We start from the raw sequence: 72,089 nt of genomic DNA, 5'->3' as shown, positions 1-72,089 counted from the left end.
TGCAGAGGTTCACGCCGGATGGATCTCAGTGCTGAGAGGGGTGAGTGGACATGAATTCCTATCCCTACCAAGAAGCTGTCACCAATTCACAATTGCCTGTAAAGGAAAAGTTAGTTTTCTACAATGGAGTCTCAACAGGTATACAAAACAGACTGCAGGACAGGCCCCATGTCCAGCATTAGGGCCAATATAAAACGAACTCAGTAGTACTTTTGGAGATGTTCTGTCTCATATTGTTTTGTTTGGGTTTTTGTTTGTTTGTTTGTCTTACTGGTCTCTTGGTACTTTGTTATGGTTTTCAATTTTGTATTTTTATGGGTTTTATTTGTGTATGTATGTGTGTGTTGTCTTGTGTTCTTTTTTTCTTTTTCATTTATTTTTGTTTGCCTATTTGTTTATTTAAAGGAGAGAGAAAGAAAGGGCATATAGTTGGGTGGGTATGAAGGTGGGGAGGATCTGGGAGCTGGGGGATAGGAAATCATAAATCTGGATGCATTATATTTTAAAATTATCAATAAGATATAATAAATTAATATTTAACTGCTAAAGTAAAGCTTGATAATCACCATATAATCTTTAAAAAATGCCCCAAGTAGAAACAATTCTTTCTAATAGAAACTTTCTTGCTGATAGGGTGGCAGCTCTTACCAGTGGGAAATCAAACAGTCTTTGCACCTGGATAAGAGCCAATCACTGTGGTTTAAATGCCCATTTGGTAAAGAGATGAGACCTTAAATCCTGTTCTTCATGAAAGTTATTCTGTAAACAGTGCTAAGATCAAATCAGTGCTTTAAGAACCTTGTTGTAAACAGAGTTAGGCTACAGTTCTACGCCAGTGTGTTGAATTTTGGCCTTAGGAATTTTGAATAACCTTTCATTACATCCAACTCAGTCATATCCACACCATTTTTCTTTCGGGTTTAACTTTTACAAATCTTTGTATGATGTATGTTAACCTTCAAGTTTTTGTCCTTATCTGGTGTTTCCATTTTGAGACAATCATTTACTTTTAGAACAAAACTAAATTACAATCTAAAGTCCTTTCTCATCCAGAAAAGAATTTCTTTTCTTTATTTAATTTCTACTTTAAGCCTCTTTACCAAAAATATATTTTATATCTATAGCTACCTATATCTCTCTTTTTAAATCATTTTATGTTTTTTAATGTCTCATTTTTCTTTACAAAATTTAGAGAACATTTCTTTAACAACAAAAAAGTGTATTAAAATGCACATGCTGGGACATTTATAACATAGACAAAACATGTTCACAGTCCTGGAGATGTTTCTGCTTCCTTTTTCCAAAAATGTTCCACTAACTATTCATCAGTGACTTAAGTCTTATTATAATAATAAGCACTGAGAAATTACCTTTTGAAGAAATCATTGATTTCTCACTTGGGTCCACAAGGTGATCAAAAGTAGGAAGAAACCTGGCATGTTTGCCCTTATCTGCTGCTGCTCCTACTTCTTTGGGGTCATATGTTTACTTCTGTAGTAAACATAATAACCAAAAAGTATTGTCTTCTCAAATTGTCTCATTTTCAAATCTGAAGGCATAGATATAAGCTTTTGAATCAAATATACTAAAAAGCACATAAGAATCTAATTTATACTTATGATGCAATGAAACCAACCAAGGTCACTATCCATCTGTTATCTTCTGTAGCCCTCTAAGCAGGCAAGAGAAACTTAATTTGAAAATGACATTTTTTTTCCTTTCTTTTCATTTTCTTTAGTCGTAAATTCTAGAATGAACTCTTAAATGCCTGTGTTTCAGGCCTAAGTAAAATAAGAGTCATGGAATACAGATTTTTTTTTCCAAAAGAGGCAGGCTCAGAGCAAATGCCAGTAGACAGACATTAAGCCCTATCTATTAATGCCATGGTTACAATTTAAAAATAACTCTACAATGTTTATATTCACATTCATATATACATGCTGAATCAAGCATAATAATGATATTGATATAATAATAGTAATAATAATAATCTTAGTGAAAAGTAAGTTAAAAACATAAAAGTAAAAATGAACCTACTGCAGGTTTGCAAGTCAGTTATTTTGAAAAATTCTATAAAGTTTTGCCCATAATACTTCAGTCACAAAATAGCACTTTAAAACTGATGACATAAATGCAGGTATCATGCACACATCCAACACAATTACAATAAATTAGAGTGCACTTGCAGAAGTGGTAAACCATTGCATTCTGAGACAGAACTTCCTTAAAGATGGTAAAGGCTCAGGATGTGAAGCTTTTTGTGCAGACATGTACAGCATCACCCCTGTCTTAAGAGCTGGTAGGCAGAGAAGGAGAGGTCTTCACAAATAGAAATTCTCTCCTAACTTTTATTAAATCTCTACTTTAGCAATTTCAATACATATAGAATTCATCCTAGGTATTCTCACCCCCACCCTCCTTTATCTCCTTCCTACTCACGTCAACCCCATTCCTCCATACAAATCCTTTTCTCACATTCATGTATTTGTGGGTTTGTGGTTTTTTTTTGTTGTTTGTTTGTTTGATAATCTATTGATTTTAATCAGGGATGTCTATGTGGCCTTGGGATTGGGATTATCCGTCAGAGTTTCTTGTATTCACTAGTGCCAACACAATGGAAAATAATGACTATCTTTCCTTAAAAATTATTAGTAGCCAGTAGTTCACTAGGAAGATAGGGCCTCATGAGCCCATCTGTGGTTCTTTCACCAATGGGAATTTGAAATAAATGTCATAAAATCTTGTTTTTCAGATCAACAGCATGATTTGAAATTCTTTAGTAAATACAAAAGTGTTTAATTGTAATTTTTTAAGGAGTCTAGATAGTGTGGGCCGTTCATCCTCCCTCTAGATGCCATCTCAAATCAGCCATGCTATTCATTTGATAAAGATCTTTTTCTTTTGGGACATTACTAGAAAAGACAGTAGAAGGAGAGGATGATAAATGAAGGAAGAAGGAAGGTCAGTGGAAAGGAAAGGGCTAAAAAGTCAGATTCTTCAGAATTCACCTTAATTTTGACAAAATATCTACAATTTCTTTATTAATTTCCTAATTGTTGTCACATCACACCTCTTTTTAATGGTTTCTAAAACTCACATTTTCTTTTGAAAATTAGAAATTTCTTATTTTTCTTATATACCTTTTTTACATCGTGGTTAAATTGTTTGGGGTTTTTAAATAACTTTATTTAATTTGTTCTCTTTAGATGCTCTTAAATTCTGGTTAAAGTATGTTGCTAGCTTTTCATCTTGAGTTTTATTGCATAGTACCTCTAGTTGAGCACACACACACTGCTGTGTTTTATTAAACACCATTGGTTTTATAAAAACCAATTTGAGAATACCAAACATTGACCACTATTTTCAATTTCACATTGAATGACTGTAATTATAAAGCATAACACCAGCTGGAATACCAAAAGGCAATTCTTCTCCACACATTTCCTCATTCCTTCAACCTGTTTCCCATTTTCTCCACCAAATCCCACTCTTTTCTAAGCTAGCTAACAGGATTTGTGTTAGGGAGCAGACTTACTTCCTGCTTAAGAGACATTTCCCTTAGGTCTCATTCTAAAATGGTTCCCCCTACTCTGCCTCAGAAGTACCTCTTGTGTGCCTTAGCTTTCCTGGCTGAGCCAACTGATTCTTTCCAAACCAGGGACAGGGCTTGCTGTCTTGGGCTTCACTAAGAGGCTATTACACTTCCTGGAGAGTTTCCATTGCTATTGCCACCCTGTAGAGCTGGTGAAATCAAGAGCCTCTTATCTATGGCATCTTTATGATCAAGAACTTGTATGGATTTCAAGGCTGCAGTATGCAATAAAGCTCATAGGAAAACACTGAATTAGATATTGGAGAGGAGGCAGGTCAGAATGGCAAGATTATAGCAAAGGAATGATCTGAACACAAACATAAGTACGTGAACAAATAAAAGGGTATTCAACCAACTCAGAATGAACTAATGAACTTCTGTCAAATCAAAGGAAAGTCTGGACCACAGAAAGAATGTCCACCCAAGAAGATAACATGCTTGATTAAGCATTACAGGGCTCATGCTACCTAGTTCAAATCCAGCAATAACTGTCAACATGAAATAGTACTTACTTCAAAGGAAATATGAGGCTCTTCTTGAGTAAAACAGGAGTGAATGGCCTAGGAACATGGATTCACTTTGCCCCAAATAACAGGTTTTGATATAGAAATTGTTTTATAAACCTTTATAGAACACAAGAAAGTTATAATCCAAATCATCTTTCAAATATATTGGTGGGTATATCATGTAGGTGGTTACAGCAAAGTTGGCAAGCTCTCCTTTAGGTCTCAGAGTACCTGATGGCATTCTGAGATGTGGGTTGGTGTCAGATTACTAGTTTAATACAGTTCTGAAAGATGATACACTGAAATCTCAAAGACGTCAGGTTAGACACAGAGATCATCAAGGGCTGGCTATTATGGGGGACCACAAATGGCCCAGCCATACTCAAACTCTCCATATTCATGAAGTTTTAATACGTAATCAGCTCTGTGGAAACTTTAACGTAGGTGTGACTTTTTTGTTTTTGTGTTTTGTTTTGTTTTGGATTTTAGTAGTTTGGATCATGAAGGAAATGATATGAAGAATGATTTACATCATCATCAAGAAAAGGAGGTGATTTTGGCATCTCTGAACTCAAGCATCCAATTAGCAGGGAGTTACTTTCCTGTGCCTATTGAAGGCTTGTCTAAAACCAACACAAATGTATTGTTTTATAGTTTTGATGATACCAGTGGTGTTCCAGTTACCATGACCATAGATTTACAATTTTGGGACTCAGACATCTGAAATCAGATTCAATGGATGATATTAAAGCAGTGAGCAGTGCCTGTTCCCTGCAGGACCCGTAGGGTAGCATCCATGGCCTTGCCTAGTCTAGTTTATAGAGCTTTGTTCGTTGTGCTCCTTGGCTCCTGGCACCATCTACCAGCCTCAAGGTCAGCAGCACAGCATGTCCTTTCACTGGGAACTTTGCCTTTATCTGCTGTGGTCAAATCTCTGCCTCTCTCTTATCAAAACTTTTGCAGTTCAATTATATAATGAAAACTCAGGCATGTCATCTCAAGATTCAGAATCAAATCTGAAACTTTCTCTTACCATTCAACATTCAGTTTACAGTAATACCTTTGGGGCCATCGTTCAACCTAGAGAAAATATTTAATTAATTAATTAATTATAAATCATAACACTTTGATCATGCATTGATCAACATGTCAGAATTAGCATTGTAATAGTTTTTCTCATCTCTGTGATCCATATCTGACAGGAACAGGTCAAGGTAAGGAAGTGTTTATTTTGGTACATGGATTCTAAGATTTCAGAGCAAGGCCTTTGGATCCACTGATTGTGGACACTGGGAGAGAATATCAATATAGCAGCAGGAATGTGGCAGAGGAAGTCCCTCACCTTCTGATATAGAGAGAAGAGGGGACCAGGGACCAGTCCACACCTTCCTGCAGCCAGAATCCACATGCCAAAAATTTCAAAGACCCTCCCCCCACAAAACAGTGTCAGCACCAGAAGACTAAATATTAACTACATGTGCTTCTGGGAGACAGTTCCTACCCAAACCATAAAACACACTGAAGTTGAATTTCAGCCATTTGATGCAACTTTACATACTGGTTTTAACTTGACTTTTAAAACACTCATGGGGCTGGAGAGATGACTCAGTATTTAAGAGTACTTACTGTTCTTCCAGAACATGAGTGAGCTACCAACCCGAACTCATATAGGATGACCCAAACTCACAAGAATAAGGGTCCAAAACGGCAAGGTATTGAGTGGGAGAACCTGTAATGAGAAATGAAGACTAGAAGTAAAGAAAACAAAAGCAATATCAGGGACCAAGAGGCCTTGCATAAGTTGATGACTTCTGCCAAGTACATTTATTGAGATACACGATTTGCAGGGGGAAACATTCCCAAGGTCAGCAGAGCACTAACTCATACAATGTTGGCAAAGAGAACACAGAATACCTCAGAAACCTCTGCCTACGGACTGATAATCACAGCCCAGCTAGAAGAGTTAGTTCTCTCACAATGATTCCTCTGAGGCACTGTTTCCAGCCCTAGACTGGCCTTGACAAGTCAACTGGACAAAGACACAGAACTCAAGTTTCTTTTGTCCTTTCATCAAGGGTTCTGAGAAAAAAATCCTATCCAGAACACCATCAAGAGAGCTAAATGAAGGATTTCAAATAGAAAAGCAGAAGTCAAATTATTACCATTTGTGAGTAACATGGTTTTGTAAATTTTAAAACACAAAAACTTCACAATCACATACACAATATAAAAAATAAATTCAATCAAATTACAGGATAAAAAATTGTATGAACATCAGTGGCAACTTTATATTATAATGAATTTTCTGAAAAAGAAATCATATTTACAAATGTTAGATGATACCAAACCCAATGAAAAATCATCTGTATTCTAGTTACTTATTGTAGCCATTGACCTCTACAAGAAGTATTGTGCTTTGTCATCCCTCCAGTATTTACCAGTGTCAATAAACAGGTAAACTTCCAGTAGTGTGTGTGTGTGAACATCCATCAGATGTACTTTTGTGCTCCATGGTCAGTACATAAACTCAACTAACCTTTATTTTAAGGTTAATTCTTACAATAATCTATAATCTTTCTGGCATTATTGTTTAATTAGTGTGTAATCCCTAGGAAATATTAACCAAAGTTGTCCACTCATCTATTTTCTAATCAACAAGCAGTATCTAAATCAAGGATAATTATTTATTCCTTTCAAAGGAAAAAACAGCATGGGTTGATTCACAATAGATTCAGACATGAGATTACAGAGGAACTTGGGAAATAAATCTGTAAATGTTGATGGCCTGAAGCATCAATATGATCTGGGTGGAGAAAAGACTCTAAAGAAGCTTATGATTCTGAAGCTGGAACTTATCCTCCAAGAACACAACGTTGATGAGAACTCTTTACATCAAGTGTTTCACTGTGAGATTTGTAGATAAAACAGATCTTTATGAACCTGTCTCCACAGATGAAAAATTTGTAAATTTTCCAGAACACCATGTTTTTTTTGTTGTTTTGTTTTGTTGTTGTTTGTTTGTTTGTTTTGAGACAGGGTTTCTCAGTGTAGCTTTGGAGCCTGTCCTGGAATTTGTTTTGTAGACCAGGCTGGCCTAGAACTCACAGAGATCTGCCTGCCTCTGCCTCCTAAATGTTGGGATTAAAGGTGTGCATTACCATCATCTGGCCCAGAATACCATGTTGATCATGGATGTCTGACATCCCTCTCTAGAAGTTTGCTAAATGGGTCATGTGATTCCTTTTTAAAATCCTACTCTGGGATGTTAATCAACCTGACATCTGATTTCTAGAGGTTATAACTTCTAGTAAATTTATCCCAACAAATACTTACTGAGGTAATGTATAGGTTTTATATATGTGTGTATGTATGTGTATATATATATATATATATATATATATATATATATATATATAAACACAACATATACTTTTAATGATACACACCACACATCTTTTGACCATAAAAGTATATTTGAAAAAAATCATGAAAGCATATTGACCTACAGTACATGTAGTGCATGGCTATGTATTATATTCTACTATAGTTTATTTTTCAAAATGTTATTCTTAACCCATTAGGCTGATTTAATCCTTTGAGAACAAAGTTTGCTTTGATAATTACTTTGATTACTGGATTATTCAGCTGAAAATGAACACTCTGCAAAAAAATGAAATGATACCCAACAAACTCAGAATGAACTAATTGTCTCTCTACCATACAAAGACTGGACCCCAGAAACAACTTACCAACACAATGCCCCCTGAGAAGACAATGTGTTCAGCTGTGCACAATTGGCTCATTCTCGTAACTGGGTCCAGGCGACTCTTAAGGTCAAGAAAAATTGTCTTAAGTCATCAGAACTGTTATCCCCAAACTTCTATAACTTCAAAGGAAATAAGAAACAGGTTATTCTTGAGTGAAACATGAGTGACCATGGCCCAGGAGCATGGATTCAATTTACTCCCAAATAACAAGCCCCATTTTGGAAATGTTTTTGTGAACTTATAGGTATATATCATAAGGAGCCCATGATAGACCATGAAGATACCACCAAAGTCCAACTTGGTGAACCAATGAGTTTTATTGAGATCACTTATAGGAATCGGGGTGAGGGGTTACTTACAGGAGCACAAATGACTCATAGACAGTTTATCAGCAAAGCATACCGTAGCGTGAATGACAGCTCTCAAGAGCTGGGAACCTGGAATACACTGCATAGCCTGCAGGCAGTTCAAAACATTGGAAAGTGCCCTTTCCAAGTGACTCAGTTGGTCTAAATCTCTTTCAGGCAGCTCAGCCGATTTTTGCTTCTTCCAGGCAGTTGGTATTGTATCAGAGTCTTCTTTGCAACTTAGCTTGTCAGAAAGTGACTCTCTGCACCCTATATTGTTTACTCTTGGGAGGGAGGAGTTTGGTGAATCTGATCAGTTTCAGGGACTTCCTATTTTGAGTGGTTTTATGTTCTGTCTTAAGGAGCTTCCCTGAAGGATGGACTGTTTGATTCACGAAGGAATCTGCTACACAACAATATAAAATAAGAAAGTCACAAAGCAAGGCATTTTCAAATACATTGATGGGTGTATCATATAAGCTGTTACAGCAAAGTGGGAAAACTCTGCAATAGGTCTCAGAGCTATCTGATGACATCCTGAGGTTTGGGCTGGTGAAAGAGTTAATACATTCTGAAATGTTACCTGAAAATCTCCAAGCTGTCAAGTCAGACAAGTAGGATGGCAACAAATGTTCCAAGATATTTGGCTCTGGCCCTACAACACTGGAATTCTCCATGAACAACTGTTTTTAATCTGTCAATCTGTCCTACAGAGTATTTACTAAGTTTTTTTTTTTTTTTTTTTTTAGTGTTCAGTTTTCATCATCAAGGACAGTAGGTGATTTTGGCATCTCTGAACCTGAGCTTCCTTTTAGTAGTGTGTTATTTTTCCCATGGCTATTGTAAGTTTGACCAAAATAAAAAACAGATGTATTCTCTTACAGTTTGGGTTATATGGGAGCTATACAAGTGGTATGACAATAGAGTTTAAAATTTTGGAACCTTGAGATCTGACATCAAATTCAGTGAACGATAATAAAGTTGTGAGCAGCATCCATTCCCTCCAGAGGTTCTAGGGGAGAAACCACATCTTTACCTCTTTTATATTATATGTTTTTGCTTGCATTACTTTCACTTCTTTGTTCAGTACTCTTCAACCAGCTTCAAGCCAAGCAGCACAGCATTTTCTTTCATTGGTCACTCTGCCTTTGTTTGCTATAGTTAAATTTCTGTCTCTCTCATGTCAAAACCTTAGTAATTGCATTTGAGGCTATGGTAGTTTAAATGAGATGGGCCCCTAGGCTCATATATCTAAACCTGGTCTCTAGTTGGTGGGAAAGATTAAGAAGTATGGCATTTGGGGGGAGGTGTGTAACTTGGAGTGGGCTATGAGTTTTCAAAAGCCTATGCCGTTTTTCATTATTTCATTGCCTCCCCCAACCCCACCCCTACCCCCCGCCACCCCCTCACGGTTGTCTCATCATGTGAACTTTTAGGTACTGCTCCAGCAACATCTGCAGCACAATGAACACTTTATTCTGTAAGTTGCCCATGTAGCGGTATTTTACACAGCAAACAAAGAGTAACTGTGGCAAGGTCCTTCTGTGAATACCTAGGAATGTCACCTCATGATGCTGACTCATATTTGAAAACTTTCTTTTACCCTATAACAATCACTTTCCAGGAGAGATGTATTCACCATCACCAGTAAGAAGTGAAGGTGGGCAGGGACAAGCAGCAGGAGAGACTTTCCTCTCAGGCCTCACTGCAGCTGGCCCACTACAAAAGGTACTTTCCACTCCAGGGAAAGACCTTTCCTCTAAGTTAATTCTTCCAGGAAACATTCTAGTTGACTCGCCCAGAAGCATGTCTCTTCGTTTTAGTTGATTTCAGGTCCACTCAAGTGGACAACCATCACATACCTATCTTCCTGGACATGGATTTGAACCTGAGCACTCAAATCCTTCTGCTTGTCTCTCTTTGGAAGGGTTTCTGTCTTTTGTAATAGAAAATACAGGCTTTTCTGTGAATATATCCTCTTCTAATTTATTAACAAATTCCACAAAAAATTACCATGTCCTTTGAAGTATTTTCCTATTTTTTTCAAAAAGTATAATTTATGGGACAACTTAGAATTTTTTAAATTTAAAAATGATACTAAATCTCATGAAATGTCACTTATCCTGCACACTTTTTTGCCAGCTATTCTATTAAGGAGTGTAAAGCACAAGGTACTTGAGCCTGGGACTCTCTGCTCAAACAGGAGAACGTGAGAATACACACACACACACACACACACACACACACACACACACACACACACTCTAAATAAATACATACATACACACATATATACATACATACATAATACATACATAAAATGAATTGTGATATGTGTTCCTAACCAATATGTATTCGATTGTTTTCATAAAGTAAAATTTTAAAATGAGAGTATGTGGACCCATGATCTGAGTATGCTGACATTTTGTTCAGTTTTCCAGTGATTGTTGTCCTGTGGCAAATGCTACAAGACAAGGGTCAGTGCTCTGCATTTGTGAGTGCTCTGTACTTGAGCTGGGAAACATCACTTGATATAAACATGAACTGTGTGGGCTATGCTTCTGTCTGTTGCAGGGTAGCTCATCATACATCTTTGAATTTGAGGATAGGCTTCCCCATGACAAAAAACTTTCCTATGATAAAACTAATCAACCATGTTAACCTGTACCCCACACTTCCCTGGTGAAAATATACAGATGTGTATTTCATTCATGACAAGTTCAAATAATCAGGGATTAAATAATTGGATGCATTTGAGGTTAGAGTAGAGGTAGTTTGAGGAAGTAGAAAAGGGTTGGCAGTCCTGACTGAGGACAGTAAGCCGTAAAGCTCTGACAGGGTTCCGTGTCCATGTGGTGGTTATTTTCTTTTCTTATTTTATAGCTACTCATTGAACTGTGGTCTCATGGTTTTTAAACATTCTATAAGTGATGCATTTAGGTATTAAAGAGTTTGGCAAATCATAAAGGAGGAGAAAGACCACCATTTCCACCATGTCTTGAAATCTCAGTTTTGACTCAGTGCTCTGTTTCCTGGGGCTCAGCACCAAGCCTGACACCACTTGCACCCAATACTTCACTCAAATGACTGAAATAGCGTGATTTAAGTTATGAGTGCAAAAGTGGGAAAGGAGAATTACTTCTAGTAAACTAGTGAACATGTTGAAGGGTAATCTATGCATAACATAAATGTAGGAAACATGGAGCAGGGCAGCTAATAAATATCTTAAAGTTGTCCACAGCAGATGACCTCACAAGTGTGTCCAGTGTTTTTATTTTCTCTCCCCACTGTTAGGAAACAAAGTGGAAAGTGTAGACAAAACACTGAGTGCTGTGTTGGCAAGCTAAATTTTATGGGCCAAGGCCATCTCCTGGATCTTGGCTGGCATGGTCCATAAGGTTCAACAAAACCCTATTTAAGCTCAAGCAGTTATCTTATAAAGTCTTTCATCCACAGTTAATTTACTATCCTGTAAGTGCCCCGGTTGCATCAGATGTCAGGGATACATGCCATATTTTAGTTGCATGAAACAAACAGAAAAGCAATAATAGAATATGTGAAGAGCCAGAGAAATCAGAAGTGATGAACTATGGCTACATGGAGAATAACGTGTAAGTGAACAGAAATTAGCCCACAAATGCATACAATTAATTTAATACAGGCAATCACACACAAGCAAGGGCTACTTTTTTACAATTATTTAAATCTAAACCCTCAATATGAGCAAGAATGATACTGTATCAGACAAAATTATAGTCATCAAAATGTAAAGGCAAATCTACCATGGGGCTAACTTAACGATGCTGAAGGAAACAGAGGCTCAAGGGGTCGGGCATGAGACCCATGAACCATCTGAGCAAGACTCTGAGCTCCCATGGACTATCTTGGATCTTGAAATCGGACTATGTGAAAAAGAAAAAAAAGTCATTCTAGTCTCTTTAGGTTACTGCAACAAAATTCTGGAACTTGGTTAATTTGTAAACAAGAAAAAATTGTTTCTCTAAAGTCTGGAGGCCAGAAGTCCTCCATCAGAGTTCGGCACTGTCAGGCAGTGTGAGCACTGATTTCTGGCTAGCAGACTCCTGACTTCATGTTAGATCTTCACATTGAAGAAATTGGCAGGAGAGGCGGGGGCTATATCTCACTGACAGAGTGCTTGCTTAGCGTGCATGAGGCTCTGGGATCAATCCCTACAACCACAAATGGGCTTCCCCTTCATGGCGTACTTCATCCCAAAGTTGCCACTTCTTCACACCTTGTCATTGTGGGTTAGGACTTCAGCACGTGCGTTTTGAAGGGAAGCAAACTTTCATCCCATTGCAGATACTCATCTCACCATGCAGTTCCTTTTTGTTACCTAATCTCATTTTAATTTGAATTACTCATGTTAGTAGGAGGTTCAGGGACTCCTGTAAGGAAGAGGTTTCCACCTGGTCAGGAACTTCATCTTGAATGGAGCCATGGACAGATGTGCGGTCTGATGAGACTGGGTTCAGTGATGGATGATTGTTGTAGTTTGTACATTTCTTGGGGTAAGAACAGGCTTCATAGGCTGCAGAGATGGCTCATTGGCTAACAACGCACACTGCTCTCGCAAACAACATGATCTCTATTCCCAGCTCCCATGTTAGGTGACTCACAATCACCTGACCCTCCAGCACCAAGAGATCTGTTACATCTCCTACAGGTATCTGTACTCATGTACACATACCTCCTTCCCACACTTGCACATATTTTTTTTAGTTTAAAGATAAATCCCAAAACAAAACAAACAAACAAAAAACCAGCTTTGTGAAGAGTTGGAAGCAATCACATAACTATTACCTTAATTTCTTTTTTTTTTCTCCCCTGTCTGTGTGTAGTGGATATGATAGAGCAATTTAGCTTGTCACAGGGAAAGAAATGACGAAAAATTCCCTGCTGAGGAGCCCATGTTAAACCATTAGCTCTGGCATATGCTGAAAATACCCAAATGTGACTCCAGTTTAGAAATATGCCTAACCTGGTGCCCATCATCATAACAAAGCTAGTTTTTCCCCTGTAAGGGAAAGAGGGGGGAAAAAGATCTTTATTTGTGATTCCATTCTGAAGAATAAGCTTTTCTAAAAACTAAGCCTCCAAAATACGTCTATCAGGCTTGTGGTTTGGGGAAAGAAAAGATCAGCTCTGCTGATCTTTTTTGAAGATTGAAAAATGCCTGCTGCATATACACTGCTTAGTAAATACTTGGGAAACTAAATGGGCAGGCATGGTAACTGTCTCCAAAGTTTCCTTTAGCAACACGCATAATGCTTGACTTGAAGAGCATATTATTACATAATTATCCAAGAAAATACAATGAATGATGTTGCCCATTCACAGAGTAAGGTGGATGGTATGTCAAGTATGTCGTGCAGCCTGTGTTTTTCCCTTCTAGACACCAAATGAACCAGTTTTGAATCCACAAACAACTGTGACTCTGCAAAACACAGCTGTTTGGGCATTGGCCTGAGAGTACCACTCTGTGTGTTATGTAACAGCTGTTGAGCAATTGTACATTTAACTCAAAAAGCATTAATGAAAGAGTAAACAGTTCAATTTTTTCAAAAAATACTTGAGAGAGAGAGAGAGAGAGAGAGAGAGAGAGAGAGAGAGAGAGAGAGAGAGAATGTTTAAAGAATGCAGAAGTTTCAATCCAGATTCAAACAAGAGCAGGGTATTCAAGGACTGATGAATCTAGGGAAATGGTGAGTGACATGGATCTGGCTTGCTTCCTATTTTTACCTATACAATTCCACTTTTTAAAGTGTGCATTTATTAGTCTGTTGTCTGTTGTTCATTTTAATCAGCATAGAACATACTGAAACAGAATTGGTATGGCCCATGAAGATGAAAGTATTTCCTTTCTGATCCATGAGAAAAAGTTTGGCAATCCCTGCTCAGATGAATAAAAGGTTAAACTTGGTTTCTGTATATGTAACTACTCCTGAGGAGACCCCAAGCTGATCTTGAGACTATGTGGGGATCATCTTATGGCTATCAAGATAGAGCTGGAATGGAGGAGTAACAGACTGGAGATGCTTTGCCTGGAGTGAGATTTCTGCCTTATACTGTGAGGTCTATGATCATAAACTGTATTCCTCTGTGTGTTTACAAAATGAGAAGCTTGGGTCAGGGTGGAAAGAGAAACAGGTTCCCAGACTCCTGTTCCTGCCCCTAGCTAAGTCCCCATGCAGGGGAGATGGCAACTGTACTACAAAGAAGTTATCGATAATTCTTAATAACCAGAGCATCCAAAGAATGTTATCTTGTTCCTCCCATATCTTGTGCTGAGGCGTCAGCACAGAGAAGCATTGTATTCGAAATGAAAACATTGGAGATAAAACTTGCCTCTTACAAAGTTCCCAGCTTAAAACATTCAGAATTTAAATCCTTAGGGAGTGATATTTACATTCTTTCCTTCTGCACTGCTTAGAGCAATGATTTACAAGCATAGACGTTTCCCAAATCAGACATTACTTTCGCTTTAAATGAATTTTCACAGATGACTTGGACACAGTGCTCTTTGAGGGTCTGTGAGTGACGGTGAACTCTGATTGAAAAGTCCTTCACAGTTGTCTGTTCCCACTGAAAAAACATAGACAATTTGAGGATTCTGATATTGCATGAGGTTGCTGAGTTTTTTAAGCTGGGGAAGATAGAGTCTCGAGAGAGGGTGTTTCTCCCTAACAGCACCCTGATCTTCTGGGACAAGAATGGTTTTTGCTAGTAGCCATGTCCTGTAGACTGATAGTCCTCTACTTCCCAGATCCTAGTGAAAACAGAGGGGTATTTTTGTTGTTTTGTTTTTTGACTCTTCCTCCTTTCAAAATCTTTGATTCCCAGTCTGTTACAGAAAGAAAAGTTACATCGTAGCATAACAAAGCAGGAACAGGCAAGAAAAAAAAAATAATAACTGGCTTCCAGTGTCAGGAGCAGCTGCACACACACCCTCAGCACAGGTTTGGCTTTGTAAACTAATTCATCTGTAAATAGTGAGCAATCTCCAGATGGAAGTTCAGGGCTGAGGTGCAGGTTTCTTAAGGATTTACATTTAAAGGCAAAGGCTCCCAACCTTAGGTGTTAGAAGAGAGTAGTGTCCTTTCTGCCCTGCCCTGAGACTGCCCATCCAATCATATCCCAATATGCAAATGACCCTTCCTGCATGCACATAAAAAGGATCAAGTGCTCTATCAGAACCAAATTGCTGAGCCTGTCACCTGTGTTCCAGGAGCCAAACCAGCAATGTCTTCCCCTGCACAACCTCAAGTCCCTGCCCCGCTGGCCAACTTGAAGATCCAATATACCAAGGTAAGACACTTGCAAGTGGGGCTTTCCCTGGGGGCCTGGTTAAAGCATGGGTCGATTGCAGTTTCTGTTAGAGCTGTTTGCTAACATAAAAATATAATGCTTGCTGTTAGTGGCCTGATTCAGTGATGAATTCTAAGCCATATCAGACAACTTCTCGTAAGTTTATATCTTGACATATGTCCAAGGGAAAAGGATTTTATTCTGTATGAAAGGTTCCTGTGCCAGAGTGCAGTGAACCAGAGTGAGCAGAAGTTCTATTAACCCTGTGCGGTGAACTCTTACGGTAAGGCAGACAAACAGAGGAACTTACTGGAAGGAGATAGACATGTGGGAACAGCTTTTTCCCTCCCTCCTTTCTTTCTTTCTTTCTTTCTTTCTTTCTTTCTTTCTTTCTTTCTTTCTTTCTTTCTTTCATCCTTAAGGAAAAATAGCACACTAAAACCGGATAACATGACCATATGTTTGATAACACAGTGTCGAGGTTGGACTTAAGCCTGAGCATCGAATGGAAGCTGTTGCCAAAACCCCCAAATGGACTTGAGTTATTTATTTTGAGATAGAAACTATGCTTATTTATTTCTCCAGGAAAGTTTGTTATTGTTGGAGATTGTTGGGGAACAAATGTGATTGTTAGCTGATAAATATTTAGAGACACAAGACTTCAAAAACTTGAGCCAGGGAGAGTCAGAAAATGATCCGTTTAGGGTTGCCCTGAGAGACTCTGAATCTCAGGGTTCCAAAATTAAGAAATAAATGTCACACACACACACACACACACACACACACACACACACACACACACACACACACACGAAAAGCCACTTAAAAATAGCTGTGTCATATGATTGAAAGAATAAAGTGAGAGACCCGCTAGACTCTGGGGAGAGCCATGTTATCTTCTGAGTTAGATAATGCAAACCAAGGGTACTAAAAGAGGTGAAAAGGGCCCAAGTGATAGCTTTGTACATTTATTTCCTTATGCATGAACTTGGGTGGCTTTGAAACATTGAAGCCTTTTGCATTTTCCTAAACACATCAACTGTGGGAGCTGCCTGGCTTATATGCTCTTTCCTTAGGACAAGGTCTTCAGAGAGGAGTGAGCTGTGATTATGGCTGAGGAGCAGCTAGAAATGTACTAAGCCTGATTTTGCAAACTTTTAAAAGAAAGAAAATGCTTTTCAATTTAAATTATTCTTTTTCTTCTCTCTCTCTCTCTCTCTCTCTCTCTCTCTCTCTCTCTCTCTCTCTCTCCTCTCTCTCCTCTCTCTCTCTCTCTCTCTCTCTCTCTCTCTCTCTCTCTCTCTCTCTCTCTTTTTCTTTCTTTTTTTTGTCAAATTGGTAGATGCAAACTCTGGTGAGTCCACAAGCTCCAAACCCTCACAAATGTCAAATGTGTGTACACACCACGTATTTCAATCTCTCTCCCTCACTCACTTTTTCTTGTTTGGAAGAAATTCTTGTCAAAATCTGTACACCCAGTGTTTCATGAAGGTTGCAATTATTGACACTTTTTATATCATTACAATTTAATCACTATGAAGAGTTTAGCTTACATGATCCCAGCTTGGAATAGATTTTGGTAGTTGGGATGCCCTATAATTCTGTACTTAATTTGTTTTCTATGAACTTTGCTGAGTCTGTGGTGTGTGTGTGTGTGTGTGTGTGTGTGTGTGTGTGTGTGTGTATCTCAAGAAAGTTTTAAGTGAAATATTTTCCCACTGAGTTAAGTTTAATTTAGTACTTATTAAGGAAGCACAAAAATGAAAGTACTAGAAAAATGAAGCCTTCCTTAAAGTTCCAAGTACAAGGACAGGATCAGAAGTCCTTTAACACAGATGCTTCCAGATTGAAACTTCTTCACTGCAAAGACATTGCATAAGGATCAGAGGGAGAACGGTGGGCCTAAGTATTTAAGAGTCAGGAATGCATTTGTTTGGTGTTCAAATACTTCTCTAGTTAATAATAAGCAACATCACTCAGTGAATTTTGATTTTTCCCTGTATGTTCTATATAATTCTCATCTACTCAGTGAGCATTATATCATTTGATGTGCTGGTTCCAGCATTTTCACACTTGGCAGGGCACCAGTTATGTATGCCATTAAATCTCAGTGGGGAGTTTTCTCTATGTCTGTGCATGTTCCTTTTACTGTGTGCTGCTGAAGAATTGTATTAGATTTGCATTCCCTAGAGGGATTGAAACAAGGGCTGTTAGCACCTGGTTGCAAAGCATGAAAGGCAGGGGTTAGAAGTATTTGTCAAATTACCTTTCCTGACCAGTGTCACAATTTATATATTATTTTCCCTACTGCTTTTTTCTTTATTATTTTCTAAAGCAGGTTGGTGTTTGGGGCTGGGGGAGGAGAAAACAATAAGCAATCAATAACAAAAACTAAAAGAATATCAGCTATAGTCCAACAGCTGCATAATCTTAACCTCGAGTATTGCTCTCCAAACCAAACAACTCACTGATGCACCTAGGACTGTTCTCTAGTTTAGTTCCTTTATGATGGGGTAGATGAAATGAAGCTTAAAGTTGATGAACTATCTTGCAGGGAAATACAAAAGCCCCCATCACATCCCTGTCTTCGTTACCCACCCCCTCAGGAGTTGTGAGAAAATGCCACATGTGCCCTGCATCCCTACTACTGAGCTTTTGCATGAAGAGCTCCTTTGACTGTTACAAGACCCCTTATCAAACTCTGTCACCTCCACCTGCCTCTGCTTTCTTACAGTTGATATAGGATTATGAGGAGTCCCATTTCCTGGGGAGGTGGAAACACTCACGGCATTTAGTTATTAAGAAGTACTTGAGGCAGAGCCTGGCTCGTGGGGAATGGCTAACACTAGCAATCACAGTCCTGTGAATTTCTTGGATTCGTTGCCCAGATCTGTTCCCACAGTGCCATTCTCCTGTTTTCTCCTACTTTTTCTGTTAGTCTGTCTTACATCATTGCTTCACCCAAGCACCAGTGTGAAGTTCCCAGGTTTACCCAGACTTTTAGGGTCCTACGTTTATTTTCTCTCATAGGATTTGCTAATTCCAATTTTTCTTTCTCATGTCACACACCTTCCTTTACAAATAAATAATAGGAAATTCAAGACAACAAACATTTTCACATAGGGTTCAAACTTAATCAATAATTAGCGTAATTATTGAATTTAACTCCTTAACTTACAGTTTTTCATGCTCAAAAGACATTTTAACTACTAGCGATATCTCATGCACAGAGTAAATAATTACAACCAAAATGTATTATGATAATTTCACTTATTTGCTCACAGCAGCCCTACTGGAAGCTATGATTTCTTTTCTAGAGATGAAGAATCTAAGGGGCTGAGTAATAAAAACCTACACAGCTTGTAAATGACAAATCTAGACCTTGAATGCTGGTTAGCTGCACCCCCATGCTGCTATGGCCACTGCCATGACTTAGGGACATAGAAATTATATAGTGTGCACTTTTTTGCTTTGACTTTTATCTGCCCATTCCTAAATCCTGGAGGGTACTGACTGTGAGCTTTTCAGGATGCTTCTTTCAGACCATAGGAAGCTATTGGCCACCAGTTTTGAGAGAAAAGGAGACAATAGAGAGGGCAGAAGGAAACAGTTCTGTTCACTGAACAGAAAAGGAGTGTCTGGGCTTGGAGAAACTGTGAGAAAGAAGTTGAGACACAGGTGCACACTTTCCATGTGAACTGCATTACTTCAAGCACTATGGATGAAATTTTGGTTACAACAGGTGATTTTATTCTTACATGTCTGGTTTCATTAATCTCTCTCTCTCATCTATGTGTATGTGCATGTATATACATATATATGTACAAAGAAGTATGAACAATTGAATTTTCTGTGCTAGGCACAACTGGAATATTGAGATTTTTATTTACCTCCACCTTTTATCTCTTTTAAAATTTTTATAATTTACAAAATCAGGCTAGTTGGGATTTCAAATAACTCCTCCCTGCTTTCCTTAATTTCTCCCATTTTCTCATCCTTTTTCCAGTGTCCCCTTATCCTTTGTTTAATACATTTGTTGTGTGATTGTTCCATAATCAGATATTAGAATGCTAATATGGTTATTGTCTCAAGAAATGATATTTTTAATGGATTGGTAGGGCAGCAAACAAGTAGCTGGAATACATTCAATGGTGGAATGTTCTCAAAACAGGAAAGCGAAAAGCTGAGAAGATTTGTAAAAGAGGTAAAGTGGAAGAGGAAAGTACATGGGCTCGGACAGTGCTTTCTTTGACTACATGGCTTGTGGAGTCCAGAAGAAATATTGATGCTCAAAGGGGGGCAGAACTACCTTCAAGATAAAGCTGACTGTGCCACGGCTGCCTTCATTTAGAGAAATCTTTTCTAACTTCTGATTAAAACTATATTTTATTTTCTCAGTGTTTGGAAGCAGTTGAACAAATAGCTGAATTTCTGTGATATATAGTTGTCTAATAAGACAGACTTGAATTCAATTTCCAGAGTCTGTACTTATTTCTTAATCTAACCTTGGCCAAGCTTTAATCTGCTTCGACTTAAATTTTTCTATCTATGAATTAGCATTTAATAAAGATGCTACTTTGGAAAGTGGTTATGAGAATTAAATAAGTAGTTTATTCTTGTATAATATTAGAGGGACCAGCCTTAATATTACGCATCCCAGCGGCTCAGGAGAGAAACTACAAATGGTGAGGACTATTTTCTGGAAAATAGAATCTCAGCATGTCAAGCTCTTTAGTCCATTCACTTTAATTCCCATTCACTTTAATTCTCAATTCTCTTTTCAGTCTCTAGCTTTACAGTTTTATACCCAAAACAATCACAACCTCCCCTCCAGCCAGGTCACCAGGCCTGAATTCCTGCAAGGTCATAAAGGCAGGTAAGGGTTTCCTCAGGCAGTGATTGTCAGGCTTTCTTTTACGACCTGAAAATGGAGTGGTTAAGGAAGAAAGTCAGCTGAGAGCTAATATCAGTTAGTATATCAAAATGGAAATTTATGTGTTCAATCTATATTCCTGGGAGTGGTTAGGTAAGAAGTTAGGGGTCTATAAAGTTAATAAGGCTGTAAGAAAGGAGGGTCCGAGCTAAATTGTGTAAAGCTATTACTTAATGTCCACCTGACCTAGGTGGTGTCTCCTTGTGGAATTTATCTTAAATCAGGAGACTAGTTTGTGGTGAACTGGACTTATATTTTTGTTAGTTCTAGAATGTGGCTAAAAGAGATAGCTGAAAGGGGAGAAACAGGTGGGCTGGGGGGAAGGAAGCCTTTTCTGATTCTATTCTCCAAATACCTTGAGTGTCTATGTCCAGAGAGTGATTAGTCCACACTGTTAGCAGTTCTTAGGGAAAAATCAATTGGGAAAACTATGAAACCACACATGATTTTAATAACAGAAGACAGCTGATATATAACAAGCCAAGTAACACCAAAAGCTCCTTGGAATTTGGCTTCTCTTAAGGAATTCCTTGATCCCTTCAGGTAGTGGCTTTGCCATAACCAGCTGAGTTCTTATAATATTTTCCTGTGGCCTGTAACAGTTTATGGAAAGTAGACAATGTCTAACACTTATTATTTGGTACATATAGGTCTAATTTGATACTTATAAATCTAACACTTATTATTGGTATCTTCCCAAACTATTCTTTCAAAGATGAACCCTAGAGTCCTGAAATGGTTCAATTTTCAATGCCAGTAAAATCTGTAATTTATTACTTAATACAGTGTTTATCTCATTTGAGATTAATAAGTAACTAGTTGGAAGAAACCAGAAAATATTACTATGTTCCTGTTTCCAAGCTTGGGAAGCAGAGCTCAGAGAACATGCTGACTTTTTCAAGGCTACCCAGCTCTTAAGATACAAAACCAGTTGGGTGGTAGTGGTACACACCTTTAATCCCAGCACTTAGGAGGCAGAGGCAGGTGGATCTCTGTGAATTCAACCAGCCTGGTCTACTGAGAGAGTTGCAATTACACAGAGCACAGAGAAGCTGTATCTTGAAAAAACATAAATAAATAAATGAATGAATAAATAAATAAAACCAGAATATAAAGATGATGGATTGTACCATTTCAGATAATGTGTTTATATATGCCATTCTTTTCTCCCTGACTACTAAAGACAGTGATATTCTAATCTCATTCAAGAAAACCTCAGCACAAATCCTAAAGTAAATAGCACATAACCTTTGAAAGTTATTGTTTCCATTTCTTTAAGACTGTTCACATGGCTTTTCAAGCATAGAGTATACCTACTGAATTTTTCACTTGCTCCTTTCCAAAATGAGAAGGCTATGTGAGAAACATTCAGAGAGTGTGGTAGATCCATTTGAAGAGCAATCCAACCTAAGTTAATGCCTCTGCTCTACCTTGGTGTTTTCTGTAGAGGGCAGAGGGCCTAATACTGTTAAGGAGGAAAGAAAGACACACAGAACTTTTAATGCTTCTATAGATTAATTATGATTCAGAACATTTATGATGCATATAATATATATGTTTGTGTATATATATATATACATATACATATACATATATATATAATTTTGTCATCCATTGGACTTAGAGATGATGTAACTCAAAGTAAATGCAGCAACATCCTTCCTTTCTACTTGACTTACAGGGCTTTAAAACAGGGGCAAATGACTAGGCAGTTACATTACTAGCAAGGGAATCATGTAAAACAGAAATAGGAGGAAGTCTGCGTTTCTCCCCATTTATGTTGGCCGCTCTCACTTTGTTTTCACCCCCTTGACTGCAGACAGTTTCCTACCTTATGATAGATCTTCTTTCATTTCTTTTTACCTGCTCAATTTTGAATCACAAGATTTTTCTTTGCTGCCTCAGGGCTTAGGTTAAAACTAGTTGTGAGAATTCTAGCCCTCCCCCTTTTTAATGTTTAAGATCCACTTGATGTGTTCCATTTCTCCTATTGTTAATTCTACCCTGCTTTTCATCTTCTTATTTTCATCATTTCTCATTGTCGTGGCACATTTTCAGGTTTTAAATGATGAGAAAATACACACATTATAATATTTAGCATTTCCCTACACATTGACATCACCACCCATCACTCTCTATGCTGTGTCCCTGCCTTTCGGAGTTGGCAACATACATAAGTGATCTGGAGTGGGGACTGATTTTCAGCATTCTCTCGCTTAGAAAATCTTAAAATACTTTGTACATTGAGAATGCAATTTTTATACTTTCTCAGCGACTTCAAAAACATTGACTTCCATTATAAGGACTTCGAGTTGATATCCCAGTTACTGTTGCGCAGAGATAACTTGAATTTAGGTCACTTTGTTAGAGGAAGTTGAGAGCCAGTAGGCCACCAAATCTCATACCAACAGATCAGAAGAGAAGATATTTCCTATGCCCATTAATAAAACTCATTTTGATCTAAATCAGAAATATTTTGAAGAAAGTTCATATTTGGTAAAAGGAGAAAGATTTATACGGTCTGAAGAGAAACCAGAGTGCAGAAATTTCTTATTTAAAATTGTTTTTCACCAAGTACAGGAAGACTTAAAAACTTTGACTCTGAATAGGCACCTTTGTTTTTTTAAGTTGGGACACTAAACTACACCAGTAAATAGGAAGATAGTATGTGTATTATTTTTAATTTGATAAATGCAAAGTAGAAATGTATAAATCAAGTTTAAGTTGACTAAAACACTCTTTTTTAATTTTTTTAATTTATTTTACATACCAATCACTTATCCCTCCTCCCATTTTCCCACACACACACCCCCAGCTACCCTCCCACCCCTCTTCACCTCCTCCAACAGGGTAAGTTCTCCCATGAGGGGACAGCTAAGCCTGGTACATTCAGTTGAGGCAGGATGAAGCCCCTCCTCTCTTTATCAGGGTTGAGCAAGGTATCTGACCATAGGTAATGGGATCCAGAAAGCCAGCTCGTGCACCAGGGATAGATCCTGATCCCACTGCCAGGGGCCCCTCAGACAGACCCAGCTACACAACTGTCTCCTGTATGCAGAGGGTCTAGTCTGGTCCCATGCAGGTTCCACAGCTGTGGGTCTGAAGTTCATGAGTTGCTTTGAGCTTGGTTCAGTAAGATTAGACTACTAGTAACAGTGGTGAGGGTGCCTGAACTGGCCTACCCTGGTAATCAGATTGGTGAATACCATAATTGTCATCATAGAGTCTTCATCTAGTAACTGATGGGAGTAGATGCAGACATCCACAACCATGCACAGGCCAAGCTCTGAGAGTCCAGTAGAAGAGAGGGAAGAGGAATTACATGAGAAGGGGGGGGGGGTCAAGATCACGATAGGAAAACCTACAGAGACAACTAAAAAACTCTTGATTGTTTCATCAGATTAAAAAAACACTAAAATAAATGTCCTGGAATTCTAAGATTATAAACGACAGCTTTGAAATTCCAGTGATTTCTGTGAACTTAGGCTTAACATCTCTTGTACATATACAATACTATAAAGCACCATGAGTGCATTCAAAATTGTAATACAGTTAATGATTAAATGTGACAAAATATTTTATTTTAATAGCATCATCCCTATCCACTAAACACGTCAACAGCAAACAACAAAGGAAAGTATAGTTCTTTCCATGATAGGACATTTAACAGGCTAAAATGGATTTAATAATTACTATAATAAACATTCATTGAACTAAATTTCTCCATATACCCATTTAATATAATTATAGGAAGGGTAGTTATTCAAATATATTTGTTCTTACAAGTAGCTAGAAGACAATAAAAAATGTAAGTCTAAGACAACTTAGAAAGAGAGAGCATTATGGTAGGTCACACCAATAAATTCACTATAACTAATAACAGAGGAAAGAAAAGATGTTGCAAGTCGAATTGTTACAGATACATTGGTAATTATATAGTTTATGTTGAGTTCTGTCTTAATACTGATATGTCTGGTGGAGAATGCATGTAATGGCAGACTACTGAGTCGTACTTTATGGGTGACACTAATATTTGCTCTCTAGCCTTATGAGCTCATTGTTGGCTTGCAGAAGTAGTCTCTGGGAGAATCCTCTAGATACGATTGCTCCAGTTCATGTCAGTATTGGCTATTTTAATTAGTTCTTAAAACATACTTTTTGTTCTAGAATCTAGTAGCTCAAATTTTCCTCTCTGGGCATCAGAGTCCACTACATGTTTACTTCATTTCAACTTGATTCTAGTAAACCCCTTTACTGGGCTATAAGTATCTCAGGTTTGATCTATGCATTATCCTAATTCCATACCCCTTTCTTCCACAAGTCTTGCCATGAAATTTATTGATGAAATTGCTACTTTGGCTATTCAAATCTTCAGTTTACTGACTGATACCAATTAGAAATTCTCTCTTCTTAGAGTATGAATCTCCAGGAACAGAGCTATACTTAAAATACTTGCTTTCTCACAGTATCTTCCATGGTGCATGTCTCATACTTGATCATTATTTGACAAAATATTTCTCTGATCAAAATGGTGATCATTTTTGCATGGCACAGCCAGTGTAGTCATGATCCAACAGCAGCTGTGGCTATCTACAATGAGACAACATGAGACTTGGCCTATGAGCAGTCGCAGATCTGGGAAGGATTTACTGGCCCCTGTGCCTTTCTTTTGAATTATTGACAACTGATGGGTTCTGGGGATGGGACAGTCATCACTTTCACTTGTTTATCCAGTGGTGAGCCCACCATGCTCCTAATGGGTAGTTTCAAATCCACGGACACGCGAATGATCTTTGTTCAATTCAGATTTCAAACAAATAAACAAATAAAGTAAAAACCATGGGCATAAGAAAGGGTGTACAGATAGGTTGGCAGGATTAATGGAAGTGTTGAAAGACTAGAGAAGTGAGGAGTTGCACTAATCAGAGTATACTTTGTACTTGAATGAAATTGACAAAGAAAACAACTCAATAAAAAAATTTAAAGTGGTCATTCCGGATTTGGTTATATAAATAAAGCTAAACAAACACTGGACTCACAGTTTTATTTGGTATTAAAGGTTAAATCTGAATAATGCTGAGTCATGGGTGGTCACACAATTATCCAAAGCCTATCTCTTCAGTTATTTGAAGCTTACCAAATAAACTTCAATATTATTCGAAGCATCTACTCCCTTTAGTATGAAGGAGTAGTGTACAGTTTAGATGCATGATTCTAATTCTAATTATGCATGATGCATAATTCTAAAATGGCATGCACATTTTGTAATGGCTCTTTCCCCAAAAGAAATCGTGGGTCATAAGTCACCTATGGCAGGAATATCACTAAGAACTCACCAGCTGAGGACAAGAGGACCCAGGCAAGAACTAGCTGCTCTCACAATAGCATAACAAAATGTGGTCAGTTTATCATGGGACTTTTCCTTTATTTCTAAGTGAAATTACAATTTTTCAAAAGGGGGGGGTGGAATTATGAGCCTATCTACATTTTATGAGACATCAGATCTCTTAGTTTATTTATGAAAATCTAAGGTATAGTGCAATTCCTATGGCAGAAATAAGACAGGTTATTATTGATGGTGAGTGAATTTCTTGTTAATTTTCAAGGTCAATTATAATGTCTAATCTGGTTTGCAATCTCATAGGCTGTGAATATCTAATTTTAACACAGAGAAGAACATACTAATTTTGTAGTAGGAGATATGCGTTACTTTGCAAAAAATTACATTCAGTTGGAGCAACTAGTCAACAGGTCATAGGGGGATGCTGCTTAATTGGTTTGAAGTAAAACATGAAAATGGTGACACTTAAGCTGAGAACCTTATAAAAGAAAGTAGAGAAGAGGAGGACATGGTGACTGAACCGTGAAGTGGGATGAACTCATGGGCTGAGCTCAGGGACTGGGACCAAAGATCAAGATGAAAAATCACTGTTTTTTTTCTACTTAGTATGCACACATATTTGTGTGTATGTTTAATTACATGTTAAATGAAACAAATGATGGGCATTTTGAGACAGGGAGAGACGTGCAATGTGTAGGCATCATCTCATACTTCAACTCTAGTTTAAAAAGCCTCAAACTTACTGCATATTTACGGTTTTTAATCTGCTTTCTCTGTATCTCCACAGATCTTCATAAACAATGAATGGCATGACTCAGTGAGTGGCAAGAAATTTCCTGTCCTTAACCCGGCGACTGAGGAGGTCATCTGCCATGTGGAAGAAGGGGACAAGGTAAGTTCTAGCACCCACAAGTCCAATTTGCTTCTCACTGTTCTGAGCACAAAACCCAGGGTAAGCTCAAGGAAAGACATGAAAATATGGCTGCTCTGGCAGTTGGGTTAATGTTCTGTTGTCATTGGCATAAGACAAACACCATCAACGGATGCCTTGGATGAGGTGCTGATTTTTTTTTCAAGCTATTTTTCCTTGGCTGCTTTTCACTTGAAATAGTGTCTAGATTCACTATGCGGACAGACTCATAGAAAGGAATCCATCTTAGGCTAAAAGAGAGAGAAATATTTTATAAGCTTACAGTTGTTCTTACACATTTGCTAAGTGAGGCTAAAGGTTGATATGGGACTTTTAGAACAATGTATTATCAAGTTATTTTTATTGAAAATCATTGATTTGGGAACAAGGAGATCAGGGAACATCATGCTATACTGCATAGTGGCAAAACCACATTCTCACTGCAGTATGTAAGGGTTTCTTTTTCCCATACCTCCCGAGAGTACTTTTTATGTTCTGATTTTTGTTAAGAATCATTAGGAGTAGAGTAAGAGGATATCAGTTGATTATCATTTTGTTTGGAGTTTGTCCAATAGCTAGCAAAGAGAACATGGTTTCATATTCCTGTTGGCCATTTACACATCTTGAGCAACGCTTTTTGAGATAATTTCCATTTAAATTAGATTATTTGGAATATTTTTCTTTATATTAGTCCCTTATAAAATCTGGAAACCAAATATTTGTCAGGTGAACAGAACAGTCTAACATCTCCCCCTGCATGCAGTCAGTTCTCCCATTTGCTCTCTAAGACTGTATCTTGAAATTACTTTTGCACATTTTCTTTCAGTAATATCATGGTTGTGTGTTTACATTTAGGTCCTTGGTCCATTTGAGTTAATTTCCATTTATCATAGAAGAGAAAGCTATACACTAACTCTTCTTCATGTAGTTTTCCAGCTTCTCTGTAGGAAAGAGGCTGGCTCTTCTCCAGTGTCTGTGGTGATACATTGAAATGGCTGCAGGTGCATAATGGAAAATATGGGTTTGGACTAGTACAAAGGTAGGATGATTGGAACTACTGGCTTAGCCACTACATCTTCCTGAATTTCTAGAAGACCAAACTTAGGCAAAGATAAAATTACCATCCACAACTATGTGCCAGCGGTGACCCAGAAGCCTGTGAGCTAATCCCAGAAGGAAGTGAAGATGTGTTTACTATATTAAGAAAAGGAGGAATAAATGCTTTTTTTTCTTTTTCTTTTTCTTTTTTTTTTTTTTGGTTTTTCAAGACAGGGTTTCTCTGTGTAGCTTTGTGCCTTTTCCTGAAACTCACTTGGTAGCTCAGGCTGGCCTCGAACTCACAGACTCACAGAGATCCACCTGGCTCTGCCTCCTGAGTGCTGGGATTAAAGGCGTGCGCCACCACCGCCCAGCTAATAAATGCTTTTTACCTGAGGCTGAGATATACACAATATGGCTTTACCTCAAATGCCACCCTCATTCACTGAGTATCTCCAACAAGACTGGGAAGAAAGAAACAGAAACCTAAGCCTCACATGCAGTAAGACATAGATAAACTAAGAGCTCATCTGCTGCCTATGCCTTCTCCGTGTAGATAAAAATGACACTCGAGACTATGAATCTGTAGATGGCAGATAACAAAAATCATGTTATTGCTGCTTTGACACTGAAGCCTTGGACATTTAGCTGCTAGGGGACATCTTGCTCTGATACTGGGCTTGGTCTCATCAGGATAACAAAGCTCTCTGCCTGGGTTCAGTAGAAACCTTGGCAGCTCAGGCAGGCTGAGGACTTTGCTGGGGGAATCAATGAGGTTTACCTTCTTCCTCATGCACAAATGGGAAAGCTGGTGACCATGCCAGCAGCCTTGCCAGAGAGCCCTGATCTGCTCTGTCCTTAGTGACAACTGCCCCTCCTGTAGAAAGATCAAGGAGAAGAATTCATATCCACGCAAGCTGCAAGCCAAGTCACTGTGCCAATCTGGTTGGCGGGACAGATGAGTCTTCTAAGACAATTGTCAATGATATATAAAGTATTTGTGAGAAACAAGGGCTTGCTTCACAACCACATTCCTGTTTCTGTTTCCTTTTAAAAAAAATTATTTAAAAATGCCTTTTTGAATTATTTCTGTTCAAACAATTTGTGAGGAATCTAATAACCTGCGTCTAGCATTGCTTAGTCACTCTAGCATAACCTGGTAAAGTTCACAGTCACAAGAAACCTGGTATGCTGGACTGACTTATGAGGTCAAAGACTAAAGGTTTTGAAGATTCCATTCACAAGCAGAATGGGGCTGCCAACGGGCCATATCCTGCCTTTCATGGTATCACAAGTGTGGGGCAGGGGCCAGAGCAAATGCGTGTTCAAAAGCCAAGAATGCCTGTGGGTGGGAAGTGTTTTCTTTTCACTTCAGTGCTTCTTTAGGAGCTGCTGACTAATCCTGGGGCATGAGCTAATTGATAATTGGAGGGATAAAACTAAATGTCCATTAAAGTAAGTGCTTCAGACAGGTGTGAAAGGAAGCTGGTCTGATTGCTATTTTCTCCATCTCTGACTGAACTTAATGTGCCTGTGTACATTCCAGGAGAGATGGAAGCATTCAGAACCTCTCTAACTAGTCTTAGAGGCTCTTGCTTTCTCACTTTCATTCAAACTGCCTGCATACATTCAGCTTGCAGGCTCTGACTTCAAAACTGGAATATTTGACTTTCCCTAAGCCACAGCATTTGATCATAGAAAAATGCCAGTTAATCTTGTTGTCTGGCTAATACATATATATATATACACACACATATATCTTGGAAATGCCAGTCCTTGAATAAAAATATACATAATGATAGCTTTGAAAAGAAACATATTTTTAAAAAATCCTTATGTGATTAGTATATCGGGTAATGCAAATGTTTTGATACATAATGAAATCAGTTAAACCATGATTACTATATAAATATTTAAAAATAAATTACATAAGGCAAAATGCATGCCTTTATGTGTAACATGTTAGACTTATAGTAAAGCTAAAAAAAATTAAATACTGCATATGCATTAAAAGAATAGCAAGAAATCTTGCCATCTGTAATACAGTGAGCAACGACTATGCTGCCCAAAGCAGCTTTGTTAGACAGCCTGGCTGAGATACAGCAAGTAAATATGGAGGTCAGTATATGATCAAATTTTGGCTCTATTTTCTGCTGTTTCTCATGTATAAAGTCTATTTACCTACATTTCAAGGTTTATGATACTTAATTGTAGTAGTAACTTGGGGGCTATAAAGATCTTGCCTTTGTGTCAGAAGCTTAAAGCCTCTCTCTCTTAAATCACTTTATTGAAATGAACTCACAAAGAAAAACTTCACACAGCTAGATTAAGGAAACCCCTCAAACAGAAACTTACCTAGTTCCAAACTATGCATCTCAGTGAATTTCTACACAGTTAGAAGGGCCATTGTGAAGCCACGGAACTTCACTTGGGGTTTCACACTTTCCCTATCAACTATATTTTTGTGGATTTGCCCAGCACAAAGACTATGACAGAGTTGAAATTAAAAAAAAAAAAAAAGAGTTAGCTTTTATCCTCTCTCACGATTCAAGGGTCCTTTTGCCTGTGTTCTGTGCTGTCTCATTCACTGCTATTACTTTCTTTGTCTCCTTTACATGTCATTCTATACACACACAACTGTCCACATACAAACATTATACATTCTAGGCTAGGATCTGCATATGAGAAAGAATATTCAATTTTTTTTCTGAGCTTGAGTGACCTTGCTTAATATTATACATATTAAATCCATTCCTTTTCCTGTGGATTTCTTGATTTCATTTTTCTTTAGAACTGAATAATATTCTATTTTCTGTGTGAACCACATTTCCATTTATTTGTTGATGGACACTTAAGTTGCTTCCATTTCTTTGATATTCTAAATAGAAAAAGTTCATGGTAATTGTCTATAGCACTAACTCGTGGCAATGAAGAAGTTACTTTCCTTCCTGGAGGTCAGTAAGAGGCTCTTAATTACCATGTGCACTGAGCTGCATTTCTGGTGACTTTTGTGTGAGGTTAACACACTGAACCAGGACTTTGAAAGGTAAAGGGGCATGCTGCTAGAACATTCACTATTCAAAGAGAATTTCAGGAGCCAAGATGAGAAGGGATGGCTCCTACTGAGTAGGAGAAAGGTTAACAGGAAGTCTTGGCCTGCAAAGTGGGGCCAGAAAATGTTGAACTTTGAAACCAAATGGAGAGCCTTGACCTTAGGACTGTGGATGAAGCAAGCAGGTGTAAACATGAATGCAAAAGTGATAAGATTAATTACGTGAAGGATATTGGCTTTGTAGAGGAAGCTGCTGACAGTATGGAACAGCAGAACTGATGTGGAAGAGGACGGAGAAGGCTGAAAGAACATGCTAGAATGGTCTAGGATACTGTACTCACTTTCATGTTGGTTTCTCTTTTGGGACCACAGTTGTCTCCCTCTAGTGAACACTTAGCATGTCATTCACATAGAAAATGTGAGACAACTGTTCCTGATAAGAGCAATGAACTTCAAACAATATATCTTACTTGTCTAACAGAGTAGACCACTTGCATCCACATGTTGGTAAATTAAACTGCCCTGGGATCAGAAGGTATAGCTGCTGATGTAGACAGTGTATCGCAGCTGTGTGGACACCGAGTTCACAGGCTTTTTTTAGCTATTATTCTCTAATAGAGTACAACTATTATTTACCTAGCCTTGTTTTGTGTATCAGAAGTAAATTAGAGCTAACCTAAAAGGTCTGTGGGTTATATGCAAATTCTATGTAAATTTAACATCTGTGATTTTAGACTATCTTTCCAGGACTTGAGAATCAGTTCTTCCTGGATACTGAGGGAAGGATGTATTTATAAAATGATAAGGTGATGTTTGGTTGCATGTTCCTCCAATTTAATGATGTTTCAGAACAAAATCTTTACTTCAGGGTCCTATCATTAGCCAACCTATAGTTAGAATGCTAGGAAAACACACAGATGTTTGAATCCCTCAAATCTTACATGGTTAAAAGGAAAAATCAGAATTCAAAGCTCAGTTTTTTGTTTCACTAAAAATCCACGGTCCTTACTCTCTTTATGGCCCTACAGGATTATATACATGATGTGAGAGAAGAAGAGTCATGACCCCAAAAGATATAAACATAAGAACAAATTTATTTATGATAGCCCTGTGTAGGAGTGTAGCTAGAGTTTTCCTGCCTGGCCCACAGTCAGGACAAATCTCTGTCTACCGCCAGTCCCATAGCTACTCAGACCCAACCAAGTAAACACAGAGACTTATACTGCTTACAAACTGTATGGCCATAGCAGGCTTCTTGCTAACTGTTCTTATATCTTATATTAATCCATTTCTATAAATCTATACCTTGCCACGTGGCTTGTGGCTTACCGGCATCTTCACATGCTGCTTGTCATGGTGGTGGCTGGCAGTGTCTCTCTCCTCAGCCTTCCACTTCCCAGAATTCTTCTCTTCCTTGTCCCGCCTATACTTCCTCCTGCCTGACTACTGGCCAATCAGTGTTTTATTTACTAACCAATCAGAGCAAAACATTTGCCATACAGAACATCCCTCAGCACTAGGAGGGTTTCTTAAATGGTAAGGTTTGTTTCAAAACCATTTTCTATCCACCCTTAGGGAGGAGGCTCAAGACAACTCATACTTAGCAAAGGCCAATGACATAACAGTAAAACAGAAGGATCCACACCAGAGCTGCATCTCACAGGTCTAACACAGAAGGGTGTATGTGCATGTGTGTGTGTGTGTGTGTGTGTGTGTGTGTGTGTGTGTGTGTGTGTGTTAAAGCATCCATAAATCACATGGGAAAACTCAGATTTTTGAGCTTTGCTTTTTCTTTTCTTCTCCAAACAGTGTTCTCTGGATTTCCTTAGGAAAAGCTTAGAAAATTTGTTGTAAAACAAAACAAAATCTAAATATAAGTAGTAATATGGTCAATGTGATACCTAAAATATACATTGTTCTCAATGGAACAAAGCAAAAACTACATGTACTTAATTCCACATAGTCATTATTCTTCAAAAGATTTGACACTAATGTGTAAATTAGCATAGTAAATGGGTATTAGTGTGTAACTTTAAACATTCAGTTGTTTAAATCAAGATGTACTTCTAAAAGGATTCTTCCTGCCCATTCCTAAATAAAGGGGGTCTTTGATTTATATGGTTGGACAGATAATTTTACAACCTTGATTTATTACTTTTAAGGTCTTTTTTTGTTTATTTTTGTTTTTGTTTTTCAAGACAGGGTTTTTCTGGGCAGCCCTGGCTGTCCTGGAACTATCTGTGTAGACCAGGCATAAGAAAGCAATACACATTCAATAGAAACTGGACATTTTGTTTTGAAAATTGGACTCTTTCCAGGCTTATGATTTGTAGTACAGTAGTCTCTTGTGATGCTTATGGAACTCCCCAGCAGCCACACAGTCCTGTGGGTAAGCCATCAGTTCTATAATCCACAGCATACTGAGTTTAATACAAGAAATGACACATCCAATACTTGTTAAGGAAGACAGTCCATATTAGGTAGTTTAGTTCAAGCTGTGATGTTTGTTGTGTGATGTGTACTGAATGCATTTAACATATTTTCAGTTGTAGCTCTCATAAATGCAGGAGCATCTGTACTGACATGGTTTATTTCCACCTCAGTTTGCAGACATGTAGACTTCTTCAATGTCTTATGGAATGCTTTCTGAAGAAGGTGATATTAATATAGCCTTCCATGCCTCTCTAAGGCGAAGGCAAAACAGGTTCAATTAAGTGCAAGCAATTCAAAAAATATGGGGGAGGTCTCCTTGATATTCTAATTCTCAGTAGAATTAAAAGTCCTAAATAAAGATGCAGTCTACTGGCCTGTAGGATTGATGGGGTTCCATATAATGCCAGTCTTATAGACAAAATTTTGAAAATTAATTACATTTAAAATATTAATTTATGAGCCAGGCAGTGGTGGCATACACCTTTAATCCCAGCACTTGGGAGGCAGAGGCAGGTGGATCTCTGTGAGTTAGGTCAAGGCTAGCCTGGTCTACAGAACAAGTTCCAGGACAGCCAGGGCTACCCAGAGAAACCCTGTCTCAAAAAAACAAAACAAAACAAAAAATATTTATTTACTATGTGTGTGCAAACACACACACACACACACACACACACACACACACACACACACATGCACAGACATCATGGCACCCATGTGGACATTGGAGGACAACTTGTCCTCCAATGAAAGAGATGGTTTTCTCTTTCTACCACGGGAGTGTTAGAGCTGGAACTAAGGATGTAGGGCATGGCAGTAAGGGCCTGTACTCAAGTGAGCCATCTCTCAGGGCCATGCTGTATTTTAGTAGTTGTTGCTTTATTCTATGTTAATTCCACACCTAGTATTCTATTTGAAATAAAGTTCTCATACATTTATACAAAGTAGCTCCTTTCATCTCAAATAATAGTATGGAACAAATGTATCCCTTATTTTACTGACAGAGAAAATGAAGCAAAGGGAAAGACCTTATGGTGAATTGTTGAATAACCTAAAGTGCCTGGGTGGGTTGTACTGAGAGCCTGGCTGGCTGTGGATGTCTTGTTGTGCATCACATTTTATTCCTTTGCTGATGAGGGAAGAGTATTTCAGGCTCAGCTCAAGCTCTCAACTAACAGATGGCCTCTGGAGATGCTTTAGCCTGTCCACTCTCACAGAGTTCCAATAAAAGAGTAAAGAATAACTTCTCTGTTACTGTAAACATGTGTACATTCCTTTAGTGTGAGAAGAGTGGGCTAGTCACAGAAGGAAGGATCTGAGTGCTAGTTTCTTTTCTTATCTGCCTTACAAAATAGCTGACAGAAGCAACTTTCAGGAAGGAGGATTTGTGGGCTCACAGTTGGAAAGGACACAGTCCTTCATGATGGTGATGGAAAGGAAGAGAACACAGTGGCAAGGGCGGGATACCAGGACCCCATGTGTCTTACTGGACCAGAAAACAGAAAGAGATCTCAAGATGCCACTGGATCCCGGTTATAACCCATGTGCCATGCCTTGTGGCTCCACACCTGCCCCTCACTTCCTGTGTCTATTAAGGTCTCACAACCTCTCAAAACAGTGCTAACCCGTGAGTGGCAACTGTTAAAACATTTGAGCCAAAATCAACATTTCACATGCAGACCAATGCACTATGTATACTATAAGCCCTCATTTTCAATAAGATATGATGTGAATGTACCAAAATTTGGTACTTTAACTCATAATTTGGTAATGAAGATAGTTTCCTTTACTTCTAAATCAAATGAGCTAATGTGTATAAACTAACTAGAACATTATTTCAAACAAAATAAACATTCAGTGTCCTATTACAATAGGGTAAAGTAACAACTATTAAAACACAGTCTCTCTATTCTAGGAGTTTAACTATTTGATAGACTATTGGAGTTTATTATAAATATTACTCAGTTACTCAAGAGAAACCATTTCAGCATACTGTGGTGCTGTGAGTGGAATGTTCTGGACTTTGGGCTAACATAGGCCTAGCTTCTGTTTGTGAGGACTGTGTCCTAGTTTATAAGGGTGCGATGTTGTTTTTGCTCATCTAGTGTTTTGACCATCCTGAATTGAATGCTGTGTGATTTCCAGGCAGATGTTGACAAGGCCGTGAAGGCTGCAAGACAGGCTTTTCAGATTGGCTCCCCATGGCGCACCATGGATGCTTCAGAGAGGGGGCGACTGCTGAACAAGCTGGCTGACTTAATAGAAAGAGATCGCCTGCTGCTGGCTGTGAGTATTAACCAATGCCAACAACAAGATACACAGGAGAGTTCCCAAGAGCACTCACTGCTCAAACTAGCTAGTTGATTAACTTAAGAGAGCACATGGACAAACATCCTGCCTTTTCTTTAGAATTTCTTAAAAGTGCAAAAATATTGCTCTAAAACAAATTTTATTTATATCCACCCCCAATTTTTTTTTTTTTACAATGCCTCCTTCTCCTGTCATATATCTGTTGACAATGTCATAACAAAGAGAAGTGATTTTCATTTTCATGGGTCTAAAAGAATTAACAAAATATAAACCAGGTTTAATATTGAGTAGAATCATTTTGGGGTTCCTATGCTTTTTCATTTCTGTGGCTAGATATGTCAGCATAGAATATGAATGGGAGAACATGTACTTGTCTTCTGAGTTATGCATTTTAGTAAATCCAACTGAAAATGACGTGGTTCCCAGTTAGATTTCAGACTACGTTTGATTATCTTCATTTTACTAGAAGCATTAGCAATTTTTTTTGGTAAAAAAAATCACCATTGCCTCAAAGATGCTGAATTTTTTCAAAATATGAAAAACATGCAGTCAATAGTTGCTGTTGCAAAACCACACCCTCTCAATATTCTATAGAAAGAAAGCGGTTTTCCAAAACCACCCCATCTCAATATTCTACAAAAAAGAAAGAAGTTTTCCAAAACTTGCCTTCTCTCATTTGTTTGTGGTGTGAAAAGTGTTAACTGCCTCTGCTGGCTTGAAACGTTGCAGAGGATGAAGAACAGACACATAAAATAGGTGGGTGTAGATTCTTGGGGAGTGGAAAATATAAATCAGAGGAGGAAGAGCTTTAGCTATTGGATGATCAACATATAGAGTGTAGGGATCCAAGGAGACCTTTATAGTCTGAATGAAAAGAGAAAGAAGAGAAAACATTGCAATCCCAGAAAGCCTGGAACTTTATATTCTGACGATCCAAATAGTTATGACCGTGTTGCCTAAACAACAGTCACTGAAAACTGCTAAGGAAAATCCATAAATCCACGGTGAAAGATGCAAGTGTTAAGTGTGGATGAACAGGCTTTCTATCTGCGAAGAATATGACAATGATAACTCAGGCATCAAGAATGGTTGCAAACACCAGATTGTCTCTACCATTGGCTGGCAAGTGAGATCCTGTTAGAACTCTCATATGACAAGGAGGCTACAAATCATCGTCACAGCTGTGCACCTGTGAAACTGTGCCTAGTGTATAGTTGGAAGGAATTCAGAATGTGACAGAAAGAACACAGGGTCAGACAATCAGAATCTCATTATCCTTCCTACCAGGACCTTGCTGTGCGACCATAAACAAATTATTGCACTTTGTTTTAAAACCAGTTTAGTCGACGTATAATTACCAAGCTCTCTTACATAACTACTAAAAATGTTGACTATATACTTTTAATTTATTGTTTATTCTTATAACATTCCATACATTTATAAAATGGATATTGATCATATCCATCCACAACTACTTCCTACAAATTCCTCCTCGTACCCCCATGCTACCTACTGCCTACTTTTTACATCTTCTTTTTACTCTTATTAGTAAACTTCAGAGTCCAATTATGCTGCTCATTCATACATGAGTATATGGTCATTGATTTTTATTTTAACTTAATTCATGTGTATGGGTGTTTGGCCCTCATGTGTATCTGTGTACTATATGTGTGACTGCTGCTCTCAGAGGGTAGAAGGAGACATAATACCTCAAGTAACTAAGATTGTGGATGATTGTGAGCTCTTATGTGGGTGCTGGGATGGAACTAGGTCTTCTGGAACAGCAGTCCACAATCTTAACCACTGAGCCATCTCTCCAGCTCTATCGAGCAATGTTCCTAAACTAATGTTTTTGCTGAGACTGTAGCCTGTGGTTTGTGTTGGTTTTTTTAGACAATGGAAGCCATGAATGGTGGGAAAGTCTTCGCCCATGCATACTTGTCGGATCTAGGAGGCTGCATAAAGGCACTAAAGTATTGTGCAGGCTGGGCAGACAAGATCCATGGCCAAACAATACCAAGTGGTAAGTATACCTAGAAAAATAGCAGGGATGGTGAGAGAGGCAAGGCTACCATTACAGAGATGATGCTTTCAAACTCTGATAAAGACGTCAACCAATAAAGCAAAATTATTTTCCCCTTGACTTTGAAAAACCACATTTCTGAAGAAGAAAATACTATTGTGTTAACATTTCTTCTTGTTATCATGAGGAAAATAAAACTATAGTATAGATAGCATTAAAGTAAGAACCTTATCATAGAATTAATTAAAAATTCAAGTGAGGTGTCTAAATGCCCAAACTTTGCAAAGCTGGCTACTGAAATTACTTATTTGTGCTTCATTTCCATAACAACATTGATATTCTTCCTATAATGTAATTGTTTAAGAAATTCCGTCCAGAAAGAGGCAGGTATGCTTATCAGTGCCCTTTTAAGCTCAGTGTATTTAAACAAACTAATTTATATTAACATGTTTCAAAACACAAAACAAGATGAGAACATATTTACTAGCTGAGTTCAAAGGTTTGCATTGAAGTGTTTGTGCAAGTGTTACTCAGGGTACCTATAGCAGAACAGACACATGAAAAATATTTGAAGTGGAAAAAGAATCAATTTGGTAATAAAATAGAGGGTGAGATTTATGACCATAACTGGAATGACATCAAGAACTTAGTCTACTTCCAGTTCTGACCCTAATATGCACTTCCAGCTGGAGGAGTCAGTTTGAGAGGTGGTCATCAAGAAGGAAGAAGATAAGAAGGAGACAACAGAGATACCACGAATGGGCCTCTTTTGTGGCTCCTACTCCACTCTTAGGAAACATAGAAGCTTCTTAAAGTACCCATAGGTCTTGACAGGAAACATACTGTGGTGGTAGCAGTAGGCTCCTGTGAAGGAAGCCAGAATAAAACACAGAACAACAAAATTCTCAGGGTAACCACATCAAAGTAAGGCACAGGAGTAGGCCAAACCCAGACGGAAGAGAACCACATTTCACTTCAAACACTTGTTTTTCCTTGACTGAAAAACATTGCATTTATGTTTGATAGGTGAAAGGAAAACCAACTATTCCAAGTCCGTAGAAAAACTGCTTACTTTGTGGAGATACTTTACTATTTTAAATCATTTACCATTTAAAATTTGGTGCTCCTGGGAGATTTGAGATGCTGGAAACATTTGCACGTGTCTCTGCCTTTACCCAGAGAGGTCCTCCCCTCCCAGCTCCTTTCAGCATCCCTCTGTGTACAACGGTGACGTAGAAGGCAGCCATCTTGGAATACGAGGAATAGAGTTAACTGCCTGTTAAATCTTCCCCTATCTTGTCACTTATTTTCATGTATCTCAGTCTTTAGACTCAAATTGCTGTTTGAGGGCTCCATTGTTTATGTTATTAACCTTGTAGAGAGGTTATTTTGTTTCCCTTTTGCTATTCACTGTGGGGATCCTCTCATATCATTCTCACATCATCCTGCCATGGGTGTATCCCACATTTGCCTTTAATGAATGGTGTGTCTGTTATGTTTTTCAGATGGAGATATTTTCACTTATACAAGACGTGAACCTATTGGGGTGTGTGGCCAAATCATCCCTGTAAGTTCTCCTTCATGATTCCCAATGGGGGAAATTCTATTTGATCTGAAGCCCATTACCACACGAGTGAAGCTTATGTGGTGGTTATGTGTGAAGTAAATTCAGTAAGCATGTCTGCCTGAAGCACATATTATTCCTGTAACTGAGCTTCTTGGATATGAGCTAGCTGGTCCAGAAACCCCTCAATATACTGCTGTACCCTTTGAGAGTGTTTTAATGTTGCCTAAAAAGCCCTAAGTGTTTATTGCATGGGTTGTTTTGAAAATTGTGCTATGTTCTGGTTTCATGAGCTCTGCTTTGTAAGTATATGACAAAGGTTTGTCATGGTTCATCTGTGCTAGGGCATTTCAGTGGGACACAGCATGGCCCAGTACTCCCAGCACTTCTGTCTCCTCCTTGAGACTTCCCACAGTAGACAGTAACTACAGCAAGACTGTTCAAATAGTGGAAAATATCTTTTGATTTAAATGGAAGTAATAATCTCCATGACAACTGGAAGAGTGTGTGGCCTGCATTGTACCTTTAAATAGCAAGTTTGGGTACTCAAAATTCTTCTGCCGAAAAAAATCATGTTCTGGATGTAACCAGATTTCCTCCAAGATTAACACAGGGCACTGGTCAGACACAGCTGACATAGTTTAAGAAGAAAGTCAAAAACAGTGAAATGTTCCAAAGTTTTCAGAATGACAGTGACTCCTGTTTAGTGTGATTGAACATATCAATGTATTTCATAGAACTGTTTAGTACTTCAAAGGCTTTAAAAAACACTCAGACACAGCTACATCACTCTAGCAGCTAGGACTTTTGGCTAATTTAAGCATTAGCTTCTCCTGTTCTGTTCTCTTGTTCTGGGGATCTAACCCTGGGCCTCACACATTCTAGACAAGTGTGTGCTTTGCCACAGCCTTGGATTTCTCAATTAATCCTGAAGACATCATCTAAAATAGAGAGGACTGTTTTCAGGACTCACAGGTGGTAAATGCATTACATAGAGACATGGCCCATGGGTTTGCTGAGATCCAAACTCAAGAATTCACCCACTGGATGTGAACTTCCTTTGCCTTTAACAATATTGTTTATCTTGGGCTAAGCACAGCTCTGTGTTGTGGAAAACACATTCAATATGCCCATGGCCTGGTTTTAGTTTCTAGGATCCAAAAAGTAAAAACAAAGTCTCCTAGGCACTATATATACTAAAAGATATTATAATTGGGTAAATTCTATTAAATGTGCTCAAGGGATATATAGGGAGAGAATGTCATGTCTTTTAAACCATCTGTAACCTTTGACATGCTTAATTATATAGAAGAACGTAAAATAATGTCTTCCTTGTAGAATAAGAATTCAAAATAACAGGACTTGACTATAAATTTGGGAGTGTTTTCTATATGGTTAGTTCAGAACATTTATCATTTACTAGTTGCTTTTAGCAATAAACGTAAGTGAGATGTGCCAGATACTTACACAGAACTTAGGGGTTTTTATTCCACGTCTATCAGGGCAGGTTGTTTTAGAAACTGTGGTTTGAAACAATGTAAAGAGTCCATTGTTCAATTTTGCTCTCTAGTGGAATTTCCCATTGGTCATGCTCATTTGGAAGATAGGCCCTGCCCTTAGCTGTGGGAACACCGTGATTGTCAAGCCAGCAGAGCAAACTCCTCTCACTGCTCTTCACATGGCGTCTTTAATAAAAGAGGTGAGTCTCCAGAGTCTAAACACGCAGGGTCCCTTGTTTACCTTACAGGCCTCATTCACACTACTGTGAGCTTCATTGTTCACACATGGCTCCTGCCCAGTCATGCAGATGAAAGCAGCAGGACTACAGGCTGGGACTTCTGTCAGCCAGCACAATCATGTCTCCACCTAAATAATGAGGCTTATAGCGAGTCACCTTGTAACTCGTTACCTCTGTTGTTCAAGTCTCATGAACATAATTCCTGAGGAAATACAACATTCTTTCACTTGCTGAAATATTTGCTGCCACGTCTGCACTTATAACAGGCCTGCTTGCTTCTGTGAATTCCTACAGTTATTTTAATTTGAATATGGCTGAAGAGGCCACTGTGCCAATACACTTGCTGTAATATTGGGCCATATTATGCAAAGAATACGTATAGCTGTTCATAGTCACTTGTCTATCAGAGCTTCATTTTCATTTTCTTTCCTGTTCAAAGTGCAAAGAATACATGACACTTATATTTAATTAACCAAAATGTGTGATTTCACCCTTTAAAAACAATTTACTGGTTTTAGGCCTTAATATCCTACCAAAAACTCTAAAAGGGCAACCTAGAATTTTGAAATCTGAAACAATGTCTTCAAGATATTTTTCATTTTAAATTAAAATGGACAACATTTTGTCAAAATGAGGCATTTTGATGCAAATATCTTGAAATTTTAATATGTCCATCAAATTAGTGACTCTGTCTTTGTTGTTTTCAGTAGGGTAGGAATCACTCTGCACTATCATCCTGAGGAGAGAGGCTTTGCTTATGTGATGTCTGACTGATTAAAAGATATCTCTAGGGGTTTGTAAATTAGCTGCTCTGCCTGGGAAGTCAACAGTGAAAAACTGAAAATGTGACCACTCTTATCTTTGCTGATGATACTGAATGCCTTCTTTCTATATATACACTTTATCATACTTTTCTGGATCCTTTCTCAATGAGTTCTCCCTTCTGACATTTGGTAGAGCTAATCATTGGAGCTACAAATCATTAATGAAATATTTGGATTTAGGAGAAAATGTTTCTCAATAATATCACCTTTGAGTACATTTTCATATGGAAAAAGAAAAGAAACAGTAATAATAAAGAACAAATATTTAGCCGGGCAGTGGTGGCACTCGCCTTTAATCCCAGCACTTGGGAGGCAGAGCCAGGTGGTTCTCTGTGAGTTTGAGGCCAGCCTGGTCTACAAAGCGAGATCCAGGACAGGCACCAAAACTATATGGAGAAACCCTGTCTCAAAAAAAAGCCAAATATTTAAGTGAAATTTTCTTGATAGAAAAATTCATAAGGTTAAAATAAGGAAACAGCTTCTGTCATGTACTCACCTGTGTTACAAATTAAATTCTTCATCTGTTGACTGCTTGCCTCTTAACTTGCAGGCAGGGTTTCCAGCTGGTGTGGTGAACATTGTCCCTGGTTATGGGCCAACCGCAGGGGCAGCCATCTCCTCTCACATGGACATTGATAAGGTGGCCTTCACAGGATCAACACAGGTAGTGTCAATCTCCTAATGCCTCATCTCTAAGGAAAAAAAGCAGGCACTCCGCAGCTGTTTCTTAGCCAACACTTCTTAAAACAAAAGTGCCCTCAATGGTTTGTTATTCTATCCTTGAAATATATTTATCAAGCACAAGTGGATGAATTTAGGATAAAAGAAAGTTTTCAATGTGTTTATTACTATCTCTTAGAAATATAGTCTCTGAGCCAGGCGGTGGTGGCACATGCCTTTAATCCAGCACTTGGGAGGCAGAGGCAGGTGGATCTCTGTGAGTTCGCAGCCAGCCTGGGCTACAGAGTGAGTTCCAGGAAAGGCGCAAAGCTACACAGAGAAACCCTGTCTCGAAAAACAAAAACAAAAACAAAAAAGAAAAGAAAAGAAAGAAAGGAAGAAAAATATAGTATGTGAGCCTGTCAGACAGATGAATGGTAAAGTATCTGGTAAATATATATATACATACATATATATATGTATATTAATTCGACCACAGTGATTTATATGAGTGAATGTAAGTACAACCACTAGATTAAGAAAATTAAATAGTAGAATTTCACCCTTATCATCTTACTTGGGACTGTCTACACATCATACCCTGAAAGGGAGACAAATTTTATTTCCTTCAATGTTTCTACTGAAGAACCTGTGTTCTGTGTGCTTGTTTTCACCATGGATTGGCACACAGTTGAAAACCAGGAACCAGCCCCCAAACACTATAAGATGCTACAGGTAGAGGACGAGAAACAGGCTTAGAAGATATATTTCTGGATATTGCATGACTTTCTATTATAAACAAAACGTGTAGAAATTATGCTCTTTTAAGCAAAGTCATGTTTGAGTCATCCTACTTGGTCGTCTACCACATTATTAGTTATTCAACAGAAAAGATGCTGCATGCCTCATTGGTGTGGGTAAAAAGTGAACAAGAATATACCTTACAAAGCAGCCAACCCTACAAGAATAAATAGGATGGAGGAGGTGACCAGATATTTACAGGAGATGAAGGAAAGGAAAACTCACCTGAAGCTAGATGGGTGCCAGAACTTGCTGGGGGTTTTGAGGAATGGTTTCTGTTTTAACTACTTGAGGACCGAGAAGCAAGAGGAACATTCTTTAGAATGAGCTGAGATTAATTTGATTTTCTTATAATCATAGTTAGTTGCTTCAATATTTTATTAAACTTCACAGAGAGTTGAATTGATAAACATTAAATTCTATTTTTATCCTATTTGTGGCCTTCTAGAACATGTTTTCTTTGTTTTTCACGGACAATAGAGAAATAGTACATGGGGAAAAATCTGTGACTGAGATATGGCTTTTTAAAAAAATGCTGTATTCAGGATTTCCTGTGGGGTAAAAAGATGTGAGGATGTCCAAAGCATGCGTCTTTAATGGTGATGATGTAGGTTGATACCCTATCAGGGAAGGAAAAGCCAAGCAGATAGAATCTTGGGATTTCCCACGCCCTACCATGGGGAACCCATGTTCATTTCTGGGTCCAAATCCTATGCTGACTTCTCCAGTCCATCTGTATTGAAGGCTTCTGGTCCTGACCTCAGATGTAGCATGAGTGCTCAGTTGTTGCAACTGATCCTGAGTCATGCACCAAAATAAACATGTAAATTAGGAGATCAGGCAGCATCTGGCCTCAAATCCCAATCTAACTCTCTAAGTACTATACCTCTAAATGTTAGGTATCTTTGCCAAATTTGACTTTATTTGAAAAGCAGGCTGCAATATCTGCTTTTCTCAGTTTTACGTAATAAAAAACAAGAGCCTGTAGACTAAGACATTTAGCACCCCTCTGAGAACTCAGAAAATGTCCTGGCTACTGTCGTTTTCCCAGGTTTGGGTTTGTTTGTGGGAATCTGCTCCTCTCACCCAACTCCCCAGTGTTCCCACACTGTCTTGCTACTCCTATCTGAAGTTCTAAGAAAATCATGAATTAAACAATGTTTCCCTCTGTGTTCCCACAGTCCGAGATTCATAATCACAAGCATGTGTGTCCTTGTGGCTTTATCTCTTCCTCTTGTCTGTGTAGTCTCACAGACTCTTTTGTTCAGGGTTAGCCACAGAATGGTGTACAACTACTTCTAAATAACAAAATGGTAACAACATGATTTTAGAAGCCACGATGAGGGAAAACATAGCATTAGTCCAACACAAATGCTCTGTGGAAGCTTGTTTATTCAATTTTCTTGAGGCTTGTTACCTGACTTATACTAAAGGTTCTGGACCATTTTTAATCCAGAAGCAAATGATAGATTGCTCTTGTGGTCACAATAATAAAACAGTCTAACAAAAACTTTAATATAATTTAGATATTAAGAATTTTAAATATTTCACTTTTAAGAAAAACTGTAACCACACTGTTTAAGACATATTTTCGCAAACATTGGTCACCTCTGCTTTACACGGAATGCAACAAGAAGATGAACAGTTTGGATTTTTGCCTTTCTCATTGTCTTTTTTGAGGAAACAAAATTTTACTTTTTTGAAGTAAAGGGATGAAATCATGAGATAAAAATTACATGCTTGTTTTCTGGGAAAATTCAAACAAGCTTCAAATTGTCTACCTGAATGTGCAACATATACAAAATCCTTATTCCTCCCTCATATTTTTAACCAGCTTTTCTATTCATTCTTTTGCCACATGTAACTTTAGAAATTTTCTTCTGGTATTACTCCACAAACCAAGACAAAAGTTAACTATGCGAGCAGAACTTTTCTACTAAACTGATTAGGGAACTCCAAAAAGATAAAATTTGTTATATAGAAAATGGAAATGTCTTAAATGAAAATAGTCACAAAGACTGTGCCACAGAGACTCAGCATGGTGGCACACACCACCCCACCCCTTGGGAAGCAAATCAGGAGGAGCACAAGTTTGAAGCCAGACTGAGCTATACAGGGACACAGGGTCAGAAATCAAGTAAAGGACAAAAAGGAAGGAAGACAGTAGCGTAAAGAGATTTGGGGAAGGCAAATTTCAGGTAGGGCTTCCCCAGGACATGACTGGTTCTTGTTTATTTCTATTCATCTAAGCTCAGGAATTAAATTTAGACTTATAAAATTGTTAATAAAATCAAAATCTTAGTAGAATGATTATCTTTTCTGTAACGCACAATTGAAATGCAGTATCCGCACAGAAATGGTCTCTACATTCGGTTGCAATAGGAATGTCCTATTAAAATTCAACATGTAGAATAGTACAAGGAACACAGGGAGTTAAAGAAGCAGAATATAATGGGAACCTCAAGATACCAGGTTAAAGATCTTTTCAGCAAAATGTGGTTGTGGTGTACATAATGAACTACACGTCATTGTAAAAGCTGGATTTAGAGATGTAAAGGAGAAACTATTGTTTAGAAATTAACTTTCAATCGAAAGAATCCAAAAACAGCAAGTAAAATAAAAATAAAATCAATGTCTTTTTGTAGATGAAGGAACTAGGTAAGGAAGAAACCAGAATGGCAGGATTCCAACTAAGGGCAGGAAGCTCACGGAGCTCAGGGCCAGTATCTTTTCTTCTGTGTCTACTGTGTAGAGTGAGCGACATGTGTAGGAGAAACAAGAAAGAGCACAGCACCCAAGAAGGCAAGGGGGGAGGAGTACCGAGATCCATTAACAACTAGCATACTGTGATAAGCGCACAGGGATGTAGAAAATGGCAGTCTGTTGGGAAATTTTTTGCAGGTATGTATGATACCATTTAGGGTATTCCAGGTGCCTTTTCATGTGCTTCTTTGGGAGACCAGGGAAAAAGAATCATTCCCATCTAGAGTTCTCAGAGAAGAGCTCAAAGAGAATCTGTGCTAAGAGATGAGCCCAAAGAAAGGAAGAACTGAGCTCTCTAAAAGTCACCAGCGGGATGAGAAGTCAATACTAGAGGTATTTCAGGATCTTTCTGATAAAATACAGAGCAGAAGTTCTGATGAAAATGAAAAGTAAACTCTTACCAGCCCACATGTGGAAGTCAGCTCCCACAGTTGCTGTGTCTACTCTCCTGTCCACGAGCATTTTCTGACTTGCCTCACATTTGCAGACTTGATGGCGGAGGCTTTTACACCTGAAGGTGCCAGATCTTGAACAACACCATTTCATGTTTCTTCTAAATAAAATTAAATGGTGGTGCAAATGTCCTATAAGTGGAAAGTATTAAATGAACCTATCTACACGGGAACAAACTAATCTTCTTCCTCTGTGATGTTTGATTTCAGGTTGGCAAATTAATCAAAGAAGCTGCAGGGAAAAGCAATCTGAAGAGGGTCACCCTAGAGCTTGGGGGAAAGAGCCCTTGCATTGTGTTTGCGGATGCTGACTGTGAGTATAAGTCCCCCGTTAGCATCTCATCTTCTTCCTCCTGATGCCTGATAATGTCACAGTCACCTGGAGTCTCAAAAGTGACTTTGTCTCAAGGTGTAAGGAATTAAGTAGAGTCTTTGGTGACTCTGGAAACCTTTCAAATTGTTCCATATATTAGACAAATTAAACAAAGATAAGATTTTATCCCGGGTTGGAATAGCTTGCTACTTCCCAGTGTCAATCTGAGGCAGTATAAATGGACTGTGTCTAGGGTCTGTGATGTGATTTTGATAATTCCATATCTTTGTATCTTTAATTGTCTTGAGGATATGAGATACTTGAGACATTTGGAGCCAAAAGAAGTATAGCTGTCAGAAATTTCATAATTACTTTTTGCCTTCACTCAGGACCATTTATAAGAAGAATAAATGATATTAAACCTGTTTAAATAATTTCTTTTTTTCCAGTTAATGTTAGTAAAATTGAAATATGTTATCATTAGGATGTGACTGTACCCATAAAATTGCAAACTACTCTGGTTTTACTAACAAATGAAATCCTCAGGTTACTTCTTATGTAGGAGTAATTTCACTGAAATTCATGGTCAAACATTCCTTTTCCTTTTTCTTCAATAGTTGCATAATTACAATGAGATTATTAACACAAATAGTGCATGAAATTTGCTATTGTCAATGTTGTGATCCTCACTGGAGATTTTAGAACTTACTTCCTGGTTGCTAGTCAACACACCACAAGGTCCCTAGTTTATCACTCTCTAAACTCTCCTTACTATAACTGAAGCAGTTACTATCGGCTCACAGATTGACACCCCATTTCTATAATATTGAATAGAATATTTTTCATTTAAAAAATTCACACACACACACACAAACACACTCACACCCTTTTTTTTTGTTAGAGCCAACAGTATTCTAGTAAAAACTCTAGGCAAACTGTATCACATAAACTAAACAGTGAATTTATAGGCATGTATGGACAGATTGCAAGTGTTTTGCTAGAGGAAAATCCATATGGTGAGTGATGGTTCTGAATGCTAATAGGCTTTTATTGTTATTTTCAGAAAGATAAATTTTCCCATTGACCAAAGTATATGAATGTCTTGAAATTATTTAAGGCAACAGGTAGTTCAGTTTTCATTTTTTTGTATCTAGTAAGAATCTAAATCTGAAAGTAATCAGAAATAGCTCAATCCTTAGAAAGAGTTATAAAATTATTTGCATTGCTGTTTGTTCTTGAAATAGAATCTATAGTCTTAGTAAGGTCTATGTTTGCGCTGTACTAAAATCTCTTTCCATGTTCTTTTTGTTATTATTTCATTGTAAATAAAAAGATCACTAAGATTATTTTGTCACCTGGCTTCTAAGAGGTAGAATACGTTGAATCTGTGTCTATCTGGTGATTCTTCTTTTTTACCATAGCACCATTTTTCATCTGAGAAAAATATAGATTTTAAAATTTTATTTTGATTTAGATGTTGTATCATGGGGGGGGGCATGTACAGATGAGTGTGAGTGCCTCCCAAGGCCAGAAGAAGGCTTCAGAGGTCCTGAGGAAATAGCTACAGGAGACTGAGACCCATCCCTCATGGACACTGGGAACTCAACTCCAGTACATTAGAAGAGTTCCAAGTGCTTATTACCATTCAGCCATCTCTTTAGTGTGTGTGTGTGTGTGTCTGTGTGTGTGTGTGTGTGTGTGTGTGCACATGTGTATGCATTAGAAAATATTTTTTCTCTAATGTGAATGTTTCCTTTGCAGTGGACATTGCTGTTGAGTTTGCACACAATGGAGTGTTCTACCATCAAGGCCAATGTTGTGTAGCAGCATCCAGGATTTTTGTTGAGGAGTCAGTTTATGATGAGTTTGTGAAGAGAAGTGTTGAGCGAGCTAAGAAATATGTTCTTGGAAATCCTCTGAACTCAGGAATAAATCAAGGCCCTCAGGCAAGTATAAATCCTAAAAATAGACAAGCATTTCCAATATAAGAATAAAGAACCACTTAGATAAATAATTTTGATAGAGTTAACTTTACCTTTTAGCTATGCACTTTCCTAGTGGATATTATTAGTCTGATCTCAAATAAAAAGAGGCTAATTCCCAATAGTAAGGAAATTATTCTAATTTTGTGTTGGTAAAATTTTTTATATGTCTAGAAACAATTTCTAATTTCTCCTTCAAAACCAGTCTTTTACTTCAGCAACCATTCCACAAGTATAAGCAGTCAAGCACTCCTGAACCCTCTGCAGGGGCCTCAGTTTCTCTAATGTAATGATATCATAAGTGTTCATGAAGATCTTGGCTTCTGGGCTTCTGGCATGCTTCTCCCTGTAGTTATCAAAACCCAGGCATTCCGTGAACACAGATTAAGTTGTCACAACAAGGTGAAGAGGCTCTTGTAGCTGAAGTTTTCCTGTGTCTCACCTGGCCCATGGTCAGGACAAATCTCTTTCACTTGCCAGTCCTGCAGCTATTTGGACCCAAGTAAACACACAGAGGCTTATATTAAAATTGCTCGGCCATTAGCTCAGGCCTACCACTGACTAGCTCTTACATTTAAACTAACCCATAATTCTTATTTATGTTTAGCCACATGGCTTAGTACCTTTTCGAAGTTCTGCCTTCACCTCTTGCTGTGTCTGGCTGGCAACTCCTGGCTTAGCATTCCTGTTCTCAGAATTCTCCTCTCTGCTTATCCTGCCTATGCTATACTTCCTGACTGGCCAATCAGCATTTTATTTATCAACCAAATCAGAACAACACACATTCACAGCATACAGAAAGACATCCCCAGCATAATCTATTGACACTTGGTGAACAGAGGAAGGGACTCTGCTGAACATCCAACAGTGCATAGGAAAAACTTTACAACAATGAGCTTCCTGTCCCCAAGAGCCAGTAGAGCTGTTCCTGAGAGCTGTGCTCTAAGGACTAGACATTGACCTTGGAGCTGTTATTCTTTCACATTAACTATGTTACACTGTTTCTCACTATTGAGTTGGAACAAAACCTTGTTCTTGAGTTATTTAATAGCTATGAACCAAATTTAATTAGGAGAAAACTTAGGGGACATTGCTACTAGCTATCCGTTGAGAGAAGACCTTGAAAAAGCCATAAATCCCAAAGAGGACATGGTCAGTGGTGTCTTACAATTTATCATATAGATAACTTGGAAGAAGCTCTTAGCATTTCTTCTTAGTCAAAGTACCCATGTAGGAAATACATGGGACAAAAGCAATGCCCTGAGATAACTGGTAAGTGAAGTAATTATCTGCATCGTCTTGGGCTCATTATATAATTTTTATCATTGATTTCAATAAGTATATAAAGGTAATTGGTGATTTTTATGATTGCTAATTCTCAAATCCCTATTTGAGTTGATCTGATAGTTAAAAAAAAGATGTAATTCTTAGCATTTTTGTTGTGATAACTTTTCTTTCTAAATATATAGGTATGAATATATGGTTTCCAGAGATGAACTTGTATCTTTTTGGTTTATATGATTTTCCAACTCATAAAACTTAAGGAATCAGAAAATTCTCACAGTCAAACTATCAATGCATATATTTTACCAGCATTATAACATCATCATGACATTTACCAATTCGTAGACTGTTCTGATAACTGAGTACTATTATTAGTCCCATGATCTAGTATGGTATACCTCAGCATTTCCTCTTTCTGAAGCAAATATTCAAGGACCAGATTCCCTAGGAGTATTCTTTGGTCAAAGACAGAGAAGCGCTGTGAGTTGGGAAATATATCTTCAAAAAAAAAAAAGAACTGAAAATAGTGATTTTTCAGGACATACACTGATAAAATTCTGAGACTAGAACAGAGATTTTCATGGAATTAAAGAATCCCTGACTGTACTCCGACTCCAGAATATCTCAGTTAGACATATCTACATAACAACTTAGCCTGGCTATAATTATCCAGTATGTAGTAATGTCAGTGTCTTGACTTTTAAACCAACCCCTGGGATTCCACAGTAGACTACAAATTAAGATTATCTTTGAGGGATGTTCTTTTGAGTATTGAATACTAAAGATTTTGGAGCAACAAGTTGACAAATACTATGTCAACTTTTCTCAATTAGTGACTGATAGTAGCTAGCATTTACTACTTTTGAGTATTGCATACTAAAGGTTTTGGAGCAACAAGTTGACAAATACTATGTCAACTTTTCTCAATTAGTAACTGATAGTAGCTAGCATCTACTCTAACTAACTGTAGAGGCTGAGTTAAGTGCAGTTGGAAAGCACATCATACAAGCTTTTCTGATCCTTTGAATACTGAGAAGATTGGCAAAGTCCAACAATGTAAAGACTGTCAGTTGTCAATTCAAGACAGAAAATAAACCAGTCCCAAACCTGACCCCCTCTTTTTAGTCCCTTGATCACTAATTGTTCCATTGAAGTGAACCCAGTCATACCTCAGGCAGGCTATTTGCACCAATGATGGTGAATATAAGATTTACTCAATAATTCAACTCCCCCTACTGTGAAAACTAGAGTAATAGGAAACCGATACGTCTCAGCAAGTGGGTTGAGTGTTCAGAGCTTCTGATATTGCCAACCAGAAATTTGATCTCTTTTTAATTCTTTCTTATGCAAAATATTATTTAAAACATGATACTTCAGTGATAACTATCATGATACTTAGACATGGTCCATTTAATGGAGCAGGAAGTTGGTAACCATTTCTTGTTAGAAACTGGGATGCAACTTACTGCATTGAATGGAGCAAGACCCCAACCTGTGATAATACATGATATAAAAGGGCAGCCAGACCAGTAGAATAACCCAAGAACAGGCAGATTCCATCTCTGGAGAATAAAGGTCTCCTACAGGCAAAAGTATCTGCTTCTCAACCAGCATAGCCACTGGACCTGAGTCAAAGCCCTCCGTTTCCTATCTTTATCTCAGTAAGCACCAAGTTTCCAGGCATATGTGCTAAATCATTAACAAACTTCTTCCAAGGTGAATAATGACAGCTATGTAAAAGCTTCATATTTCTACTTTGCCAGTTGCTGTGCTTAGTAAATGTACTAAGTTTACAAACCCTTAAGCTGTCCATCCTAAGAAATTCAGAGGAAAGACACACCCAAGGATGAGGAGAATGAGCTGAACCTCTGCCAAACTGACAGACTTAAGAGAGTATCCTGGATGTTGGTATCATTTAATGCGGCAATTTGCAACCTGTGGGTTGTGACCATTGGAAAACGCATATTTCTGATGATCTGAGGAACTGAGACACTGCTTAGCAGTAAAAGTGCAGTTATGAAGTAGCAATCAAAATAAATTTGTAGCTAGCGTTTCCTAAGACCATCAGAAATATGTGTTGTATGATGATTGTGACCCACAGGTTGAGAAACACTGATTTAATTTATTTTCCTTCTCCTTGTGATTTCTTTTGATTAGATTGACAAGGAACAACATGATAAAATACTTGAGCTCATTGAGAGTGGGAAGAAAGAAGGAGCCAAACTGGAGTGTGGTGGTGGACGCTGGGGGAACAAAGGCTTCTTTGTCCAGCCCACAGTCTTCTCCAATGTTACTGATGAGATGCGCATTGCCAAAGAGGAGGTAATGCTCACATGTGGTTCAGTTTCTGGGCTTGCCATGTTCTTTTGTGTTTAACCTTTGTGTCCTCCTAAAGCTCTCAGCTACTTGAATAGCATTCCCCTGAAACAGTTGATGATAAAACTCAAGTAATTTTTGATCATGACTAATTAATCAGTGAGGAATCCAATGGGCCTACGAATAGTTTGTATCAAACACAGAACAAAATCCATAGTGGCTTTAATAGGTGTGCCATTCACAGCCTTAAAGGAAAGGGAAAGGACCCTGTCATTTGTAAAAATATGAGTAAATGTGCACATGTTGTGTTACATATGCCGGGCACTGAACAACATACATTGAATGATCTCACTTATAAAAAGAACATTAAAAATATGAACCTCGCATAGTGGACTGGCTTTGTAAGAGAAGTGGAGCTGAGTTCTGGGGAGCACAGCCTACATAGGTCCAATAAATATGGTAACCAGATAAGCCACATATAACTAAAAGGAACTAGTGTGCAACTGAAGTAGTAATATACATCTTGATTATGAAGGCTTTTACTATATGCAGAGATATGAGCATTTGCTTTAAACAATGAAAGTGTTATGTGCTACACTACAATAAGAAGATATAGTGATTCAACTATACAGAATCACAATTTCCCTATGCAATGAATTTATAATCATGTCCCTGAGAAGACAGAAGACTGAGAGGTTATTTTCTTTACCTCTCCAATGTCAGCAAATAAGAAGAGGAAATAAGTATAAACAACAGAAATAAAACACGTGTGTGTGGATCATCCAACACACTTAGATAGTTTGTGTCAATTCACTCCTCAATTGCTTTTGAATTTATGCACTTATTGGCCAATTCTTCTTTGGTTACAGCTGTTGTTCTTGTAGACCTTGATTAACATGGATACAAGAACAATAAAGCAGAAAATCATATTTATTCATGGAAGCATTTATTATGTCCCTATAATGTGTGCACTAGAACAGCTCATTTGCTGCTTCAAAATAGGAGCCCAGAGCCTATACTGTGTCAGTTAAGTTGCTACATCTCCTAGCAAACTCACTTGTTTCCTGGGTACAGTATTCACACTGTTTTGCTTCACAGTTACAGGGTCATAAAAGAATTTAGAACCCCAGCATCTGCCCCAGCCTTCAGGAAGTTGCCATTAACTGTCCCATATCACTCAAATAGACTCAGAACCAGAAAACCACTTGACATCTCTGAGTTTTTGCCAACCATGCTCATATTTCCCAGGAAAGTATACTAACATTCCAAGAAACCTCTCTTTCATTTAATTTTGATTACTATCCTTTCAAATACAGGAGTTTATATCTATGAGAAAACCCAGTTGTTTCTTCTTACCTGTGGGGTGAGATACAGACTGAGTTGTGTGGAAGCTTTATTGACTAGATTCCAGCAGAAATGAAAGACTGGCTCATACGGGAGTAATCAAGTGTGATGATAGTCAGTGCCAGGGACCTTAGGCTTTACTTAGTGCAGAGTGATTCCGGAGTTAGGCTTCAGGTAATGAGTCATTTTGTTTGGTAATGGTGTATAGTATTGAGTGACACATGAATAAAAAAAATCTGTGCTATATTACACAATATTTATAAATACAAAATGATGCAAATGGAGTAGAATGGCAGATGCTTAAATCAAAGAACACTGGTGTTTAAAGCATAAACATTGTTCTCAATCATTGTCTATTTGTTACTCTTAGAGCAAAGGACTCTTGATCTTTCTGTCTTGTGCAGTAACTTGAACAATGAAGAAAACTAGACTTAGGGTTTAAGTTTGAAAAGGAAATCATGCACTTAGTGACTTGATGTTTGGTCCTTATATTCTGGGCAGTTCTATCACAGCATGTAGGAATAAATGCTGCCATGATGATTGGTGTCTGCTACACAGAGAATGTTACACATGATCACAATATGTTTCCATGTTCACTGGTCATGGTCATCTGTTTTGATCCTTACCTGTAGGTCTGACATGAGAAACAATATCTTAGCCAATGCACAATGGCTTCTAGGGAAATATATGCAGTCTACTTAAAATATACTGTTAACCTATTTTTGTGCCATTCTTGTGTAGATATTTGGACCAGTGCAACAAATCATGAAGTTTAAATCTATAGATGATGTGATCAAGAGAGCAAACAATACTACCTATGGCCTAGCAGCAGGAGTCTTCACGAAAGACCTGGATAAGGCCATAACTATGTCTTCTGCTCTGCAGGCTGGGGTAGTGTGGTAAGTGCATCTGAAGTAAGGGGGGCCCTTCCTATATCAGCCACATGGGCAGGCTGAGTTGACCTCCTCTAGACTTGAATTTTTATTTGAAATTATCTGACTGACTAGAAAAGTAATTGTCTTATTTTTTAGGGCAAATTAACTTTATCCAACTTTTCCAAGTTACCTGTCTTAGACATTTTATGGATGTTACTTTGTACATTGTAAGAATTATTAGATAATTCCAAGGCATATGGCACTATTTTGAACAATGGAGATAAAAGAAAAAATTGTTTTCAAGTTTAATTATGTTAGACAATGTTTTGGTGTCTTATGTATGCCAAAAGTTAATATTGTTGTTGCTGTTGTCATTATTATTTTCCACAATGAATTCTGGACCTTGTGCTTTGCACAGTCAAGGCAAGTATTCAAACCCTCAGCCCCGTCTCCAGCTTTATTATATATACAAAATGTTAGACTTGAACTTATTGAGTTGGTGACTCTGTTTTTGAACTCACTCTTTGATCCAGATTAGCCTTGAACTTGTCATCTTCCTGTTTCAGGCTCAAACTGGGATTATGAGTCTGCATCCCAGGCAAAGTGGTATTCAACTTATATAGTAGACTCTTACTCTGGGATTTTTTTTTTAGATATGTCATTTTTTAGAAGAACATAATAAATTTTGTGAAGCTATTTTCTCTCACTTTTGACCTAGTCTGTTCTTTGATTTTTTGTAGTTTAACTTAGATAATTCCCAGGCTGTGCCTCTCAAACTACTGCTTTGCCCAGCCAACTCTATCTCCTGGACTGTCTCCTCAGCAACCTTTTCCTCATCAATCCTCCCTTCCCTCAGTCCTGGCCATAGCACAAGCTTATTTCCACTCTCTCATCTAGTCCAGTTAAGGAAAATCAGACACTGAAAAGCATCCTAAAAACACAACCAAGCAATTCTTTACCCTCTTGATGGCTTGAAAAATCTTTCTTTCTATCAAAGGGAGTCACTAATTAGTGACTATTAACTCAAAGTTGCAATATGTTTCTTCTATTCATCATTTAAGCTTACCTGAAAACTACTATTTATTAACTATATCTGTGGTTAAAAAACAGGAATTTGCTGAGGTTAAGGAATTCATCAAGACCATGCAATTACCAGCAGAGTGATAGCCAGGACGTCACACCCTCTAATAAGTCCTCTTACAATCAGACACACAAACATACCCATAATAAATACATACATACATACATACATACATACATATATACATACATACATAAATTTGCAAAAACAGGGGAATGGAGCTGGAGAGTTGACTCATCAGTTAAGAAAACTTCCTGCTCTTGCAGAGGACCCAAGCTCAGCTCCCAGGACTTGATTGGGCAACTCACAACCACCTGGAACTGATTTTCTACTGATACATTTTTTTGGCCTCTGCAGCTGCCTGTACACATATGGCATATGTACATACACCCGGGAACACTCACATGCCCATAAAAATAATAGGAATATTCAACTAATAAAATCTGTGTGAACATTCCATAATTTGCAGAACTTCAAAGCTAAAGTACTTGTGGACTCTGGAACTTCAGATAAGGATGCTCAACCTGTGTCCGCTGAGAGCTTACATACACGTAACCTGGGTCTGGGGCAAGGGCTCAGGTAGGGAGTGCTTCATGAACCAACATAAAATCCTGCATTCAGATTCCCTGCAGCCATGTAAAAACCTGGAAGCTTTGGTGCATTGCTGTAACCCCATTACTGGGCACACAGAGGCAGGAGTTTTCCCAAGAGTTTGCTGGCCAGCCAATCCAGCTGAATTGGTGAACTCCAGTCTCAGTGTGACTGTGTTGCAGAAAATAAGATTGAGGGAAAATAGGTGTTCTCCAGGGCAGAGCCCCCCAATAGGTTATTCAAATGCAAACAGGTACTCATACACATAGGACAACACCAAACAAACTAGATAAGATAGATTTACTTGAAGGAAGGTTGGAAATGATGTGAACACAGTTCTCAAAAAAATTATAAAATTATCAAAAAATTAATTTAAAAAGAATAATTTGAAAAACAAATCATGAATTTTATGTTACCCTTGACTATGATATAAATGAAATAAAAAAGTTAATTAATAAAAAATTAAGACTGCAATTGTGGAAGATATCCAATGTTTCCCTCTGGCCTTCAAGTACACCCACATGCATAGAAAAATATATACGTGCATCCACTACACAAATACATAAATGAATGAGTTAATAAGTAAATAAATACATGTAACATGATTTTGACCATAGAGGATATTAGTCAAACATCTCAATATATCTTGGGATTGACTCTGGGTATAATTCTTTTAAAGAGTACTTTTTAAACTTCCATGTAATTATACTATTATTTTAGAATATATAATTGTTATAGAATTAGCATTAAGCACCATTTCAAAGTCTATTGCTTCTTGTTTTGATTATGATGCTTTCTGATACTTAATGAAAACAATCAAATTCTTTTATCATATGGCAAATATGACTATTGATTAATATATATTTTTACTATAATAAGCACACTAGTAAATTCAGAGTTACTATATCACATATGTTCATCACTTATACTTACTGAAGGCTTATTATGTATCATGTACTTCAAATAGCATATTTTCTGCGTCATCTGACAGAGTTCAACAGCCCCATAAAACACCGCTTTCTCTAATATAATTTCTATAAAGTAATTGTTTACAGCCTGCAAATGGCACTGTCACCACCCCTCCCCTATTACCTTGATCTTCCGTTGAGCCGCTCTTTAATTCTAGTCATGCTTTTGTAACACATTTCTCCATAAAAACACTTGATTTTTTTTTTTACAAAATCTTATTAAAATGATAATTCGGTCCAATTTCTGCCAACACTTTTGAGTAATCAATATATCGACCAATTAATGAAACCGACTGTGTATTAGGACACTCATTGCAACTGCTAAAGATGGTTGATTTTAGCCTGGTTAAGTCCATAAGCATTATAAAGCTGCCTACTGAAAGGACAGACAAATCCCAGCCTCCAGCAAAACAGATAACTTATTTTCAGTGCATGTTAGCTCTTCCCTATGTTGTGATTCAGACAAATCTTGCTTTATAACTTTTCACACTTACAGTAGTACTATTTATTTGTTTCTAGGTAATACACACATTTGCTTTCTGCATTCTAAATTACAGCACTGCTTTTTTTTCTTTTATTCCAATGAGTATACTACAGTGCGAATTCTAATTGGTCTTAATAATAAAAACCTGGAGTCAGATATAGGGGTAAATGCCGAAAGATCAGAGAGACAAAGGAGCAAGGCATAGCCACTTATCGGGCCAAATTCTCATCCTGAAAGGGGGCAGGCTCCTGTCTCTACCCACCTTATATTCCCCTCTCTGTCCAGCCATATCACTTCCTGTCTCCACCTCCCTATTTGCTGAGATTAAAGGCATTTGCCTCCCAAGTACTGGGATCAAAAGCATGAGATCCCATGTGCTGGGATTAAAGGCATGAGCCTCCACTGCCTGGCTCTGTTTCTCTTTTAAACAGGATCAATCTCATGTAATCCAGGGTAGCCTTGAACTCCTGATCTTCCTGCTTCTTTCTCTCAAGTGCTGGATTAAAGGTGTATGCCATTACTACCTAACCTTTATGAATGACTAGTGGCTAGCTCTGCCCTCTGATCTTCAGGCAAGCTTTATTTGTTAGAGCACAAACAAAATATCACCATAGTATATTATACTGAATAATAGAGTTTTATAAAGACCTTTAATTCTTTTCATTTCTAACTTTGTAATTATGGGGTAAGATAAGTATTATCTATAATGTCCTTCTCTTCTTTGCTTAAGGGTGAATTGCTATATGGTCTTGTCAGCCCAGTGCCCCTTTGGTGGATTCAAGATGTCTGGAAACGGACGTGAACTGTGAGTAAAAATTTGTATTATAAACATATTTTTGTGAAAAGGATTATCACTCCAAGGAGATTAGTTCATTTTCACCACCTTAAGTAAACTATGCCTGCATTCTTCCTTAGAGTTTCTTACGACTGAATAACATTTAAAATTTTGGAAGTACTCCCAAAGTGCAGAAAAACAATAACAGAAGGAATATACTTTATTAAGCTCTAAGTGTCCATAAAGGACCTTGCTAAGTACCCCACCTTGGTAGCTGACTTGTTGCCTGCTCTTAGGATTGCCTATGATATAAGTGACTATAAGCCATTTGGGAAACTTTTCAGAAAGTAAAAAGATAAACTGGTAGTCTAGAGATGCTTTTGAATAAATGTGAAAACATTCTAGGTATTTAAGTATAGCCCTTAAATGAATTAAAGTTGCCTTATCCCAAACTAACATGCTTCTAGTGAAGTCTACCAAAATACTAGTGCCTGTGTTAAACAAGGAATTTGCTGCATCATGTCTCCAAGAATTACTGAAGTGTTAAACAAGGAATTTGCTGCATCATGTCTCCAAGAATTACTGAAGTGACTATCTCTAATGACCCCGAGAATTAGATTGTGGATTATTCTTTAATCTTAGTATTTGGGAGACAGAGACAGGCAGATCTTTGTGATTTCAAAGCTAGCATGGTCCACATAATGAGTTCAGGTCATTCAGGATTATATAGTGAGTCCCAGGCTCTCTAGGATTTCACAGTGAAATCCTGTTTCAAAAAGGTAAAAAAAAAAAAAAAAAAAGGAGGGGGCAGAAAAATAGAATTAAATCAGATGGAAACAGGGGCGCCAAAGAGCCAAAATTAGGGATATGCAGTTCCCAATGTGTTCAGTGGTAATTCGGGGAGCCCAAGCCTTGATTTCTGAATCTGTGGTCAGTCTGGCACTGGAACAGGTTAAGTGGCAAAAATCTAGCACTTTGTAATCCTACTCACTTCACATTTGTTTACTTAATTCACTTGGGAATGTTCCAAATTTAATCTCTCTCTGTACTTCACAGGGTATTGCTTTCTTCAGTCAATTAATAAAAATGGGAACATATTGGTGAAATTATTAAGGCCACTCCAAGTAGTTAAAAGGAAGATTTATTTAGTGGGTAACTTACAAATGAAGGGATAGGTAGGTCACGGGGTCTGAGGAAGGTGTATCACAGTCCAGCGGTGTTCTCTGGAGCTCTGCTCGGTCAACCTCCACCGTCCAGGGTCCCGGAACAGAGAGAGCACTGGCCCATCCAGATCTCGGGTCTCCAGGCGCCTCCCTTGGCCCCGCCTTGTAGGCCTGACAGTTGCCGAAGCCTCAATAGGGGATGGAACTTCCAGATCAAAGCTGGAATGGCTACCCACTACAGGAACAAGGAGATATTCATAAATATTGTGTTTAAAACAAGAACTAGAATGATTTTTTATTTTACTTGATTATATTTGTCAACTCTAGCAGTTTCCCTGAGACTTTATTAATTTCTCAGCACAGAAGGGAAAGCAGACATGGCCTAATACTAACACTTTTTCACATATTTCGTGTTCTGTGACAACAAGCTTGAGACCATGCAGAAGTTTAGTGGAAATGCAGTCCCAGACCTCATCCAAAGCTGGGCATGAGAATCAGCAGCATGTGAAAAAGGCCCAGTTGATGTGTGCAGTGAGGACTTAGAAGCACAGAACCAGTAAGGCATGGGAAGTAAAGAACTAGTAAGCATTGAGGCATAAACTTTCTGAGCTAAAAAAAAAAAAAAAAAAGAACTGTAAGTAGACAATCCTGAGTTCTGTCTTAGAAACTGTACATGTACAAGAACCTAAGAATGTCAACTTCAATGTGACCACAATTTACACATATGATTCTGCATTGAATGCTGAGTGAAATTGCAGCTCTAAATATAATGGAAAACTTATCAAAATCATGAGTTACATTATCTACCTCTTTGAGACAAAACACTTATTAAAATACTATCTTTTAATAGAATTTAGAGAGCTGAGTTGAAACACTTTAGTTACTATGAAAAAACATTCTCATTGAAACCTTTAAGAGGCATTTTCAAAACTTTAATTACCCACAGAATAATCAATGTAAGGAGATCATGTTTCTAGGGAGGATAAGACATCCTCTACACATAGAGGAGAAGGGTTTCAGGAGCAGTGCTGGTAAAGAAGGACCAAGATCCTGCTCTTCTGCAAACCTGTGTGTGCGTAGGTATTATAATGTTGAGAATGGTCCTATGAGTGTGTAATTTTATCTTCTCGCCAAAACAATGCAGAGAATAACTGCATGCAATCTGCCTAGACAAATCATCTACCAGGTGGAAAGAAACCAGAATTTCCAAAATTGGTCCGGGGCAAAACCCTGATGAAAAGTAACTGTGGTACCTACAGATAGATTCCTCTCAGATACTGTTCACCTGGGGTTGACGTTAAAGTTTCCTGAATGTATTATATGAAATTGATTAATAGAGAAAGCCCACCTCTGCTAAAACCCCAAAAGTCTGAATCAGTACAATCTTTAGTTTCTTTTCTCCCTAAAATGATACACAATCAATCCAAAAGATAGAAAACTCCACCAAGAAAGATTAGGAGTTTGATTTGTCCAGAGTCAAAAGACCTTGTTAAAACTCCAGCTTCAGAGAACAGAGCACCCTGAATGAAAGTGGACCTTGGTCATTCTCTAGCTGCTCACCACTTCTGAGAAAACGCAGATGATGAATTCAGGCTCTAGTGCAGATGGTGGATGGTCTGCTGATCTTCAGTGACCATGCAGTACAACGTGAACTATACCTCTCTTACTTATTGATCTGATAAAAATCTGACCAGGTTGAATTATAATTTAGGTCATATGGTCAACTAGATTAACGTAAACAAAGAATATTGTCTGTGAAATTAAACAGTGCAGAATTATTTAAAATAAAAGACTTATTAGAATATCACTCTCCATTGGGGAATTTATATTTGGTCATGAAGCCTACGGTCAACTAGCAACTATATGAACTATTATGTATTCAGTGAATATTTTACATTGTCTCTACTCAGATAAGCAAGAAAAAATTTTCACCAAATTACCAGGGATTATGTTTGGTTTACACTGCAATACTCAATCTTGTTTATATACAATTTTTCTTCTTTCTCTAGGGGTGAGCATGGTATTTATGAATACACTGAGCTCAAGACAGTTGCAATGAAAATCTCTCAGAAGAACTCATAAAGAAAACAGCAGAGTGAAGCGAACTCCTTCAGTAATGGCTACACATCTCCTATAGTCACCAGTATCGGGGTGTTTTCCTGTAACTCTTTCTTCTATTGATTTCTTAAACATAAGTGATTCATCAGTATTAATGTCACGCATAGAAAACCTGTAGCTTAATCTGAAAGAATCATTAACCTTCTAATATGTGACCCCAATTCATATCCTAGATTGAAAGGTAGATTTAGGTGCAAGCTCTCTGTGACTGTCTTGATCATGTGCTTTCCACTGTAGCTACTTGCTTAGAATATTTACTTGGTAAAGAGGACCAGTCATGATTTAATCTCTGTCCCTCAGTGACTCCTAGAATTACTCAACGCGCATAATGACTGCAGAGTAAGTTGCTCTGTTCCCTGTGGTTATCCCCTATGAGTGTTGTGAAATGTTTTCTAGAATGCCATGCCTACTTGTCAAATGAAATGCCTCGCTGGAATTAGAATATAAAGCTTAATAAAGGCACTCTTGCATGATTTTGTTTCTCTGGGATTATTTTGGTAATTGGGTTATGATGATAAACTCTACTGGTCAGTCAAAAGCATTAAATTGAGTGAATACATGCAATGCAAAAACAACAACAAGAAGTTCAATCTACCCCTCCTCAAAGGGGTAGTAAAAATTTTACTTTTCAGAATAATCCTTGAAATAAGGATGATAAAGAGTTGAGACAGACATGATTAGTAACTGATACTGAATGCCTTCAAAGTTCTGAGCAGATGTGCTGTGCCACTATAACACTTAATAATTGTTACCTCAAGGTAGTTTACTTCTGGAGAACAAACACGTATTCCCTGGCATAGCAAAAGAAGGGAGTATGTAATGGAAATGAGGCTTTTTGAAACCCAGAGTTCAGTAATGTGCAAAACAGTAGAGATGAATTCTGAGGAAACTGGGAATGATTTCATGAAGGAATTCAACTAGATATGACTCTTAATGATAAGCTAATTTTTAGTGAATAAAGGGAAAGAAATATCATTTTTTAGTATTATTCATTGTAAAAAGAGTGGAAACATTCCATGCACTATGCTCTTCTGCAGTTTCCAACTCTGTACTGAGCTTAGATTACAGATTTGGAGAATTCCACCAAATGCTTAGTTTCGATTTATAATGACATTTTCCCAAATTTATTTTAGCATTGAGCTTGCCTTTCTGCTTGCCTCATTGCCTCATTTAATATGAAGTACATTCAGGAAGCCTTGTTAGAAGGTGCTGTTCTTGCATTAGGAAGCATTGCTGCTGGAAGAGGAAGTACCCTGAAGATCAAAGGAGGCTCCTGGATCATGTCCTTTTTGTAGGCCCACGCACCCATTACACCCACAACTAGGACCTTCTCCTTCTGGCCTGTGCTCCCATGTGGAAAGCAAGGTGGATTCAAATAAAAACAAGAGTTTTATGTGCTTTGGTGTGTGTATTCTAAAATGTCCTTAGTTTGATGATTTAAAATTTGAAGTTAGGGATCTCTAGACCAAAACTTTCCAGATTCCAATTAGAAATAAAAAAGTTTATCATGGCCATGCAGCAGACACCCTGACAGTGATTTATGATACTTTGAAAGCTGCCTTCACATACTAGTGTGAGAATCACCAAAAGTCGGTGGCTCCAGAGATCTAAAGTAATTGCAACTCCAATTTTGAGGTCCTCAGACTTCTATAAAATTATTAGTTTTGCCATCGTTAAAATTACAATGTAAGATTTGCAACATAATTACTGCTATTTAGAAATCTGTAGAAATGGAAGTCTTGGGAAAGCTGAAAGGTGTTTGATCTTAGGGAAAAAAAGAATTACAGAGGACGTAATTTCCTTTTTGTTTTTTTATTAATTTTTTACTTGTTTGTTTTTTCAAGACAGGGTTTCTCTGTGTTGTTTTGGTGCCTGTCCTGGATCTTGCTCTGTAGACCAGACTGGCCTCGAACTCACAAAGATCTGCCAGGCTCTGCCTCCTGAGTGCTGGGATTAAAGGTGTGTGCCACCATCACCCAGTCCTTATTTAATTTATCTTAATTTACTTTTTCTTTTAATTTTAACTTTCTTAAACCAAAAACAAATCCTATATTTTCACAAGATGCGTTCAAGTTATGCATAAATTTGTCAGCAGGCAAGCGTGTGAATAGTGTGGCAATGCGCCTCACCAGAACACTTTTCATATATCCCAGAGAAGGCTCAGCCCAGAACAAGACAAAAGCCAGAAGCAGGTTTCAATATTTGAAAATCAAACCTTCCTTGTGTAAATAAGACATTACAGGATTAAACAAAAAACTCTCTGCTTTGTACTAGCTTCTCCTAAGTGTCCGGACTTTGTGTTTTATTAATTGTATGAAAATCGCACCGGCAATAATTCTTAAAACCTTTTCTTATTAACTCCTGTGTGGGCGATTTTATGAAGAATTTAGCTTTACTGTTGTAAGTTATATTTATATAAATATAACTTAGTTGTCCACAATGTCTATGCAACAGAGAGATTTTCATCTTCACACATACATACCAAGCTCATTGGCAGAAATGGAAATTTACCATCCAAGGAGGGGGAATGTCAGACCTCAGATACAGGTTATCAAAGGTTTAATCTTGCAGGAATTTTTCTCTTTTCCTTTTTGTATCTTTATTTCTCCTCCATTCTTTTTAAAAGACATGTGCTTCTGAAACTATTTTTGAAATAGCCAGATTGAAATGTGTGAATGGCAGTGACGTGAATATTTATTAATATCAACACGAAGCATAACTGACTTAAGGTAGAGATCTTAGCTATTTCTTCCTGTAATTCAGAAAAAAAAAAAAAAAAACGATTACCTAAAAGGCCCCTTTCCTGAGGCAGCATGAGTCCCCTCTCCATATTCTCTGCCTATTTTATCACTCCGTTCATCTCTCTTAAGAAGCCCAGTAGCCTATTTTTCAATGTGTTCACACTTCAATGTTGAAATTCACCCGCCCCAAAGCAGTTCTAAAGCAGGTTTCGGAATTGGTTCTTCAGTTCTGGTTTATCTCAAAGGGAAAAAATGGTTCTTAACCATACCACGTAGGACAATTCCCATCACTGGAAACTCAGGTTTCTCACCTCATGTAGTATATCTACAGCAAGGCAAGAGCAGAGCCACCCACCCTGGCTCAGTGTTCATCAGTGTGAATGACTTCACCTAGTGTTAGGAATTTGGTTTGGATTTTGTTTTTGTTTTTTAAATTATTGACTCCAAGGTTCATCAGCCCTAGGAAAATATTGAAAGGCATAGGAGAGATTTAAGCTAGTAATTAACTTTTTAACTTATTTTTAAACTATTTAAAGCTTATAGAGGAAAGGGCAGAGCAGTGGAAAGAACTCTCCTACACATTTACTTACTAATTTAGGTGTTTCCTAGCCTTGACTCTGTCAGTCCCACTCTCTACAGAGACTTATTTCCCTGTAGGAACATTTTGTAGATCTCAGAAATCCAGCTCAAATTACTTCTCTAGACCTGGAAATAGAGTTCTTCTTTCACAAAAGCACACTGGAATTACCTTCTGCTGAAATAAGTGAGTCCTAACAGATTACTGGTATCTACTACCCAGGCCTTCAACAGTATTTCATAATTGTCCCATCAAACCTTTGTGAAAGTTGCATGATAGAAACTGATGGAGATCACTTATTGCGTTTATTTCCTGTGGTCTGCTTCTGTTTCACTCTTTGTCCTTGATACGGATACATCACATACTTACTTCAGTAAGAGTGCTGATACTCTCAGCCTCTAAAGGAAAGCTAAGAAACCTGAAATTCAATGTTACTAACTGAGAAAAGGCAAAGGAGATACACGGTTTGAAGGGGAAAGTTTTGTAAATTAAACGTTTGATTATTTACTCTAATCCAGACAAGGATATTTACATTAAGAGGAAAAACCTGTGTTTTTCTTCTTGGGCAATTGTAGAGACAGCCATATTCCTTAGAGGGCAGCAGTGTCTGTACTTTGTGTTCATAACAGAAGTCTCTCTCATTCCATTCTGTAGCACACTCATTCTAACTCTGTCCCTTAGTCACAGAAAACTAATGATGAAAGAAACAGCTCTCGCCTCAAAAGAACAAAAGAGAGCATACATTCTGGGCTGAATATGAGTGACCATTACCCAGGAACACAGATTCAGATTCCCCCATATAATGTTTCAATAAGGTAGCAATTTCATGAGCTTTTTATAGTAACAGAACGAAGGCAGTCATAAAATACCACACTCTTGAAACACATTAGTAGGTACATCATGTAGGTGAGTTATAGACAGTGGGAAAGGTCTATTATAGGCCTTGGATAGTATCTAACAACGTGCTCGGCTCTTTGTTTAGTGGATACCGGAGGTCTGTTGTCACATTCCACAGGACTTACCCCATGATTACAAAGATGTGAGGTCATGTTCAGAGGAGGGCAAAAATGCTACTAAAGGATCTAAAGATGTTCCCAGGAAATTGGTCTGTGGACTTGCAAAGTTCTGATCTCTCAGTATCATTGACAACCTAATTGTGGTGGTATTGTGTTTCCTAAAATATTGTGCATGCTAATAAACTTATCTGGGGTCACAGAACAGAACAGCCACAATATTAAACATAGAGGATAGGCAGTGGTAGTACATGCCTTTAATCCTAGCATTCCAGAGGCAGAAATCCCTCTGGATCTCTGTGTTTTCAAGGATACAGCCAAGCACGGTGACTCCCACCTTTAATCCCAAGAAGTGAGCCTTTAATCCCAGGGAGTAATGGCAGAAAGCAGAAAGATATATAAGGCATGAAGACCAGAAACTAGAAGCTTTTAGCTGGTTTCAGGCTTTTGAGCAGCAGTTTAGCTGAGACCCATTCGAATGAGGACACAGAGGCTTCCAGTTTGAGGAAACAGGATCAGCTGAGGAACTGGCGAGGTGAGGTGCCTGTGGCTTGTTCTGCTTCTCTGATCTTCCAGCATTCACCCCAATACCAGGCCCTGGGTTTGATTTTATTAATAAGACCTGTTAAGATTCATGCTGCACCTAATCAGTCATTCAGTCTTTGCAGTCATGGGTTCTTTCCAGAAATTCTCCAGATCACCAATCTTCTAGTGACATGAGGGGACACTGCTTAAAAGTACATGGATAGAAATCACTCAGCTATAGAGAAATTTCATTGTCTTTTCAAAGTGAAGTTATACAAGAAAGTATAACTTTGCAGTCAAACTGTGGCTGAATTATGGTTTCAGCTCTCACAATAGCCATTACTTTAGTTAAGAATCAAATTTTCCTCGCATAGTCACCGTCAGTAGATGAGAGTGGCTGTTGATAATTAGGACCTTGGAGCCCAAGTCCAAGGTTTAGATGAACTCTTCCGAACTAACTGAATGTGGGGTTAGGGAAACATTTCTCCGTATTTCTAAACTACTATTTGAGTCTTACTAAAGGGGATTAATGATAACACACTCATATTATTCTAGTAAATGAAATAGCATTTGCTTAGTAAGATCCTCAGATTACAAGTGCTTAATGATATATAATACATACGCTAATCTACTTAATAAAAATCTGGACCTAACAGTTATTCAACAAAAGCAATCATTACTCGTAGATGCCAAATCTTCCTCTTGACCTTGGCATTGTATTTTTGTTTTTTCTGCTTGCTCATTTTCTCAGCGTTCCTTTAAATTGTTAGGTAAATTCAGTTAAACCCACTAGAATTGCATTTTATTTGCCTGTTCTTTTCAAGCTGCTTTCTTTTTAATTATTGTCTTCAGATAAAAGGGAAGATTAACTATCAAAGAAAGAACAGGGTGCAGAAGAATGTCAGCCCCACAGTAGGCTAAGCACACTTTGTTCTAATTAAATGAATTTCACTGCCTTTCGCCACAGTCATGGGGATTAATCTTTAAACTAATAGAGGGACAAGAGAGAACAACAAACCGAAGAGTCTGCTTTCAAATGCAGCTAGCAGCTACAGTGATGCTGGTCATCTACTGTTTAGCTCAGAGACTGAGCCTCATGAAATCCATGGGGAGAATTAGAGGACTGAAAGACAGGGGTCTTAGCACTTCTGCCCACTGTGACTTTACCCCTCACTCATGGAACCCCAAGTGTCAGACCTGGGAAGGAGCCTGATGTTCTTTTTCTAGCCCGTAACCAGTAACTTCCTTTTACAGACTCGTGACTAAATCAACATGTAAGAAGTTACCAAATGATGAGAGGCAGAGTTTGATGAGACCCCTGTTGCCTCTGTATTATTCTCTTTGTCCCATGGGAACTCTGTAAATATGTCACTGTACTTGATTAAATGTGGAGCATCCATTCACATTTTGTTTGTATTTTATTTGTATTTTTTATTCACTTGTCTGAGAAAGGAAACAGTTCTATAATGCCCATTTTTTGTTTTACCTCTATGTATTTATTAATTAGTACTCATTGATTTTTGTCTAAAAAAGAAAATCCTTAGTCCTTAGGTAATGCAATTAGTTCTCATTGTTTCCAAAGCACTCCTGATAATTTAGGAACAAAAATTAAAGACACCATTCAATTTATTACATGATTAGTAAAGAGTCAAACTGGAGGAATCCTAAGCATTGCAGTGAAACCTTGGGGGTGAAGTTCTTATCCATGGCAGCTGGGTAGCAAGTAACATTCAGTGATTATTTGCTTTGCACAGTAATGAAAGAGCCTGTGTGCGCAAAGCTTTTTTTCCAATCTATTCGAAAAGAAGATGAGTGCATACTAAACTGTTCAGTCATAAGCGGAAAGCACAAAGTGTCTTGTGCTTACAGTAAGATAATCTGCAATAGTTCTTATGGAAGAAAATGTTTTTTTGTTGATGTGGTGGTTGTTGATTCTATGGAAGGTGAATCATAGCTAGACTTGTGAACGAGTACAGTCCAAGCAGGTAAAGTAGGAAGCAAGCTCTACACTGGAAATGAGGAATTAAATTAGTAAGATGCCTTTTATATGACAAATGCCCTATGCTTCTGGCATTTAATGATAGATGGGCAGTTTGGGAAGATCAAGGAATTCTTGTATTCAAAGCCAAGTCATAAAGCTTAAATAATGAGGGACAAAAAAAACCTGTACTTTAAAATTAATGATAACATGTTGAAGCTTAATTATATTATATTATTGCTCTTAAGTAATTATATTCACATGTATTTATCTTATAAATAGAGTGGCAACCACAGAACTTTTACCTAATTCCTCAAATGCAACAATTTGTGAAACTCTGGCAGACTTTTGTGAGACAGTGAAGTCCTCACAACCCAGGAGCAGAACAGCTCCAGCATTACATGGGTTCCTGATGTTGGCTTTCATGGTCTCGCCATGTCCCTTGTCCTCACCTCTGGAAGGTGACAGCAAAAGTAACTTTGTTGTTTTGCACTAATGTTTCCTCAAAAACCATTGTGGTTTCTCAGTTCACAGAAATATATTTTTCCTCTTTTTTTTTTGTATCAAGGTCCAAGTGTCTCAAGTAGATCTGCTTCATTCTTAATGCTCTGTAGTGGTAACAACATAACCAAGCACTGGCCTCCATGGCAGGTGACTCTGGAGAAGAGAAGTATGGAAGAATGCTTTCTTGTCAATGGTCTTAAGAACCAAAGAATCTCTGTGTCCCTCTCACTTTAAACATTGACACTCACAGCCCAAGTGCCCAAGTCTTTTAAGGCCAAAGAAGTGACTATGATGATGCTATGTTTTCCACAAATTATTAGATTACTCTCTGATGATTTCCCAAAGTAAAAACATTTACTTTGCTGCATCTCCTCCCACAAATAGGAGAATGTTGTTTCATCCCTAGTGCATGGGCTTTTTGGAGCCCAGTGCCTAGGGTATAACACCTTGCACAGCATTGCAGCGGGGAGGGGCTGGGACCTGCCTCATTCAGCTGTGTGCGGCAGGCTCTGCTGACTCCTCATGAAAAAACTTGACTTGGGGAAGGTGGGAATGGGGGGATAGTTCGGGGGGAGGCTGGGGGTGGGAAGAAGGGGGGATCTGTGGTTGGTATGTAAGGTGAATAGAAAATTTCTTAATAATAAAAATTTTTTAAAAAGAAAACAAAATTGAAGAAAAATGTAGAGAGAAAATGAGAAAGTTCTTAGACTCAATAAATATTTTATACTAAAATTATGACTAATTGGAAAAATCAGTGAAGATTTTTAGCAAATAAAGAATCAAACAAGAGACAGTTGCATGCAGGTACTGAAAGGGAAGAAGAAATGTAATCAGGTTTAGTGGCAGCACTTCCCCATCATTCATTTAATTAACACACATGAGGCCTTTTGTAGAACACTTTTTTGCAACCGTGTTGATGAGACCTCAAAAGTATAACTTCTGGTATTTCTTAAAGACACAATCTCTCAGCAAACATACTGTTCCTTTGGTACTCACATTCCCCTACTCCACCCCTGTTCTATAATGATTCCTGAGCCTTAGGTTTGAGAGTCATTTTGTACATGAATCAGTTGGGACTGGGCTCCACAACTCTGCGTTTTGATCAGTTGTAGTTTTCTGTCATGATCTCCACCTGTTGCAAAGAGAAGTTTCCTCGATGAGGGTTGAGAACTACTCTTATCTGTGGGAATAAGGTAAACAATTTAGAATACAATTAGGGATTGTGGTGGTTTAATAAAGTAGTAACCGTAGGTTCTCCTCCAAGGTCCATTACTGTATTAGCCCTGGAGAACTGGCTAGGTTTTCACTAACATGTATTGATCTTGTTGATTGAGCCGTAAGTCCAATTAGAGCTGTTGATTACTGCCAAGGTAAGCATGTCAAGACTGCATCCTTAAGGTTATGGTGGCATGCTTAGAATTCTTAATGTCTAGGAGATGTAGTGACTTGTCCAAGTTTATACAGGAATGGAGAAACAGGTAAAGGTTATACAGAAAACCTAATTATATCACCCTAGGCTACTAGACAGTATTTTCACACCTCTCATTATAATAGAAACATCAGTGCACATGACCATGTCTAGAAAAGAATAGTTCCATGTCCAGTAACAGGAAAGAGGGAGTATGGTGATACATTGTGTACCCTAACAAAATTTGCCTGAAGATTAGAGAGACAAACAAGACACTGCCATGGCTTACCTCTAGGACTCCTCAGCCTGAAAAGGCTTCAATTTCTGTCTCCTCGCGCTTTATATATCTTTCTCTGCCCAGCTATCACTTCGTTTCTAGTGTTGGGATTATAGGAGTATGTGCTTCCCAAATACTGGGATTAAAGGTGTGTACCGCCACTGCCTGGCTCTGTTTCTCTCCTAGACTGAGTCAATCTCATGTAGTCCAGGATGGCTTTGAACTCACAAAGATCCAGATGGATCTCTGCCTCCTGAGTGCTAGGATTAAAGGTGTGTGCCACCACTGCCTGGCTTCTATGTTTAATCTAGTAGCTTGTTCTGTCCTCTGATCTTCTAGCAAATTTTGTTAGGGTACACAATATATCACCACATTTTGTTTTTTGGGAAAATAAGAACAACCATCTTGAAGAATTTAAAGACCTTTCAACAAATAAACGTCCAAAGAACAAGAGAAAAAATTACCAAGAAAAGAAATAATCTGACTTAATGTGATCTCCAAAGTTTGCAAAAAGATGATGGGACCCCAAGCACACACACCATTAATCCCAGAACTGGAAAGGAAGTGATGGCTGGGCAGAGAAAGGTACATAAGGTATGAGGAGACAGGAACTGAAGCCTTTTCAGGCTGAGGAGTCCTGGAGGTAAGATGTGGCAGTGGCTTGTTCCTTTGTCTCTCTGATCTTCAGGCAAATTTCATTAGGGTAGACAGTATATCACCACAAGGGAGACTTCAGGAAAGAAGAATTATGGCGTTGCTTAGATGCTGATGGAAAGTGAGATTTCAAAGGAGGGGTTCATGGGAAAGTAACAGCTAATGCCACACCCAGGATGTTATGAAGGGTATGTCCCTCATTTCCAAAGGGACGGTCAGCTTTCATGTACTCCACTTACCATTCGTACATTCATGTTTTGACCACCTAGTGCCTGGTTTTCTTCCATATTTAACACTGAACACCATGTGGAGCAGGGTGAAAAGAGGCACCACAGGCATGAAAAGGATGAGATGGAGAGAACAACCTATGCCACTGTGTTCTTCCTTTGTGCATAAGCCTAGCCCCAGTTACCTTTGCATCTAATGGGTGGACAAAGGCATCAAAAGCACACATTCATAGTGAGGAAAGAGAATAACACATGGATTTCTAAGTCACATAAACAAACATTGGAAGTAAAAGAATCATTATTATTGCATCAAGAGTGTTTCTGCAACCAAGACTTACTATTTTGAACAGCCTGAATGTGAGAGTTGCAGCCTGGCAGAAGAAGGAACCCTTAGCTGAGAGGTTTGTCCCATCCTACCCCTAGCAGAAAGGACTGGAGACAGATAACACGTTTACTTATAAGCCACCTGGGAAATGAGTGCATGTTTCAAACAACAGAAAAAAAAGGGGGG

At 38.0% G+C, this 72,089-nt stretch overlaps 1 protein-coding gene across 1 annotated transcript; it reads left to right on the top strand.

Annotated features, from left to right (window-relative positions):
• The first annotated feature begins 15,409 nt into the window (after positions 1-15,409).
• LOC131908803 (aldehyde dehydrogenase 1A1) lies at positions 15,410-62,147 on the top strand. The gene is made up of 13 exons (XM_059259829.1): positions 15,410-15,541; positions 26,603-26,707; positions 35,391-35,531; positions 37,449-37,578; positions 39,084-39,145; positions 40,713-40,841; positions 42,255-42,368; positions 46,591-46,693; positions 48,455-48,639; positions 52,117-52,281; positions 54,361-54,518; positions 58,349-58,423; positions 61,566-62,147. Exons 1-13 carry the CDS (start codon positions 15,476-15,478, stop codon positions 61,636-61,638), a joined length of 1,506 nt encoding a protein of 501 aa, XP_059115812.1. The 5' UTR covers positions 15,410-15,475; the 3' UTR covers positions 61,639-62,147.
• Positions 62,148-72,089: the final 9,942 nt, after the last annotated feature.

This window comes from Peromyscus eremicus, chromosome 1 (assembly GCF_949786415.1).
Source record: "Peromyscus eremicus chromosome 1, PerEre_H2_v1, whole genome shotgun sequence".
Lineage (NCBI taxonomy): Eukaryota > Metazoa > Chordata > Mammalia > Rodentia > Cricetidae > Peromyscus > Peromyscus eremicus.
Note: the sequence above shows the minus strand (reverse complement) of the source record. Positions and strands in the feature narration are given on the sequence as shown.

What these genes read in the sequence shown, in the direction of transcription:
- LOC131908803 (XM_059259829.1), top strand. Translation starts at nt 15,476, where the DNA reads ATGTCTTCCCCTGCACAACCTCAAGTCCCTGCCCCGCTGGCCAACTTG. An exon ending in TGTGTTTGCGGATGCTGACT is followed by an intron (nt 46,694 to 48,454) that starts GTGAGTATAAGT and finishes TTTCCTTTGCAG; the next exon opens with TGGACATTGCTGTTGAGTTT. An exon ending in TGCGCATTGCCAAAGAGGAG is followed by an intron (nt 52,282 to 54,360) that starts GTAATGCTCACA and finishes ATTCTTGTGTAG; the next exon opens with ATATTTGGACCAGTGCAACA.